The following is a 72,089-nucleotide window of genomic DNA, read 5'->3' on the forward strand; positions in this document are numbered from 1 at the left end:
AACAACCTATCGTTAGAGAGACAGAGCATGTGCTAAATGGACTAGAACCAAAAGGTACCAAGTCAGTGGTGACATTGGTTCAATATGGAAGGTATTTCTAGTTGTAATAAACTCTATGATTAGCGATAATTCATTGATGATGAAAAAAGCAGTTTTATAATAGTTTTCAGATAATTTTACAAATAATGGGTGATGAAATGGTTGCAATATTAAAACAAAGTGAAGTAATTCCATATTATTTTATTAATTTGTGCCGATACACAACTGTTATATAGTGTTATTAGCTGTAGAGTACATGGTATTTTTTGGTAAATTCTTTAAACATATTGGTCATTTCAGATAACAAATGTCAGACTGGCCTCGGCAATAGGATCGTCCAATGTTTAACACCACATATAGTCCTGACACCGCTTTACATGAATTCATTTGGTCTTTAATTATATTATATTATGTACTAATAAAGTATCTGTTCATATATATAATATACATAGTTAGTTCTCAAAGCTCTTTTGATATTCAAAACATACAATTTCAATGGGATTATGTCTTTCCATTAGTAACATTAAAGGCAATAAGGAATTGTACTGGGATTCATTTCGTAAACTCAGCATTGCTTTTATTTCTTGTGATTTATCAAAACCTACTTAAATTATGAAATTGTGACGACAAATAATATATTTATGCATGTATTGTAGATTGGATAAGCTTATCTGTGGAATTTCAATTAAGAATCATTCCTTAGCAATATTATTGGGATGCAAGTTCTAAACTCGATTTTAACTAAAATCCTTGTGATGACATCCTAAACATTTATCACAAGACAAACATCATAATATAATACTATGTTTTCATTATAAAAAAACAGAAAATATTTGTTTTGACAATATAAAACGTTTTATGATCAACAATAATTTTTGAGTAATAAATCTTATTTTGCATGTTTCGATTTCAAAACGACCCAATGCAAGACAACATTACAAAAAATACTTTACTTAATCATTTAACAGCAAACAAACAAAATATTAAAAAAATATAAAGTTCCTCCGTGGATCATTAAATTAAAAATATTTTCCAAATATCGGAGATATATAAAAAAAATCCACCAAAAATAAAATTTACATGATCTTGAAGGTAAAGACTAAACTAAAACATATTTATACACATTTGACATAATTTAACATCAGTGACAGTACAAATATTCTACTTGACACAATAAAACACAAGAACATTCTCTGTACAAACCTAAACATAAGAGTGAATTTGAAAATCGGGAACGTAATTCACTTGTGAACTTGCGTCTAAGATCTTTCATTACCATTATTTTGAAATTATTTCTCATTCTGTAGTACAAATAACGTGGAAGTCATCTTTCCTCTCAATGGTTGGAAATAATATCTATAATCCTTAACCTTATCTATACAGCTATCGCATGTATGTGATTCATCGTGGGCTATCCCCGTACGTAGTACGCAGATGTCTCATAGCGTGATCCATGAAGTTTCACTGAAACACATACAACATAAAACGTGCCGCATGGTGGGATAGATTGTATTGAAAAGGTTAAGTCACATTCAGGGCACAAAAGTCAATATTAAAATTTTACAGAATAAGAATTATGAATGCATAAAAAAAGCCATTTATAGATTACTTATGTTATTAGAAAAAGGTTACTTGCAAATTGTTAATATTTAAACCAGTAGATTTGTGTGTGTAATCTAGCTGAACACTCCTAAAATTAAATAAATTATAACATCGCCCCAAAAGCAAAAGGACACATGTGCAATTTCTGGAGTTATGAATGAATTTTTTAATTTTTTTTTAATTCTCCATGTACATTTGTGAACAGCAAAATAAGTCTTGCATTTTTGAAAACTACTTTATTTTTGTAACAAAAAGATAAAACGAACACAGTTTTGGCAGTCTATATCCGAGTTTTATAAAAATAAAACATTTCGGGAGAAAAATAAAATAACAATTTCTTTAAACAATTCTTTCCAAAATACCGAAATTCGAGTTTTCTAAACGTCTGGAACACTGGATTAGAAAATCCTCGGATTCCCTTGAAACTGGCCTAAATTACCTTGGATAAGTTTTGCCCAAATATCGGAATAAAACTATGATTTTATTTGTGTGATTGTTTTGTTTACCAGATAATGTATTTTATTGGTATACATTTCATGTTTATGTCGTAAGACGTTTTCTCAGAAAAGCTTACATTATCAAAAAAAAAAAAATTCCTGTTTAAAAATATATTTAAATGAACCTATACACTGGTTTTATTATTTCTATCTAAACCTTAATAAATTCCCGACATGAAAAACAATAATCAAAAGCTGTTTTCAAAGAAATAAAGGCTTTTGAAATCTTCTAATATTGCAAGCATCACTTAAAATTTAATTATGATAGTTCTATAGATATGTAATTTATTTCTTGAACTTCCCGAGAGGCTAGAAGAGAGTAATCAAAAATGAGCTCTAAAGTGTTTGAACGCAAACGATTCTGATATATTTTTTAATACATTTTCTCAAGGCATAGAGGTTTAAATTGAATACCAAAAAATTCCAACTAGGGCCAAATTACAATGTCACCAGTGCACAAACGGTTTGTTAGCGGGAAAACATTCTTATCACCGGTACACAAATGGTTTTTAGGAGGTTAAAACATAATTTATGCACAGTTGTTCTTTTGTTTTTCGGGCAATGATAACTAATAAAATTAATTTGTTGCAAGAGAACACTCACCATTTATAAATTATTTATGTTTCCTTAAAAATGTAGTTCCTAATATTATAATAATATGTTCCATAACATAGATCTTACAAAAAAATTATCATTATACGCTTCCTTTATAACGATGATCATTAAAATTATAATTATAGTTTTTTTCTAATTCGTACAATAACTATAAATGAATACATTTTCAATAATAATATGTTTCATCTCGATATCTAGCAGAAGTAGAGGGAAGACATCATTGTGTGTTTATTTAATAAGTAGTGGATTTTAGAGTACAAATATTTAAAGGTTATATTTTCGTGTTGAACTGCAGTAAAATAGGATGCAGATTTGTGACAAGAAAGATAGTAATATGTATTTGTATTCCACAGACTGAATTATTACTTCTGGATATATTTATGTTATGTGCAAAATCTACTTCGCTACGAGTTTTGTGGTTTTTATTGTCAATTTCTTGTATGTTTGTTTTATCAAATGACATCATACAAAGTTGGTAGTTTACTGAACCAAATTTTGGTAACAAACGTTTTTTACATTCACATGGTAATAATTAATAATGAATAATTATATACAACAGTACAAGTCATCTTTCGAATCGGTTACAAATAACTTAGATTTAAGCGCCAGCTTTTAAATAAACTATTGTTCTTTATTCTATGAACACAATAACTTGATAATGTATACAAAGAATTACATTAAACTGAAAAGAAACACATTTAGGTGTAGGAGGTACTAGTTTTGTTGATGAATGCCGAATATCAAAAATGATTATATTTTAATGAATGTATAAACTTCTATAGAACAATACAATATTTGTCTTCCATGAAATGGCCAACATTTTCCAATAACAATTATGTTACTACATAAGCTAGTACTACTTTATTGAACAAATTTTAATGAACACAATTTACTGAATGTCAGAGAATAAAATACACAATTTAAAAAATATATATATTAAAATTATTAAATAAATACAATTAAAGTTATAGAAACAATTAATCAGAAACAGTAAAGTATATAAAAGTTAATTTCTTAAACCCCTTTTTAGCTATTTGACCAATAATTATAATAATAAGTTCAATCAATCTAACTTTATTCCTGTTTATTTCGACTTCAGTATGATCTCACATTATAATTATTATATTTTTACACATTCATTTGGTAGACATTTATTTTTCATGAATATTTATAAACCATGTAGAAAAGTTACAGCACGGTTTCGTCACAAGTTTTTAACATGAATAATATCAATGATTTCTCATTGTAACACACACAGAGAAGGCCTCGGTTAGAATTTCCATAATAGTACCGAGGTATTGGAAATTACAATGTTTTTACATACAGTAGGTATAACTTTAGAACTTGGACAATGTCGTAAGCCTAAATAAACACAATTCAAGATGCACAGTTTAAAACCTCACTGTTGGAGTGTCCTTAGATAACAGTGTTCAGTGTCATTACTTTAGATTGCAGATTCAAAACACAGTTTAAAAGGCAGTGCCTTTGCCAGGCTACGGAATCCTCAGAATTTCAAGCACAGTATAGAAGCCATATCAGGAACCCTCATTAGTCCGGCTTGTAGAATTAGGCATGGTTTAGCGAGGATTTAGCGGCCTCATTGCACCAGTCGAGGGTTGGCGGAGTAGGAGCCGATGGGGTGGAGGTTATGGAGACCCAGCCCCAGGTTGGGGAACCCTCAGGAGCGGCTGTGGTCGCTGCGGGTGGAGTGGGGGGAGTCGGTGGAGCTGGACATCTCGTCAGTTTGCCGACAGGCAGCCCCCTCGCCGCCTAAGGCTTCCACCCTCATCGTCTGCACGGAAAAAACAAAGTAAAGAACACGGCCAATTGGTGAAAGCTGCGGTTACCATTCTGTAAGTTATTATGCCATGTTGAAATCTTATAGTTCAAATTGTATAGTTTACTAAGGTTTGAGTGTTTCACAGAAGTTCAAATGAAACGTTGTCATCAAATGGCCAATCAGGGTCGTATTGTTTTTTGACCTTTACGCCGATTTTAGATGCATTTCAGCTTTCTATCAAACAGGTGACAAGAGTAACAACATGACAGTTGTGCTTTTTTGTTAATCACAATTGGTTTAAAATCTGAAACCTAACTAGAATCAGCATTTAACGGGAGATTTCTAATGTAAAAAAAAGTGGTCATTTAATGATGTTACATTTGAACTTCTATGGAAACACCCCAACCTAAGTTTGAATGACTTCTTGTCCACGAGGATGTTGAAAACACACAAGATCCAATTGACCGTAGTAGGATGTTGCGGGAGGAAATGGGGGAGAAGGAGAAATTTGAATATCGAAAGAACTTACGGGTGTATCACGTCATTCTGAACATAAACTTGTCTTTAATGTTTGCTTCTCCATGAATATGTTAAAAGGTTATCAATTGAGCGTGGCAAAATCCTGTTTTGACTCGACCATTTTGCATTTCGTCTGTCTGTAAATATGTTTGTTTCTTGTCTAGTCAATCCTGCCAAGATGGTAGCCATGTTTCATAGTACCTTTTTATTCCGCCAGAGCGCATGAACACTGCGACGACACTTGTGAGCTGTCAAGTCGGAGTAATCAATATTACGTGAAGTCTGCTGTTCTGAACTACTAGCCTAAGCAATCTAAGCATATTGAAATATGTACAATGAAACCCACTAGTGAAGAACCCACATAAAAAGTTGTTTTTTCAGTCTCTTGACTGAAATTAAAAAAAAAATTCCCACATAACAAGTTATGATAGACTTGTCGAATTCCACTTCACGTTTAATATGCAAAAAATTTATAAACAGCACTTTGGTTTCAACTTAATTACTACAAGAAAATATGTTGGGGAGATAGAAAAACATGCATTAGGCAGGCGACACAGCTATACGCATCACGGCTTAGCCTATTTCAGCATATCGCTCGCCGTACACTACAAATGGAAAGGTATGGCAAGTGATATGCTGAAAAAGGCTAAACCACGAATATATAGCGTGGTCTGTCACAGGCTTTAAAGTTCCATTTATTCTGAAAATTAAGTTTGGAGGTTGGGAAATAGGCATAAATTATTAAAATAACTAACAACCTAAAAACCTATTTTGTGCATGTTTACTTAAACCCCCAACTTAAATATATCGTCGCATTAATTCGTAGAATGCGTAACCACCAAATGTAAAATTTTACAGGAGGCACAAAAAACCTCGTAGTGAAAAAAAATGAAAGACGGCTCATTCTTTTTATTTATGTTTCAAACATATAATATATTTGGAAATTTATTTTCAATCATTAAACTTTTGTAAGTTGAGGCTTTCTATTTCAAATCGGAGTTAAGAAGTTTACGTAAAAACCGAGAATGGAGATACATATTTTACAAAAGATACATACTTTTCTGCGAACAGTTTTATGAACAACCTAGCGGAAAATTTGGGAGATAGGAATTTTACATTCACAAAATAAAACACAACAATGTATGTATATGTCGAGGCAGTCTATTTAGATGCATTTTAATGATTTTAATGATGCGGAAGGTTATCGTAAAAGGAGTGGTAATCCTTTTCTAATATCTGTTTTAAGTCTTGTAGATGCTGGTACTTTTCCTTCCTTAAGGGCTTAAATCTGACTCTCAAGTGAAATCTTCAAACTCTGGAGATCATTACAGATTCGGCGACGGTTTTGTGCTGGGTGAGATCTACACTGACCGGGAGTAGTCGTGTCAGAGATGCTCGTTAAGTGACGCTTGGGGTTGATGAAGGAGATTGTAGAAGAATTTGATCTGACATTGTCGATCACCCTTGTTGTCCTGTAGAAATAAAACTGATGTACTCACTAGGGTTCGCAAGACCCGGGCAAAGAGTAGCCATGACAGGAAACGTTGTGAAAGAGACTCCTCAGAGTGTGAAGATAGGTGGGAGAGACTTGAAAGTGGAACTGGTGAGCAAACATGTGCGCGTAGAAACTCTTCATGCTCAGCATCACTTTGGAGAAAAGTGAACGCTTCATCTTGCCCGGCTGGTCGATCCCGAGGCGAGAAGAAAGGACGTCGATAGATGCGTGCGTTCCTGCGTACAATGCAGGACAATTGACCCTCCACCATCATCCCATGAAGCGGGTAATCTTAATGTTGTGACAACCTGGAGTCGCTTGGCAGTTGATGTTACTCATTTCGGTAGGAAATGTTTACTCACATTTATCGATTGCGGTCTAAGTAGATTTGCCGTGTGGCGGGAAATCGAGTCAGATAATGCAGCTTCGATTATCAGACATTTGGAAGAAGTGTTTCGAGAAAGAGGCTCGCCCAAAGTAGTTCTCATGGACAATGGTACTGCATTTTGTTCCTACTGTGTTACAGTTAAGTGTAAGAGATGGAATGTTCGTCAAAGATTTCGCGCGGCATACCAACCAGCTGGAAACGGTATAGTTGAACGACATCATCAAACAATAAAGAGAACTGCAGCCAGAAGTGGAAGCGATTCCCTGCAGGCAGTGTTTTGGTACAATCTTTGGCTGCAAAAAGTCAGGATGATCGAGGTATTGCGCTGTCTAGTATAGTTCACACTTACTCGTGGAGACACCCTTCTGCGCAAGTGAATATAGAAGAGGAAGTATTGACTGAGTTCTAAGTGGGCGATCTTCTTGCGGTTAAACCAGTAGATGGGAGATGCACATCGTGCATGGAAGGGTGACAGGACTTACTTCAGTCAACAACATCGAAGTAGATGGCATACCAAGACATGTGCTTGACCCGCGGAAGATGCCTGACAGAGAACGGACTGTGTCTGAGGAGAGATGAGATGGAATTGCTGCACGTTCCACCGTTAATATTTTGGGTTTGTTTGAAGAGGAGTTTCCTAATTTGTGTTTATCTAAAAGGTTAATTTTTTTTAAATTTTCGAGTTTTACTAGTCGATGCGGGTCTAATTTTAACACCAGATGGCATTAAAAACGTATTTTCGAAAAATTTGGAGTTACGCAGTCTACGAATTAATGCGACGATATGTATCCATTTGATATTTAAGTTGTAATCAATTGATGTTTTTTTAAAGAGCCTTTGCATGAAGCGGAGTTCGACAACTTAACCAAAGTTTTTTCCGGTCCCTTGGTAAATTTTGTAAGAGAGTTTCACTATATTTTTAATATGAATTTATCATTATTTTAAAAACTAGCAGGTGTCTTGTGTTACGTTTAACAGCTAAATAAATATTCGAGAGCTCCTCAGATGACGATGGAAATGACATTGCAAGCTGGAAACAGTTGTGTTAACCTTAAAATTTAATACAGAAACGTCTTTGGAAATTTCAGGACTAGCTCAAAGTTTTTCAGTTGTCATACACAAATTTTATAATTTATAGTTAAAAATTTCAACATGGCTCAGTAACCTACAAAATTGCAAAATCAAAATCTATTTAAAACATAACAGAAAAGAATAATTACAGTAGTATTATTATTGACAAAAATGAATCACGACAATGAAAGGCTATGTGTTAGATGAGAAGTGTGCATTGTGTTAATGTTGTTCAACCTCAACCCAAAAGCCTTATTGAATAATAAAACCATAACCACCACACTATTCAAGTATACTTGGATGGGTGATTTAACAATATAGTAGTTTTGATAACTGTTAGTCAAAACATGTTAGAGAAATATATGTTAATGATTTTCTTTAAATAAACACGAGGGGACTAACTATGCAGCACTTGTTTTAGGGCAATAATTAATATGTCATAAAGAGTTAAGATAACTTTTATTTTTTTATTTTGAGTTTATATAATTTTGACTTCCAACAATTTCCCAGGGAAACGTATGGTCGTTTAGGCACTGGCGTATTGTGCATTTTTCATTTTTGTGATTTTTTGAACAAAAAGCCATTAGTTGGCATTTTCAGTAAGTATCGAAAAAAAAAATTTTACTTCAAGTATTTACTTGATTTGGGAGTAATTCGGGTACTAACAATTTATTCTGCACAAAATATATACATTTTACTTAACTCTTTGCAACCATGTAACTATGTACTAACAATATTATGGGCAACAAAATACTTTTGTTCTGAAAAATTGTAAAAATCTAAAAAAAGTCTCATATTTTCGTGTTTTTGCAGTTCCAAAAGTCCCAATGACCTTTTAAATTTTACAATTTTATTTAACTTTTATGACGTCTGTAAGCTTGAAATTTATTTAATGGGTTTATAAAACACACTTTTGCAAAACAAAATCGAATATAAATTATATAAACACCTTCTTGCAGTGGCCTCACCACAGTTTGGAAGGCGAAACAGCTATTTCATCTAACAATAGAAAAAATACATAAATGTATTCAATTCACAACAAAATAATGTAATTTTTCATCACAAACTTTTGTTTATAAACAAAGACTATAGTTTGTTTTGAAAGAAATACAGAAACACATAAATTGTAAGTAATTGTTAGTTTTGTTAGAGACTTACATTTAATATTTCACCTGAAGATTGATCCACAATAGGACAGACTAGATCTGCATACTCCGTTTCCCCCTTGTTCTTTTTCCGTTTCAGTGTGAATTGGCCTTTCTTTACAATCTATAACACAGGAAGCATGATACACATTGCTGGAACATTACAGTGTTGACAAATAAATATGAAAAACATATAATAACTCAAGAAAACTCAAATGAGTTGCATATTTATTGTATACTGTGCTGAGGGCATAAAGATATAAACCTATGTATACTGATGTATGTTGCGGGCGTATCTGTGTGCCTGAGATAAGTCAGTATTTTTTGTATACTGAGCCGAGTATCAAATATTTTTTCCGTTATTTTGTTTGTACTTTATTTCATTTTCTAAAAAAGTAAAAAACTAGCAGTGGTGGTCTGTGACTTTTCAGTGAACTAGAGTGGTGAGGTTGAACAATATGACATTATTTATGTTGTTGTAACTGAAAATGCATTTTTTTTTTAAATGTCAGTTTTTTTCCTGAAGTATTTAAAAAAAATTATTTTGAAAAAAAAAATAATTTCAGCTACAAAATTTATAATGTTCTTACCACTCTAGCTCTCGAAAAATGTAAAACCGCCCCTGATAACTAGGGTATTATTAGTGAAAAGATCTTAAATTCCGTCAACCTTATCAACGTGGCTGTCACATTATGTGACCATGACCGTGTGATCCATGAAGTGTCACTAGAACATTTACACTGTGAGATATACTGGGTAAAAAAGGCCAGCACTGAAAAGGTTAAATTACTGAATGCTGAATCTATTTGGATCGTGGTACCTTAATTTTGGAAGTCAGCGTGAGAGGCTGATAACCCAGGGTCTGCTCCGCCTCCCTCTTCTCCTGGATGACCTCCTTGCCGATGAGCTGGTTGAAGCGGGTGTTCAGGTGTCTCCTCAGCAGGGTCTTGCTGGGGGGGATGTTCAGCAGGGTGGCTAGCAGTTCTCCCGTGAAGCGGACTTCGTAGTACATCAGGCCGCCGTGAACACCTGGAAATAGTTGTTGAATAGATGTTTTCATAGTGTACTTTTAATGGATTTTGTGATAAAATAGGAGACCGTAATAATTTCATAAAATAACTAGACAAAATTATATAAAATCTACCACAATTAGATAACAATTTAAATAGAAAATTATTATTACCCTTTCAGTTCTAAATTACGACTTTATAACCAATGGCCATTTTTACAAAGAAAGTGTTAATGTCAAAGAAAGTGTTAATGCCAAAGAAAGTGTTAATGTCAAAAAAGTGTTAATGTCAAAGAAAGAGTTAATGTCATAGAGAAATAAGTAGAATGTTCGTGACATGGTGGTTTAAAAATATACTAAATGAACAGTTGTCACAGAAACAAAATTACCTAGCAGAACTGCTAACTGGCATTTGATATGTTTTTAACCCTTGAGACGTTGTTGATTTGCACGGATCGAACCTTCTACAAGCTTCCATTTTTTCAAAGACAATAACAAGCACTATTTCGTTCTCTTTCTGACATAAAAGAAATAATTAATTTTTAGATGAGAGGAAGAGAGATATATGCATTTTAATAATGTGCGGTCGTTCTGGGACAAATATGGTCTTAGGAGAGTATAATGCGCGCACGCATTTGGGACTGTTTTTTTTTATTTTTTTTATATTTACTCCACACAGGAGGCCCTGAAGAAAATAATTTCCCTCAGGGCCTATGTCATCTTTGGGGATGCTGTGTGGAGGGTCTTTTTGTGGAGAGGAAGGAGTGAACATGGGTCTTGAAGAGTCCCATGTTGTAGGAGGGAGGAAACACAGAGGCCGGCAGTTCGTTCCACAGCCGAGCTGTTGAACTTAAGAACGAATCGTAGAAGCGACCCGTTCTCATGTGACAAGTGTCAACTGTGTACAAATGTTGGGCGCGCGTTTGGCGTGTATCCCGACTACGCACCGGTGCCGAAGGGATCAATGACGCTAGTTCTTCAGAGCATCTTCCATTGTAATACCGATAGAACAAGGACAGCATACCTACCTGACGCCTGTGCTCTAAAGATTGCAGTCCGTTTGTTAAGATTGGGGAATCTATCAAACGGACCGCCCGTTTCTGCACAGAGTCAAGGGTTTTTTTCAGGTATTTTGGGGCTCCAGACCAGAGATGGCTGCCAAATTCGACAGTAGGGCGCACTTGCGATTTGTACAGGGTGAGCAGTTGTGTACTATTAAAGTATCTGCGGGCCCTGTACAGTACGCCCAGCTTCTGAGAGGCCAACTTTACTCTAGCTTCGATGGAGCCCCCGTACCTGAGCTGGTCACTTATAGTTACACCAAGCATATCAATGGAAGGCCTGTTCGGAAGATTGCTTCCGTTGAAGGAGACTAGATTATCATTTGGATCCCTTTTAGACGTAATCAGACAGGATTGGGTCTTTGAAACATTAAATTCGACGAGATTATTTTTACCCCAGGAGGAAATACTCTCGAGATAACCGTCCATTCTCTGCTTCAAAGCCCTCCGAGCCGTTGGAGTTTGTGTGCCCTTTGGGGGCTTGTCAAACAAAAAGCTATCATGAACTGTACTGTCATCCGCGTAACAATGAATCGGTGCACATGTCAAAAGGTCATTGATGTGCAACAAAAACAAAGTTGGAGACAGAACCGATCCCTGTGGGACGCCAGCATTTATGGAGTGCGAGGAAGAGGTGAAACCGTCAGCAACCGCCTGAATCGACCTATCCCTTAAAAAGTCAGCAATCCACGTACACAGGGATGCGGGAAGTCCGTAAGAATGCAATTTGTTGACAAGTCCTCGGTGCCAGACCCGGTCAAAGGCCTTGGATATGTCTAGTGCGACCGTTTGGGTCTCACCGTGACGTTCCAGGCACCGCCCCCAAACATGCGTCACATACGCGAGAAGATCACCGCACGAGCGGTTCCGCCGGAATCCGTATTGACGGTCGTTGATAATTTTGTTCTTCTCGAGGTATGTGAGCAGTTTGTCGTTGATCACACGTTCCATCACTTTGGACAGAACTGATGTGATCGCTATGGGGCGGTAGTTGGCCGGGTTGGAGCGGTCACCTTTCTTGGGAATAGGGTGAATTACCGCTTTTTTCCAACCAGAGGGCACAGTGCCACACTTCAGGGACATTTTGAAGAGCTTTGTCAAAACTGGAACTATTTCCGCAGCACACCTCTGCAATACCAGGGCAGGTATTCCATCAGGTCCACTAGCTTTGTTAACATCGAGCCCCCGTATAACGTCGAGTACATCCCGATGCCGGATCCTCAGCTTTTTCATATAGAAGCCGCAGTGAGGAACCGACGGCGGAACAGCACCCCCGTCGTCGAGGGTCGAGTTTTCCGCAAACATTTTCCCTAAAAGGTATGCCTTTTCGGTGGCGGTGTTTGCTAGTGAGCCGTCAGGTCTGGTAAGAGGTGGCAAACTGGGTTTGCAAAAATTTCGACCTATTGAGCCCGCAAGCGACCAGAATGCTCTGCTGTCATGCGGGCAGGCAGCCAGCTTTTTGCTGATCTGCAGGTCGTGTTCGAATTTTGACCTATTGATGATTCTCTTGCATTCCTTTGCCGATTTGTTGTATGCTGATCTGCTCTCGGGCGTTCGAGATGTGTTGTAGGCTCGGTAAGCCGCGTTTTTTCGTTGAACTGCTTCGGAGCATTGTCGACTGAACCACGGCTTTGAGCCCACACCAGTTTCTTTAGTAGTCGATTGTATGAAGCCATCCATCGCCGAATTGATGACTTCACCAATCTCCTGGGCACATCTTGAAGGGTCCGAAGTCCGAAAACAAACAGCTGACCACGGAAAAGCATTGAAATGGGCCCGCATACCGAACCAATCTGCTGACCTATAGTGCCACACTTTTCTCCTCAGCCTCTCATTGGTTGGTCTGAGGCTAACGGGGATTGATGTCGTCACTAGGCAGTGGTCAGATGATCCCAGAGGCGCTGTGACGTCAATCTTATAACCGTGTGGCACAGTAGTTAAGAATAGGTCTAACAGATTGGAGCGGTGAGTCTGGACATCAGGAACCCTTGTAGGCTCCTGAACCAATTGCTCTAATCCGTAGCAAATGGCAAAGGATTCCGCCTGTCGGCCAGCCGAGTCCGTTGGGCCTGAGAACTTCAACCATGGTTCGTTATGAACGTTGAAGTCCCCCAGAACAACAAACTCGGCCGAAGGGTAGCGGGGCAAGAGATCATCAATAGTATCGCTCAAATGTTTGAAGAGCTCGGAAGTGTCTGATTCGCTATGGTTCGGTGAGCGGTATAGACATGCGTAGAATCTTGCCGTACTGGCAAGATTGACGCGCACCCACATTACGTCGAATCTGGAGTTTTCCAGACTCAATAGTCGCACACAGTTGACGTCAGCTCGACTATAGAGGCAGACTCCTCCTTTCAGTCGGAATTTGCTTGCGAGGGTAAAGCCCGGGCAGTCCAGATAAGAGGAGTCTGGCGGCTCGGCTATCTGAGTTTCGGATAGGAAAAGAAGGTTGGGACGTTGGGACAAAAGATGGTGATGGACGGAATTTAAATTTGTGTGCAGGCCGCGAATGTTGGCAAAATTTACCAACAGTTTTGGCCCGCACCGGGGACGCCTGCTACTCGCCGCTGTAAAGATGTTAAGTTTGTTTTTATGTATATTCATGATTTTAATTTTTTTTTTTTTTTTTTTTTTTTTAAGGGTATGAAGTGAAAGGAAGGTCTGGAATGGAAAGGTATGAGGGGTGGGTAGGAATATGGGGTTCAGGCTGTCCAGGAGTGATGAGCGTTTGGTTCCAGCCCACCCACTGCGGTGCTAGGCGATAGGCTGGGAGAGTCCGGCTGGAGAGGGCATCCAATGCGCCCCAAACGCTGCTGCTGGGTCCCCTCCGGTCACGAACCGGCACAACAGCAGTGGCGGGGTTTTTTCACTCGCTGATGGGGCAGCCCACCCTTAGTCGTGAGCCTGAGGGTCGGGACCCTGTACTATCGAGCGGCCCGGACAGCGGTAACCGGTTGTAAAGGGTCTCCCTCAACCAGCATCTCCCAACCGGCCCGCCACGCAGAAGGTGGGCCGACGCACCCGCCACCAAGACCTGGGCAAACCTTAACCCATGAACCCGGGCACCCCTGCTAAGTCACCAAACGTAGCGAACCACTTGGGGTGACCTGTGGCAGAGGTGTTGGTCATCCAATAAATGGTTCCCAGGGCGGCGGTACCCATTCCCGCCTACCAAATTGAAGAAGTTTGGGTCTTAGAAGGTGCCAAGGGTTAAAATGCTGACTGCAGTTTTTTATACTAATTTAAGATCTCCAGATCAGGGCCGGTCCTATGCAGGAGCAATTGGAACAGTCCGCTTCCGGCACTGACGAGCCAAGGAGTCAAGACGCTGATTTAACTACATAACTTAACATCTAACACAGCGCCCTTCAGGTTTTTACTAGCGCCAGGCGGCGTTTGGCTCCAAGCCGTCCCTGCTCCAGATCTAATTGATGTAATTTATATTATTATAAGGTTTTCCTACAACATAAGATTGTTTCCGACCCCTTGAAAACCTCATAAGAGTGTTTTACTGGCAAGTTGATCATCTACTTCTAAATCTAATAATCAATAGCTTCTCACCAGCTCCGCGCAGATTGGGGGCATACTCTGCCAGATCCACCGCCCTCAGCCACTCCATGACGCGGTGGCTGCTCCAGCGGGACACGTGGCCCCACTCCAGCTGGGTGCTGCCGCCGCTGCTATTGGCGCTGTCCTCGGTGGGGGGCACGCCCGGTGGAGGTTCCACCCCGCTGGCGTCAGGAACCCCGGCGCGCCGGATCATCGTGTCTGGGCTGAAGTTGGCCTCGCGGAGCACTTGGATACCTGGAAATGATGCAATTAGTAGTGATGGGCATAATGGAAACATACACATAACTTCTTCCATTGGTAGATAATATCATTATTAAACACCTACACATTTAACTAACATTAATAATTGTTTATTGTTTGGGTAAAATTTTAAATGTTTTTATTAGTAAATTAGCAAAAAATTATTTGCATAATCCCAAATTCATACGAAATAATATTCAGTAGATAGTAAGCAGTGGCAGTCCGTGACTTTTAAGTGAGCTAGAGTGGTAAGATTGAAAAATACGACAAAATGTACGTATGAAATATCTCCACTGTCAAGCTATCCGAGATATTTTTGACGTATCTCGAAATACAACCTCTCGAACTTGAGAAACGACTGTCTAAATTCCAGTTTCGAATGAATTCTAACGTTTCAAAATGTTGTCACGGGCTGTATTTTCGACATTTTGAAAACTGTATATTGTATATTGACATAGCGATATGAGAGAACCAATTATCTAACTGAGATAATCGAATTATCTTTGACAATGAATACAAATTATTTGGTCTTCAAAATGATCTAGCAAATGATCAATCATTGATCAAGTGTGCCAATCACTAAGCCCGAGTCACTTTAGTGTTATCACTAGAGAGAGTTTTTTTTTTTTTTTGTAAATACTGCACAAGAGTCCCAACTGCTCCCAACTGTCTGGACCCAGTGAGACGATGGCATTCCCAATTGGGTTATGATGTGAGGTTGAAGGTAGTGGGGAGGGGAAGAGGATGATGGGGAAGTATGTACCTGGCTATTCAGATCTGGTCACCAAACACGGCCAAAGCCATTTCAAGCAACCTTTCAATTCTGAATGGTGGTCTTACATCAGCATAATAATGAAAGTATCTTCTACCCTGGAACGTGCCGCAAATAAACCTTATATTATTTGAGGTTAAACGTGACGTTTGTTTTAATCTACGTGTTCATAGATGGTGTAAATTTAATAATTTAAATAAAATACACTTTTTGCAAGTTATGCTTTTCAATATTAATAAAAAAAAATTTTGCGCCCGTTCAAACGCAATATGAATTTGAATAAATAGTTTTGTCTGTATGAAAACTCAATTTCTTCAAAAAAGGCATACAAATACAATACAATATTGTATCGGTGATTCAATCCATAATTGTATTTAAATTAAAAAATTGTCTTAATATTGTAAAGCATAGCTTACAAAAAGTGTATTTTACCAAAATAATTAAATTAACACCATCTATGAACGTATAGATTATAACAAACATTCGCGTTTGACTTTAAATGATTAAATAGTGAAACAACACAACTTTTTTGTGGGTTTTGAACCTCCTACCTTAGCCTTGCTTGTCAAGAGACCTACCCCTCGACCAAGTGAGCCGTCAAAGTGTGGAAAGTCAGAAAAGGCAAGGGGCAAATACATCGGGCGCGAAACTTAAATAAAGGGCAAACGAACAAGCTCTCTCTCATAATGGATTCCAAGCATCGATGGAAACCAAACAGAAATTTTATTGGTAGGTAATTATTTTTGTATTTTATTTTTTATACCCGGCGGCAGGGGAATATGGTATGATTATTTCAAGGGTATATTGTGAGACTGAAACAAGGGTGGGAAGGAAATAAGAAGAAAAAGAGGAAAGGAACATCACTTGAAGAGAGGGTTTAACCCTTGGAAACTTGCTGATTTACTAGTAAAACAGAAACATCATGGATATGGCCTTCAGAATGAGTATAAAGTACCTCTCTTGATGCTCAGAGCGTGCAGTTGGCTAGTGAGCCTGAGCAGCTGCAGGTCGTCCTGGCAGAGCAGGTGCAGCACCCGGCCGTCAGCCCCCGCAGCAGCCCAGGCTTCGCGGTACTGCGGCAGACCCAGGTCCTCCAGCCAGCGCAGGGCCCACGCGCAGTCCAGTCGCCCCGCCGCCGCCAGCAGGGGGTCTACCGAGTTACCCTGGAATTAAAATGCGTACCAAGTAAGAAGAAGTATCAAAGGTTGAAGGTAATAGTTGTCACATGTTTCTCTCATCTGTCTTCATATCCAGCTCAGTGGATTCCCAATCGGGAGTCTGGTGTTCGGTTCCTCGTTATATTCCTTTCATTTTTACACAGTTTACCTAATTTTACACAGTTTATTTTATTTTGGATGACAAAAGATTAGTCTTGTGTGTTTCAGTGTTCCTTATGTCATTGATCGGCACTGTGAGGCTTTCAGAACAGATTATAGGTGGAAGAGAGATAGAAGAGAGATTGCTGAAATGAACAAAAAATCCAACTAACCTGTAAATCCAATAACGCTAAAACAATCTTCTTTTTATGCAGGTGGTTCTTGATGTTTAATTCCTTCTCTATCTGTTGAGGATTTGCAGTGGCGATGATGCCTTTATTGCCGGCAGTGTTAGTCAACCATTTTTTAGCGTCGGCATTATAGCAGTCCAGCCCCATTGACTCCAGCCATTCACACGTTATATCGGCGTCCCACTCTTTCACTGGGGTGGTGCTCCTGAAAACGAAGAACTTTTTATTAGCTAATGCGCAGAATCTGGTCACTCACAGATCTGTCCACCGAGAAAAGATCGGCTCACCGAGCATGACCTCATTTGCAGTTGGTTGTCCCGCAGAGTAAATGTGTTTAATTTATTTTTTTCCCTAGAATTCAGCTCAAAATTTCCCTAGATTACTGAATGAGTTTGTATGAGGTACTCTAGTACTAAATTCCCGCTGAATATTTATTTATATCTAGGGGAGATTAGTTTTAGTAGAGAATTTCAAAGTTTCCACAAATTTTCCCAGATGGTTTGATAATTTTGACCACAAAACTAAAACTTGAAATTCCCTAGATTATGTGCTTTTTACCTTTTTCCTAAAAAAAGGTTTTTCCTTTAATTTCCCTAGACATACCATCAGTGTACGAGATGCTCGCTGCTCGAATTGGCATTGTCGGATCGAATCGAGCTCCGAAATCCGTATGTGAATTTTGCGCTTTGTATTTTGATATGAAAAATATTTACTTGGACCAGTGCTTTTTTACAGTTAAATTTTTTTAAATTGTCATTAAAACTCAATACTATGTTTTGTTAATATTGCTCTGCGTGCGTGTGCGTGTACAGGTGGTATAAATGATTGGTGTTTTGTTCTGAATTTGCATAAAATATGCTATTATTTTAGAAAAAAATTCAAATTATATATTCGTTTTATTTTCTTACATTAACTCCACAGGAACTTACATTACATTAACTCACTTAGGAAAATAATCTCCCTCAGGGCATGTTATCTTTGGGGATGCTGTGTGGAAGGCATGCATTTGGCATGTTTCCCGAATATGTACCGGTGCCGTAGGAATCAATGACGCTAGTTCCTCGGAGCATCTTCCATTGAAATACCGGTAGAACAAGAACAAAATTTACACCTGTGCTCTAAAGATTGCAATCTGTCAAGATAGGGGAATCTATCAAACGGACCGGCCATTTCTGCACAGAATCAAAGGTATTTTTCGAGTATTTTGGGGCTCCAGCCAAATTAGAAAGAAATATTGCCGGCACATATATGTGTTTAGGCAATCAGATATTGGAATAATTTGACAAAGCAAACAGTTACTCACCATCTGTCAATATGTGTTGTAGTCTGCAATCTGGGAGCGGCAGTAGCCCTGACGCCCCCCCTTTGGAAGGATTCCCCTCGCCCCAACCCCCCGTCGACGTCCTCCAAGGTCCCGCCACTGCCCCCCCTCCATAGTCCTCCCCACCCCTTTCCAGCTGATCCTAGTTTACCCAGAATTGGACTTCCTGTACCAATAACGGTGTCCTTTTCGGCTGAAAGAAACAAATAACATTATTCATATTTAAATGCGGATGCAAGCATACCACAAGTGGCATGAATAATATTTAAATAAGAAGGAATATTTATAGATGTTTTTTCAAAAAGGAATATCTGAACATTAGTAAAATATTGCGGGTATTTTGAATAATTTTAATTAAGTACATGCAGATGCAGAATGCAGAGCAAACTATCTATAACATATTGTTTACATTATTCCTTGTGATAGCTGTCATCGAAAGATTTGATTAAAAAACTTAATATATTTTGTGCAAGGAATTATGTATGAATAAAATTATTAAATAGTTAGTTTGCCATTCAACCTATTGTCAAATCAAAATTACTTACTAAGAACAATGCTTCCTAGTTTTTTTACACAAATCAACGCCATTTTCGTGTTAAACACTTCATTGCAGTAAAAGAGAAAATTATCAACAAATTTGGATTCGATATTATTGAATCAATATCTTATCAGCAATTTCGATATCAGTATGATGATAATATTATGCGATATCAAAATTCTTGTAATGCAAAGTGGATAATAGCAGATAAAAGGGAGATATCACAAAGTTTCCGATAATTTGGAAATACATATTTATTCAGTTGGTTAAGTTCTTTTGTACGGCAAGGATGTGTCATTTCAAAGCTGATTTTATTGCTATGATTTTGTAACATTTTTAGAGGCAGAAATATTTTTGTTAAATTATGTGTTACTATGCAATGTAATTTTTATTTTATTAGATTGCTTGTGGCATGATATTTAAATTTTTTGAATGGATTATAAATAACCCAGTTAGAGGGTATTCCACCATCTCTGAGTAAATCGCTGGGCAACTACTCGAGTAACTACATCTACTAGATGGGTAGCGTTAATTAGCAGGTGAAGCAGATACTCAACAGATACAAGTATCGCTAATCAAGAGTTTACTCAGAAGAGGTGAAATACCGCCCTAGTAATGGAAAGGTAACTGGCCAAATATTATTTTTGGTACAATATATGTCCAGTTAATCGAAACACAATAATGGGTACTTTCATTTTTTTATTATAAAAAAATATATTTACAACAAATATCGAGGAGAAAAAGCATGCATTTTAAAGACAATACTAAAGGGAAATACTGTTATCAATATAAATAAAGTTTATTATGCAGGAGAAGAAAATGAGAATTTGCATATTAGTAGTTTGAATTAGTAACTTACAATCTAAGGTTATGTTTTAGTAAAGCATTAGTATTAATTATTGAATTAAGAAAGTGTGAATGAGTATTTGTTTGAGAAAGATCAGTCTTTATTATTTCTAAATATTTAAATAATGCCATTGAGATTCTATAAAAACAAATTGAAAATATACGATTATTGAAGACAATGTTAGCGAATCTTAAACGAAAATTTGAAACAGAAACATCAGAAAAAGATACGGTCGCATCTCGGCCTTGAAGCTAGGACCCTCGCTTCGCCGGGCACTGCTCTACCAACTGAGCTAATGGGATCCTATCTCCTTCGGTCATATTTAACTGTATCGTGTACTTCGAATAAGAACTACCAACATCATCTTCATTTTCTCACTACACATTTTTATTGGTTGTTATCTTATGTATGATCGCAAGATTCAACTCAAACTAAATGCAATCTACACCCACTGTCTTGGATAAATATATCCTATTTTCTAGAAAGGTGTAGGTTAAGAAACGCTGCACCATATTACAAAACATAGTTAAATAATATTTAATTCATTACCAATCAAATCCAATCAATATTACACTATAACTACATTACTATACATACCTAGCTAAATATACAGCCCTATGATTGCCCACTTTAGTTATTCCATAAAAATCCTTAATAAAACAGCCTGAATACGGTACATACTTATTTATTTGGATTTATTATCAATAACAATATAAAACACTAATATAATATAAGAAAATACCTGTAAAATTACAAAAACTTCAAAGCGCTTCACTAATCCTGATTTCACTGTTCAATAACGCGGCAGTATCTGTCCACATGGCAGTTTGTCGATTCTCATTGAACAGAACTTTGAATAGGCTCTGTAAAATATTTACATATGTTGATGAGAAGAGGACAATCAAAGTAAAAGTGGGCAATCACTGGCTGCGAGTAATCATACTATAGTTCACCCTTACTCTGTTATAAATAACATAACGAGTGCATTGAATTAGGAACATCACAAGTGTGAAGTAGTAACATTAGGAGCATGCATAAATACGAACATCACGTGATAACATGCTTTGGGAAACAGGGGCCAAACTACAGGGAAACATCACAGCAATACGCATCAAATGGCACAAAACCTAAGTTGGGCACAGAGTGGCCCCGGCCCCTGGCCACCACCATACAGTGCTGTTGGTTGGGTTTACCGAAGCGGACCACCACGGCGGTGTCGAGCTGCTGCTGGGGGTGCTGCGGGGTGCTGCAGCCGGTGGGCCGCCCCACGGGGGTGCTGGCCAGTGAGGCCCCCCGCGGGAGCGAGCTGTACGAGTGAGGCGACTGGTCGGGGTTCACGAGGCGACGGTACGTGGCAGGAGGTGTCTGGAAATTACAAAATTAGTCAATAAATATAAGGAGGTGTCCCCTGTGTGATGGAGGAGCACTATAAGTGATAAAGGCATACCGTCAATACATCAGCATACGTCTTACATGCGTTTTGTGTATCTCTCTCATAAACAATGCATGTAATCGAAAGAGAAGTTGCAATAGAGCTCTCAACGATACGACCGTAATAAATATATGTAAAAGGGATAAGTCAACCAGTGTGAGGCACAATTCGGGTTCGCTATTTATAGTCACGAGAATCAGGGTCCGGAAGAAGGTGGAATATTGTAAGGGTAATTATTATAAGAAAAAGATTGAGAAGCGAGATAGGACATAACATAAACTGTTGAATTCCAGAGTTGTTTTATTGGCTTCAGAGTAAACGTGCAATTCGCGCTGGTAAAGTTGACCGGGGTAGGTTGCCAGTTCCGGTTAGTTTACCTATACCTAGGCAGTGTTTTTATACAAAGTTTTTCCCACATTACGAGCAGAATAATAATATTTTCACTGCATTTTTATTTTTATTTATTTATTAATTTTATTTTAGTAATTTGTACATTTAAGTTTACAAATGACTAATTAATTTATTGCATATAAATATACTATGTTTTTTCTTGCTTGATGTGGCTCCTACACAACATCTTGAACTTTCCAATTGGGGCAGACTTTAGGTTTTCCGGTAGCGCGTTATAGTATTTCATCCCTTTATATAATATACTATTCTCTGTATTCGCCTTGTCCTTTTTTGGTAGCCTGATTTCATTGCACGTCCTAGTTTTATGTTTGTGTATGTCCTTGTTGTATACAATTTTATTTGAAAAATATTTTGGTAGCAGGTTGTTTACTATTTTGTGTAAAAATATCATCGTGTTCAAGGTCAACATCTGTTTCACCGTTAGCCAATTTAGTTCGTTTAACATTTTATTTATTTTTGAATATCTATTTCGTCTGAGTATTGTTCTCATTGCCCTATTTTGGAGAATCAGAAATTTATTTTGCTCTCGATCGTTACATAGGAAAAGGATAGTTGAGCAATAATTAAAATGTGGAGCAATAATGGAGTTATAAATGGTGATTGCAGTTTTTTCGGACAGTTTTTGGCAAATTCTTCCCGAAAAAGATATCTTTTTTCCAATTTTCTTTTGGGTATATTCAGCATGTTTGTTAAAGTTGAGTTTGGAATCTATTATAACTCCTAAGTATTTTATATCGGTAACATTTTCAATAATTTCACCATCAATTTTGATTTTGCTTTCACTGGATGTCTTCTTATAACCAATTACCATACATTTTGTTTTTTTTTTTTAAATTTAATTTAAGCTTATTTATTTTTAGCCATCTTGATACATTATCTAGTTCATTATTTAAAATATGTATTAGTTCTTCATAGTTTTCTCCAATTACATATATTAGTGTATCATCGGAAAATTGTCGTACTTTGCATTTTGAAAATATTTTAAATAGAGTATGAACAATAGAGGTTCAAGGTCTGATCCCTGTGGTAATCCTAATTTATTTTCCATTGGTTTTGAAAATTGTTTATTAATTTTCGTTACCTGTATTCGGTCTTTCAAATACTCTTTTATTAATTTAGTGGCTACAGTTGAGAAACCAATTTCTTTAAGCATATAAAAGTAGATGGGCTATCTTTATCATCCGATAACCACAGCAATAATTCCTCACCCTAGGAGTGGACCCCTCCCGGTGGTTAGTGGCCCCAGGCGACGGGCAGGGCGAGGGACTGGTCCGGCTGTTGATCATGCCCCGACTCCCGTTGCTCATGTTCATACTCCCCCGCAGCTCCAGGTTCTCTCTCTCCAGGGCGGCTTGGCGCAGCCGCGAGTCCGAGATGGTGGACATCAGCTCCAGCTTCTGCGTTTCCAGGGACGACCGGGTCAGCATTTCCTGGAAACAACCAACCAAACATGATGATGAAATATCACCACCGAAACGAAACAAATGTTATATTAAAGAAGTCCAATTGGCTGAAGAAAGCAACTCGAGAGGCTGGACCTGCAATGGACATAGGTTGCTGAAATAGCACCAGCCTGAGAGGTTTGAAGCTGCCGATGTTGAAGCGACAGATCCCTTACTCAAACAGGAGAAGGAAGGAACAAGATGATGATATATTGACAATATTGACAATACTGATATATTGACAATACTGATATATTGACAATACTGATATATCGACAATACTGATATATTGACAATACTGATATATTGACAATACTGATATATTGACAATACTGATATATTGACAATACTGATATATTGACAATACTGATATATTTTCAATTTGGGAGGCGGGTTTGGGTACCGCCACCCCGGGAACCATTTATTGGAAAACCAACACCTCTGCTGTAGGTCACCCCAAGTGATTCGCTACGTCATGATGTGCATGCCCACCAGCTGCGTGGCGTGCCAGATTGGGGAGACCCTTTGACCTGTCCGACTGGTCCCTCGACCCGTCGCCTTGCACCGCAATTGGATATATTCATAACCGTCACTCCTGGATACACTGATCCCTAGATTCCTACCCAACCCTCATACCTTTTTACGTTTACCCAGAACTTCCTCTCCTTCCTTTCCTTCAAAAAGACCCTCCCCACAGCATCCCCAAAGATGAACTAGGCTCTGAGGAAAATTATTTTCCTCAAGGCCCCTGAGTGGGGTTAATGTAAAAAAAAAATTGCGTCTTTGTGGCAGATAACTGTCACAATAGATCAGTGGTTAAAGCAGTAGCCTGGTGAGAAAAAGATCACATCAATCAAATCTTAGTCTGTGTTCTAGGTTGCATCTTTGTGGCAGATAACTGAAATGTACTGATCGAACTCAACTAGTGAATGCTAATATGTAACCGATAAAGACAATCAAGGTTAAAATTTATAATATTTCGAGGTCTTGTCATAAATTGAGGTCTATAAGTACAATGCTACTGACCCTTTGAACTTTACGACCAAATTCATTATTACAAAATTCTTATCACAGAACTAGTCATGGGAGATAGGACAGAAGTAATTAGACATATTAACTAATAACTCCAGTATTACATCAAAATACATAAACATGTTGATTAGATTTTTGTCAGTTGGGTAACTGAGTGGGTGTGTGCTTACATACAACACAAAGGGACGCAATCTCTGCAAACAGTTAGCAACACCTGTTCATGTTCATCCTATATCCGTAATTAAATTAAATGATGCTTGGCTCTACTAAATTTCTACTTACTCTTTGGAGCAGTTCTTCGGCATTGGTTAGGAGCGTTCTCTTCTCATTAAGTAACCTTTCCAGATCATTGATCTTCTCTGATTGGGCTGCAATCTGCTCCGACAGCACCGATACTTGAAGTTGGAGGGAGTCCTTGTCGCTTTCCAGTCTTCTGACTTTGTCATCTACAGCTTCCGAGTTCTGGAAAAAAAATAAACATTTAGAAAAGTCTTATAATTGATTACCTGAAATAATAGAATGGAATTTTTTATGTGTAAAAAATCAATTGAAATTGATTCAAAATAATAAAAAAAAAAATTAAAAATGTTGCAAACAAAATCTGTAGGGTATTTCTGGGCCATAATAGATTACGAAAATAATACAATACTAATAGTTGCGAAATAGGAAAAGAAGTGCTTCAGCCAAGTCAATGGAAGTCATGAATAACAGATTAACAGCTAAAATATCTTTTTATTATGATGTCCAGCAGTAGGAATATTAGGTAAAATCGAAGGCGCTTTTAACATCAAACAACACAGACATCCAAGTCAGGTTAATTCAATAATAACCTTTTAAAGACGTAGTTCAGATGGTTTGATTAGTTATTGACGTCATGCAATGCTGTTAGCGGGTAAAAGTTGTCCAGTCCTCCCAATACCTTGCAGCCGTATGGAGTCCGGTATCGGGCCTGGTCCGGACCCGGGCAGCCGCACCAGGGCGGCGCGGGGTGGTAGCAGCACGAGGGCGGCAGGTGCTCGGGTAGGCGGCTCGGGTAGGCGGGCCCGGGGAAGTAGGACAGCTCCCCGTGCGAGCCGTGCAGCTCCGGCCTGCTGCCGTACTGGTAGGGGACATTCCGCATGTCGTGGTGGTACCCGTGGTAATCCAAGTGCTGCTTGTACGGATCCTTGCTCTGGTGATCCATCAGCATGCTATTGCTGCCGTACCGCTGCGGATCGTTGTGCTCGTGGCGCCTGTTGAAGTGCTCGTACGACACGGCTTTCCTCGAGTAGTCGCCGAGCTGCCGCGGGGGCGTGAAGGAATGATACTGGTGCGGATAGTCTGGCTGGTGACTCTCGTGCAAATGGTTCCCGGCATAGTCCACGGGGTACGAGACGGGCGGACCCGGACTTTCGTTGTTATTCCGATATTTGCTCCCGTTGGAGTATTGTCTGCTGGGAGACTGCTGGTGTCCTTTCAGATTGTGAGTGGACTTGGACTTCTGATCCCTGTCGACCCTGTTGGTGTGGTGGTACCTCCTGCGGTCCAGACTGCCCGGCCCGCTTCTGTCATGGCTGTTGGGCACGGGTGGCTTTTCGCTGCAGAATTTGGTGGGAACATCCGTCCTCTTGGACTTGAGTATTTTGTTACATTCTTCTTCATCCGTGTCCGGCGCGGGAGAGACCGGCGCGTTCTTTCGATTCGCCTTTTCGTAGCTCGCGGTCGCGGCGGGCTCTGACTTGATCCATTGAAAGTCGTCGCAGCGGGTCGAGTCTGCGTAACACAGCGAATGTTGATAATCGAGAAAGGACAATGATCATAAAGGTATGTATAAAAACAATCACACAAACAGTATTTGGAAAAAGAAATATCGACCTTCCACAGTTACGCCTTTCTGTTTGTGAGACATGCCGGAGGACGAGGAAGAGTCTGAACTGGAAGAGTTGCGGCGGTCGGCGGAAAAATTACTGTCTGACCAAGTGCCGCACTTTATTGTAGAAGAATCGTCCGGACTGTCAGAATCGCTTCCTAGAGAACCCGAGAAAAACGGTCATTAAGGATAGAAACACAGACAGGGTAATGCCGGGCGGCAAGACTCTAACTAACTCCTAAATACTGACCCATGACCGAGTACATGTAGGAGCTGACGGCCGGGTGCAGCCCGCTCACTGCCACCACGCTCTGCCTGCCCTCCACCTCATCTTCTTCTTCCCCCTCCCACTCCTCCCTCTCTCCCTCTTCCTCTCCCTCTCCCTCCTCCTCCTCTTCACTATCACAACCGTCTGCAGCCTGCTGGTCACCACAAGTGACGGCCCACAAGTCAGACATCGGAAGGAGGGATGGGAGCTGGCCGAGAATACCGAGCCAAGGGTAGCGAGACAGCGAGAACAATTAACACAATGTCACGTACAGCGCAATACACACTAACTGTCACTAGACACTCCGGTACTCGGCTACTTATCAACTTTAACTAATATAAAGGGATGTCAAACAGTTGAGAATAGCCACTAATTCTATTTCAGTAGCTGACTTGCAGGACTTGGCGAGCTTCCAGCGAACTGATAAACACTCTGACAAAACATTAAATAGATGTCTCCGCAAACATCTACTGCTAATGTTTACTTACAGAATACATTCCTGGATGTATGTAAACGGATATTTTATATATCTTACACGATACGCATTACAGAAATGCAGGTAAATACTAATCCCCTTACTAATATAAACGTGCACTAATTATTACACAACTGGTAAACAACCATTTATCATACATTAATCAGTTGTGTAATATTTAAAAACACGTTTATTAGTAAGGCCCTAAGTAAATATAAAGCATACGGTTATTCCCCCAAATACCAACTTCGTTATGGGTTAAATCTTCAGTCAGAATTAAAATATTAGAGCAACTGAGATAATATCCAACAAGAGTCTAAGCAGAAAGTTAAAATAAATAGTAAAGAAATAAGAATACAATATTTAATTACACATATATTTCAACACAAGGTAGGTAGGTACTTATCCTTAAAATAACACATTTCTTATTACCTCCGGAATGGAATGGATTAAACAACAAAACAACACTCTTATGCATAAACAGACTGACTTAAACAAAGTAAAACGTAAAGAAGGCAACCGTAGCCAAAATGAGAATATGTTGAAGAAGAAGATGGTGGATGGTAGTTTTATCTGGACGAGAACCTTGGTGCTGGTGCTGGTGCTGGGTAGTCCCGCCAGAGGCTTCTTCCGTTATCCTGCTCAGCTGCCCGCTGTCCTGACCGGAGCTGGCGGAGGACGAACTATCCTCGGAGTCTTCCGAATCTCTCTCGCTGGACCTCACGGACTCGGAGGCCGTGGACTCCATCTTGTCGCTCTTCCTGTACTCCTCATTGTCTGAACTGGACGACTCCTTGGCGCAGTCCGCGCTGGAACTGGCCGCGGGCTTCTTGGTCTCGACCGGCATCTGCACGCGTCGCTCTAACTCAGCAACAGTGTTCAGGTTCAGGCTGGAAGACTTAGTACTCGCGGGACGATGGTTCGCCTTGTTCTCCAGATGCGCGACTGCGGCCGCCACGAGCGTCCCGCCCCGCCCTGGCTCGCGCATTCTCCGTCTCCACACAGCGCCCGGCGTGTTTACATCGGCGCGGCGTGCTACGGAGATAAGTCAAAACAGTCGGGCCATGCGCGTACCGACCAATTACCTACACAACACACCGGTAAACAACATATCTATAATCTATTTAACTGAGGAAACAAAACACTACACTTATCAACATATTCAGTAAGCCGAACGCGAGAGATACACCGCGCTTCTATACTATGCTGACAGACTAGTGCTTTATCCCGGCGCGCGAGGAACTGGGGAGATGGAAATAGCAATACGCGCTCCAGTGTTGACTATAGTCCGCGAACTGATTCGAGCCAGATGGTCGACCTTTATGGGAACTGGCAGGGATGTGCTATACCTACAAGCTACACCCCTCGGAAATGATTTTTTTCTCAATACTATGGGAAATGCAGTAAATGCACTAGGGGGAGGATATTCTAACAACTACAACAAATGCACAACGGTATGGGCAACAGCTGGGGGTGCGGATGCGGGAACAATCCCAATTCATCTTCTGCGTCACTGTTTACATTTGCGAGGGTCCATAGGGTGCGTGGTATTATATTACAGCGAGTCATCACAATCCGCAAAACCGACTAAAATCACAATAAACTTTGTTTGCTTACTTCAAATAATAACACCTTATCAGATAAATTTGTTCATCCTTATCCAAGAACATAACATAACGTTTATGATGCGAAATATTTCCATTGTATATTATATTGCTCGTCGCCTAGGCATTGATCTATGCGCTTTTTAATACATATAATAATGTTAAGAAAATATACATGAAACCAGAATGGGAATAAGATGTGTCTAAATACGACAGATCTCCATGTTCTCTGGAGCTACCCATCAGTTATACAACTTGAATAAAAACAACTTTTACGTTTACGAAAATCATTATCACACAATTTAGATAAATAAGACAGACTGTCAATAATATATAGTTTCGGTGAATCCGTTAACAAATGTTGATGAAGGACCAACTTGATCGATGTAATTTTACCAGCTATCCAAATGTATAAAGTTTCAGTGTTTCGATAATTAAAAAAATAACACAAAGCTTAGATTTGACTTACGCAATGGATATTTGGATGCATGATTGAATTCAGAGCATTATCCTTACACGAGGTTATAGGTACTTATAATTCTAATTATGCACTAAGGGTATACCGCCTCTCCCTCACTCTCATGAGAGAAGCATGTCACAGAAAAGATGTTCAAATGGAGCCCAATATGTATAAGTGAACAGAAGCCCATTATACGTGAATCATGACGGAGCCATTGTATAAAACCCCGCCCATAAATAGAAATGATGGGTTCACAGGTTAGTTCTCCATTAGTTCCGGACTCCGGTTAGTACGCAGGCCCCCTTGTAATCGCAGTGTAAATATTACGCGGCGCGTAAGGTCGTAATAGTGTAAAACTTGATTTATTATGTTAGTACCAATAAGTGTAGGTATGGTTAAAACGGCCTTAAACTGATATCGGGGCCGGCTTAACAATACCAACACTGAACCGGCGCGTAAGAATTTAATAACGGTAGGTAGGTACCCAGTAGTTCAGTAAGTTCATGGGCATTTCCGCCAAATTTTGACCATGTCCCACGATTTTGATTGGCTTTTCATAGTTACGTATCGTGGAATATTGGAAAATTATTTATTTTTAACATTCAAATTTATTAATTTACTTTATATAGACACTTAAATACCTACAACTGTTGAAGGTGGTGTGTTGAATGAAACAAAGTCTGATTTCGTAATTAATTTTAGTGTGTAAGATTAATTTGGTGGTTTCAATATGTTTTTAGAAACTATATCGTTTCTAAGTAAATTTCGCAAACATTGAAAAACATCATGTTTAACACTTCTGGTAGAATCAGTTAGTTCCCTTCCGTCACCAAAATTATTTATTTTTTAACTCCCTTTTCAGGGGCTTTTACATAAGAATACTTTATAAAATTGTAAACAATTATATTACAATTTTTTTTGGACATAACTAAACTGCCCCAGCAACAATCTTTTGTATTTATTAAGTGATAAATTGAAAATATTTACTGAAGAATTCACATTATAACCCTACATTAGTATTATGGGTAATGGGAAGTAGGTATTATGGTAGTTAGTCCCAGAATTTCTAAAATGAAAAAAAACGACTTGTAGTAATCTGGTGTTGGAGGAAAATTAAAAGTAAAACGTATAAAGTAACGAAATGGAAAGTAAAAAAATGATAAAAACATATAGAAAGTTAGGTGAAAAGACCCTCATACGAGTCAAGTACGAGTTCATTGCTTGGGCTAAATATAACGACTAGCTTATTATAGGCCCTTGGAGCATTAAATGTCGGTCATGTGGAGAGGTTTGCCACTGTTTGTATTTGTAGCAGGCACTAGATATTTGAATCAAGGAAGTTATAGTTTAGTGGTTTGTGCTCGTATGAATAGAACATTTGTTAAAATTAAGTCATAATAAATTATGATCTATTCAATATTCGATTCCGTAGTACACTGGGAAAAATAACTATTGTTAATTAATTAAGAATCTTTTCAAATTATTGGTAATTTCGGTTAAAACGGTATTGCAGGCCTTATTAAGGAATTATCAGTCTTTCTGGTAATCTTTTAGTAAATTACGGAACACGCGTTCTTGAAAAACCGAATATTTTTGCAGTACCTACAACGAAAATTCTTTGTATCGTCATGTTATATTATCAAGGCAAATCGATAAAACATTCTCAAATTGATATTGTATTAATAAGGACTGTTCATTTATCGTGAGAGCAACATATATTTTACATTTTCAACTGTACCTTGAAAACAAACAAATTCAAACTGACTGAATCTATCCAATGATCTGAAAATTATCCGAAATATTCCTGTAATATCCTATTGTTTATTTTGTTTTGTTTACATTATACTTCGTACATTTACTTATGTTCCCAGATAATTGGATTGTCATATTATGTTCAACTGTTTTGTTCGAAAATCTAATAAAATAATTTTAAAAAAGGATCTACATAATTTTATAATGTCAGTGGAAAGAGAGATGGTTTACAAAAGCACACAAAAACATAATAAAATTTAAAGGTGTTAATTAACATTCCTTATTATTCAAGTGAAAGAAACTCTTCGTATCGTGCAGTTCCATTCGGAACATTGCTTTAAATAGCTTTACATATACATATATTTAGTGACCACGTGTACCTGATACCCCTCTCTGACGTCACAACATACCCCCAAAGATGTCAAAGTTCCACTGGCTCCGGGCAGTTGTAATTCTGAAGCCATCAAATTACAAAAAATCGAGTGTCGAAATCTAGACAGTTAAATTAATGCAGATCTTACTCTTTAAGAATAAGGTGTTAGGAAAAGTGTGAAAAACTAAGCTATTGAGATTTAGCACTGCGAAAACAAAAATAGATTTATTTGACTTCCGCTAACAAAAAAATACGCGAGTAGATAGGTATCTAAATCTGACTTTGACAAATCAATATTATTGAAAATAAATGGAAAATATAATATCCATTTGATAACCAATTTATGTAATTATGTACCGTTCAAATTGTATCTTATGAATGTATAAATGTTGTCTCTATGTCCCTGCTGACAAACTACATAAGTAGTTTAGCGGGTTTAAATGTGAATAAATAAAAAAAAAAAAAAAAAAACGAGTGCCACACATAATTGGTTCAACCAAAAAGCTTGACGTGATGAAATTAAAGTCAATTGAATGAGCCATAAATGACCCTCGCTGGAAATACTCGTATCATGAAAGATGCGCTATTAATAGACAACCATAGAGAAATAAAACAAAAGATTGGATTATCGGCATAAAAATGACCTAAAATCGAATTATTAGGACTGCAAAAATCTTTCTTCTCTTTTTAACTTATCATTTCGTCACCTACACGTGATCTATTCACATTGAGAGTGATAAAACCTCCGGTGTAGTTTGCTGGTCAATGAGGAGAACATATGACGTAAAAGTGAAATGCAGAGGTCGGGGTCCCCCGAGGAAGACATGGCACGATCGAATGAATCAAATACTTCAGTCGGTCCAAGTCAAGAGTCGGAATAACAGAGAGTACATATGAGAGAAGATGAAGGAAAGTTAATGAAGCACAGAGAGTGTGCCAAGACCGAGATGTGTAGGGCGTCCATCCTCTCTGTCTACCCCTGCAGAGAAACACCGAGATGGTTAGGTAGTTATCGAAAAAAATATATAAACTAGAACAATACTACATGTAAGACAAATCACTAAATCTACATTACCAATGCTACTATAATTTGTCGGATTCAACAAAGTGCTGGAATAGATTAAGCTTAATTCTATAAATGGTGTCATTAAATATATCAATAGTACCCCCATACTTATTGCCTAGATTGTGCATATTCCTATTGGTTAGAGAGTGTGTCTGATAGTTTGGTTGTGTGTGTATTACAGGAGAATGTTACATTTTGTCTTGTGTTCCTAGCAAAATACATCGTTTTTATAACTCAAGATGAGAACAAGGCATCATATTTCATAGTACTAGCAAAAGAAAAGTGCCATACATTAATTAAACGAGGCATAGAAAAAAATATGCTATGAATCTCCTAGAAATACCAAGACAAAGATATCCGAAATTACTGTCACATTCTCCACACCACAGAGGACTCTTCTGGGCACGTAGTAGGACTAACAGATGACCGTTTGAATTCCAATATTATAGTGTGGCGATCTTGTTGCGGAAAAAATAAACAGAGATCGCCACAGATGAGATTTTACAGATACCTGACTACTTATTTTACTTCACCTAACTTAGAACTTCGATGGGTGAGAGCCGCCAAGAATCGGCAAAACTGGAGACCTTTAAAGGAGGTCGATGTTCAAAGCAGAACGCCAGAAAGCTTAACAATTCAAGAAAATAATAAGGTTGCACTAATAATTTATTTCGTACGTGTTTTTAAAACAGTGATTCTGATTTTATGCTTCTGTATTCTACTATATATGTAAATGCTAAAGCCACATATTGATTCGTTGTTGCCGCTCGGAAGCAGGATTATATTTTAAAGCGATGGAAAAATAAATCATTATTGATTCCCGTATTCAAGTGGCATTGATTGAAACGAATGAGGCTGAAAAATGTATTCAATAAGCAGAGATGTTCGCGAGTGGCGAGGAGATGGAATTTTTTTTTTTTTTTTTTTTACAGTATTACCGCACAAGAGTCCCAACTGCTCCCGTCTGGAGCCAGTGAGACTATGGCATCCCCAATTGGGGTATGTTGTGAGGCTGAGGGTATTGTGGAGGGGAGGGAGATGGGGAGGAGAAAGGTGGGGAAGTACCTGGCTATTCAGATCTGGTCACCAAACACGGCTAAAGCCATTTCAAGCAACGTTTCAATTCTGAATGGTGGTCTTACACCAGGGCGATACTGAGAGTATCTTCCACTCTGGAACGTGCCGCAAATATACTATATATTATTTTAAATTAATTAATTGTGAAATAACACAAATTAATCAAATAAAATTTATTTGCGCACGCCGGGTTCGAACCCGCGACCTTCGGATCTGTAGTCAAAAGCGTATACCACTAGACCACGCCGGCCGTCGAATGGTTAATTCGATCTATTTTCCATTCAACTGGCGGATATTACGATATCTTTCAAAGTTACTTTGTGATGAAAGTTGATTTTATACATTCCTGCAAAGTTTGAGCTTGTTTTTATGCTAAATATAGTACACTAAAATGTGTAGTTAATAACAAGATTTGAACTAGAATTGGGATATAGCTGGCCACCAAAGAGGCTTCTTTATAATATATCTGAAGACGAAAGAGTGTTGGCAGACCTTAACTTTAGTAGCTGGTCGGTGTGAAGGTATTGCATTATTGGATGAAACAGCATGAAGACAAGAGACCAGCAGGAGGATTGCAAACGTTTCCCAGAGCATCATTCAGAAAGGGGTTAAATTTTCGGCCCCGATACTTTTACAGCGTCGCATCGCGGAACGCTGGATTATTTACATCGAACGCTCGGCGCTCTATGCTAAAAGCGCGTTCTCAGATCGATGTTTACACTTTCGAATTTTCAAAAAGCTTGCGCGATTTCCTCTTGGATTTTCGAGCAGACAAAGAAGCGGTATGCAAATTTGATTATATTATTTTATATTTATTTCCTTCGCTCGTTCGTATTCTTCTCAAGCGCCTCAAGGCATCCATCTCGTTTCAAAGTTAAAATATCAATTGTCTATCAAAGATGGAAATTAATTAACGACAGTCGTTGTAGCAAAACATAACTAAATACTCTGTGTCTGACTAACTTTGGTCTGTAGAGTTTTTAGCAGTACGACTGTGAAATTCCATATATAAAATCAGAACTCTTAGAAAATTGCGTCGCGCAAAAATATGTTCATCTGAATAAGGATTGAGAAATAGGATCAGTGACAACGGGGAAACAAACTTACTTACAACATTTATTTATGTCTATTCTTGAATACACATTTTACAAATGATTACAGTGATTAATATTGTAGTACAGAGAAAAAAGTATAAAAAAAATGTATAAAAAATAAAGAACATAGGTTGATAGAGGTAAAACTGTGTGTGAGTATATTGTATGTTACGTGAACACCTCACATTGGGCCATACTTTTGTAGAAAGCCTTCATTATGAATACTAATACCGTACAGTTGTTTTATAACGAAACAACTGCGTGATAATATATTTATATCCACATGTGATAATTATATGCAATTCTTATGCAAAAATATTCTTGTCGGCTTACATGTGCTAGTTTCAAAATTCATTAGGTACGTTTCGCACAAAATTTAAATTTTCCACACGACTGTGACAGAATACGCGCTAATCTTATGACTGATTTGTAGATCTCAAGATACGAACAAATCAGTAGAAACACATAAACAAATAAAAATAAATTTCACAAATAAAAAAGTTACATATTTTTTTAAACAGAAGGGGACTTTTTGCCCATCGTGTACAATAAATACTATTATCAAACTAAAAAATTATTCTTAAACTGAAGTTACGTAACTTCTGGTTTAAACATAGGGCTTTGTTAAGATCCCATGGTCGAAGCAAAGTTCCCTCATATTGCAGAAAAAAAGAGACAAATGAGCACCAAGAAATAAGATCCTTGTCAAATATTCCGAAAAGGTAAGGAAAAAGTCTTATGAAGCTAATAATACGATACCAGACCTTAGGCAGATCGAGACAATGCTTCATGAACAACTAGAAAACCTGGAGAGGAGTGAAGAGATTGAGATGAAGACATCTCAACAATTAAAATGAAAAAATATAGTGAATTGACACTAATCTGATATTTTACATGAAAAATCAATTTTATATGTTCATATTCAAGTTTCTAAGAGTTTGTAAAAAACATAAAAAAAATATCCATCATTTTAGTATTTATTTAAAGAAGATACCTCAAACGATTAAGAGTGTGATGTTTCGTTTGGTTTTAAAACGATAATAGTTTTGCGGTCGGCCTGTTTATTTTTCCAACAACTGAACTGTATTTTCTATTCATGGATCGACCTAAAACACCACTCCTTCAAGGGCAAATTCCAGGAGGTATTAGTGCTTACCTTTTATACGCTACCAAATAGCCTGAATTTCATTTGAGAAAAACATTATTTTTTCGCTGTGATTTCAAGCGCATATTCAAACTAAGACAATAATAATTATATATTATAATTTAACCACGGAGAACATGTTTACATTGGTGTTTGGGATACTGTTGTGAGAAGTTAAACTATAGAGGCATATATATTTTTTTAATTTACCAAATTAAAAATTGAATATATTTTTTATTTTTATCCGAGACTATCTAGGTTACAAATAAATTACTCTAGAATTTTGTAAACATTCGAAAATATAGTAGCCAAAATATGAGAAAAATTAGTTAAGTGTTAATCTGAATTTGAAATCTAATATGGACAAAAAAAATTACGTACAATAATTAGGCAATCATGAAAACATTTTACAAAACAAAGTAAAATAAATGCGAACATTACAGTATGAATAACCAGTAGGTACAGCGCCCTTGAGGTGATTTATCACAAACACGGCGCTACTAAAATAATTCAAATACCATTGAATTATACAAATAGTGTCCACATTCCTTGTAATATCAGTGTAAAGATTGTTCCAGTGTGGCGGCTGTCAATGTCGCCCGAATTCTTCCAACCTCGAACAAATTGAACGAACGTAGTCGCCGCGGCGCGCCAGCTTCAAGTGCTCGTTGAGTTTTTTTTATAGTAAAAAAAGCCAATTTACACGACTACTGATCATGGTAAAACCCTATTTAACGATGAAAGGTTATACCATTGCTTTCCACTTTCCATATCTTTTCCAGTACGACTTGTACATTATGTGATATATTATTATATTATGATTATGATTCGGCAGCTTTTGGCGCTAAGAACATTTCCCAGGCTCCATCAGCAAAGAAATTTGATGTAAAAATAGAAATAAGAAACTAGTAGATTATAAATCAATGTTTACAGCGTGATCCAAGTTGAGTTTTTTTTCCATTAATCATTCACTAAACCTTGTACAGGTGTACCATGATCTACTATGATATAAAATAAAATAGGGAGGATGGAACGCCACAAAACTCAGTTTTGGCGAGGAATATGTGTTCCTTGATTCATTCTCATTTATACATCGTGTTGAGACTTGACTCAAGTATTTGATTACTTGATCATGCCATGAGTTCCGAACTACATTTTATTCACATCTGCGTTTCTTGCATGGTTCTAAGTACACACGCCTCAGGGATCTCATTTTTACAGCAATCAATATTATTTGTCCTCCCTTTGACACACATCGGGGTTGGTATAAGAACTACACTGTTAAAACCTTACACAGCTTCCGTCTAGTAAATATCAAATCAAGAGAAAAGCATTCCAAAAGAAAGTTTTTTTTACTAATTATGAGAAATCTGTCTGTCTGCGCTTTCTAAATTAGTCTTACCCGCTTTTAGAGATATTTTAAAGTTTTTTGAAGCACGTAATCCATAGGTGTTGTTATTATTATTGTATTATGTACCTACGCTTACTTCTCGTATAGGAATGGTCAAGAACCGGAACAGCTACTCGATCGGATCTACTTGAATTCTAACACTGACTTAATTACATTTATAAGTCGTAAATAATACATTGTTTGATAAACATTGTCACGGTTATTCAAAGTTACACAGTATGAATGTGAAAGAAGCAAATATGTTATGAAATTCTAAAGCAGTGGAATAATAGATGAAAAATTAGATTGAAATTTCTAGGTACATACCAACTTTTATTTACATTATTTTGTAGTAAATTCTTTAAAATAAATGTAGCTACGTAGTTAAAATTATTTATTTATATATGTATGCCCTTCTGGCTTTTACATAAAGCAAGTATAAATGAATTATATTACATATTGAATTCAAATAAACATGATAATAAAAAAAAATACTATTTTTTCCCAACTGCATGAATGGGATTTGCAATTCAATTTGTTCATATTGGCAGTACAGCAACAGAATATTCTTGAACCTTTGGTTGTCTCTTTGTTAACCTATCTGATCACTGTATCTTTATAAAATTTTGTTTCTTGTAATTTTATTTTATGTGTGTATGTATTTTTTGTTTATTATAATCTTACTTTTATTATTTCTTATATTTATTCTAAATTATGCATTGTATCAGAATTATACCACCTAACTAACTAACTAACCATCACGCAGTTTCCCCGCAGGGGTAGGCAGAGAGGACGGACCGCCAAACAACTCGGTCTTGGCACACACTTCTTGCCTCATTCACATTCATACATCGTCTCATACATACTCTTCTATTATTCTGACTCTTGACATGGCCCGACTCGAGTATCTGATTCACTTGATCGTGCCATGTCTTTGGGCGTCCCCGACTTCTGCTACCATTCGCATTTGCATCATATACAGGGTGTTCCAATAAGAGGTGTTATTTTGATATTCAATCGTAAAATATCAATGGTTTCGTTGCTTGTGTGGCACGTAGCGCAGTCTTGTAGAAAGTAAACGTTGTCCAGATCAATACCATCCAATTCTGGCCATAAAAAATCATTAATCATCTCTCGATAGCGCAATCCATTCACCGTAACTGTTGCTCCAGCCTCATTTTCGAAAAAGTAAGGTCCAATGACTCCGCCGGATCATAAACCGCAACAAACAGTCATACGTTGAGGATAGAGAGGCTTTTCAACAATAACTCTTGGGTTTTCCGAGCCCCAGATGCGACAATTTTGCTTGTTGACGAAGCCACCGAGGTGGAAATGAGCCTCATTACTCAAGATGATTTGCATTTGATTCACTCAAGTGAATTTTAATAATTTCAATGCGTTTTTGAAGCGTGTATCGGTCCATTTTTATTAATGGCGTAGTTTCTATTTGTAAAATGTCAAAAAATGACAGCTTTAAAAGTAACATCTACCGAAATAGCGGGCTATTCAAAATAACACCTCTTATTAGAAAATCCTGTATATACCACTTATATCTATGTAAAAGCCCTACCGGCGTAAAGTGAATAAATAAACTTTTAAAAATATGTTAATAAAAAAATTGCGAAGTTCTGCGAGTCACCAATCTCAGCTAAGATTAATAAATGTAACTCACGTCACATCACTAATATTGATTGATTGTTTGGTCTTCGGTTCAAACCGATGTCATATAATATGACTGGTTGTGTCGTTTTCACAGATATAATGCTTGAAGGTCTGACGCTAACGTTATTGAGACTGACGTTATGCATCGGTAGTTGTAGTTTGTCGATAACAATAGCAAGATGCAACAACTAGTGTACTTTGCAGTTCATTTATTTGCATTTTAAATTAGCGTTACGTACCGACAGTTTTTCCAACAGAAATACGAGTATGTTGTTTTTCAGTCAGTTAACAATCAATTCAACACGTATATTGCGTTGATGCCATATGTTTTTTATAGAGAGAAGATTAAAAATGTGAAACAGCTAGATTAATCGAATAGGGTGGATGATAGCGTCCCAACAGAACTCTTGAATAGCCACCTTTGTAATGTTAGTAATCAAATAAACGGAGGCAAATGGTTCTACCGTATTCCGATACATTAATTTTTCGGTTGAAAACAGTTTAAAATTGAAACATATGTTGCAAATGCTCACTTTCTGTACTCGACACATAAATTTATTTATGTTAGTCGCACACGAGCGCTGTAATACGCGCATAATATATGTGGGATTGGTCTGTTGCACAATATATCGCCATATATTGCGAATGGGAGTTTATGGCGAGCGATTTGGTCATATAAACAGGTATCAACCGGCCAAAGCCACACGGATAAAACTTACTGGTATATTATATTGCTAACTTGTAAAGAATATTTTATTAAAAGACGAATTTATTATCACGATGGGGTAACACATGCTCACAAAAATCATAATATTTTCGCATTTTGTTTTTACATATTATCGAGGCATGGTGTAGGTGCATGAACACATGTTCCGACACATTAGGAATATACTAAAATTTTATCAGGAAATGGCCTGCAATCCCGTTTTTAACCGGATTACGAATAATTTGAAGAGATTTTTAACAAATCAGCAATAGTCATTTTTCTCCGTGCACATATATTATGAGAGTGCTAATAGGGCTCTTGTGCGACTAGCATTAGCCAAAAAGTGATATAAAACTTTTTATAAAAATAACGGACAAATGTAAATAAAAAACGTTTAAAATAAAAAGACAGGTTTCCGAATGAGAAGAAAAGTAAAGGTGTTCGCTGTAAAGGGTGGGGGGAGGTCTTATTTTGCAATTTTAAAGGATAATCTTCTAATTGCAATTAATTTGTTATTAGAATTGTTATTGTATGCTCCATTAAATAATTCTCTCCCATAAAGATTATTATTAATTAAGGAATATTCATTACTTGAATCGGAAAAGTTAGAACCTACTCGGCACAATAACAAATACTTAAAAAAAATAAGATCCGTACTACAAACATTTTAACAAAACCATATATATGTTAGGATGTGAACTTAGCCTCTTGAAATCTACACAAGTTGTAACAGCTAGCAAAGTGTTAGTCATTAGCTTCATATAACTGACAAGATAACAAATCGTTTGTTTAACACATTTCAATTGTTCAATAAGAAGAAAAAATCAAGTTTTGAAATGTGTCGCTGTAAAAATTTTTCTGCATTTTTTGTTTAACTATATAATAGTTTTATTGCACGGAGCCTGTAAGATTGTAACAACCCCAAACCGACAAGATAAATACATTTCTCTTGTAAAAAGTTATCCTTGAATTTACCGAAGAGTTAAATTTCATCGAAGAACTACAGTTCTTAAACTAGCACGGGTTTAATTACCTTTTCAGTAAAAAGCTATTAAATTTACTTAAAAATGAAGTTAACATTTGTTTAGCATTATAGTCCACTAAAGTGGAAGCTAAAGATAGAGGCCGATTCTCTGAATTGTTCAGCGGAGAGAATCAAGATTGAAAGATGCGGTTGGACCATTGAACTCTGAGGTGAAATACTTAATGTTTTATTTGGTGATTCCACGCAAACGCGCACGTGTGCTGCTTGTGCTAATGGTACAGGAATAGTTGTGTTCCCATCTCTTTCAGGCTCACCACTCTACAGACTGAAGGAGTGGCCCTTTAAGAGGTTACCAACCTTTAAGAAAACAACAGAGATAAGGATTTTTAAATGTTCATCTTTCTCAGAAAAGACGCAAGAAGCAGAAATAAGGGTTACAATGGAGCTTTCAGAGGCAGAATCAAACAAGTACAGTGTAAAGATACAATATTTCTAATAAATAAATAATTCTAGTACCGTGAGCCTTGAGGGCTGTGGGCAAGGGCGTAGCTATAGCATCCACATGGCGGAGGGTTCGATTCTGGGGGGGGGTTCGATCCCAAGGGGTGGTTCGATTCTGGGGGGTCAAGGGGGAAGAGGGAGGGGAGGTTGAAAAAAGTTTTTTGGAACTTCTACTTACCACAACTTATTTTTACATCACATTGATAAAAGAGATGGTTCAAATATTATTTTTGTATTCTCCAGGAATGTAATCTATGAGTACTATTATTTTTTCCAACGCAATACTGATACCGATGGGAGGGGGGTTGAAGTTATAGTATACGCCCATGTCTGTGGGCCGTCGACTCAGGGGTTAGATAACATCACTCGGAATTGCTATAGTGGTGCCGTGACCAGGAGCTAGATGTTATCTAGCCTCTGAGTCGATGAACCCAAAGCCTTTAAGGCCCATTGAACTAAAATTAAAAAGTGAACTAAGGAGTTGTAAACCTTCGAATGTATCCGATTAAAAAGTATAGGTGGACATGGTAAACACAATATCCAGATTACAACAATAATAATATTGTGTAAAAACTATGTACGGTAGAAGTACATCAATATATGCGATAGAATTCGGGCTGCATAATTTATTTACGCAGGATTAAAACAACAAAAAACAAACCAAACTAAACTACTGGGTAAAAGACTGAACTACACGGTCCATTGGTGATTAGTTTCAGTGCGAGAAAAAATAAATAAGCCAGTGTAAAGTTTATTTTGTGCTCTAAATAGTGAAACCACTTAGCAGTGAAATGTAGTTAACTTGAAAACGAGAAAATACACTTAAATTAACAGCAGTTTACGAGTATTTTAGTATTATTTTTTTAGTTGAAAGCATCAATTGTCTGTGTCGTATTGAGTCACGTGTCGAAATAGACGACTTAAAATAAATGAACGCATCCGCGAGTAGGTATCAACTGTTAGCCAATAGTCAATAGACACGAAATAAGCTGCATTCAGAGAAGAGTAAAAAGACTCCAGACCGCTTTTTACCTCCAACTAAATGCAACTTTAAATGTTAGATGTTTTTCTTTTCGCCAGTAAATGGCACCACAAGAAGAGTAAAAAATATACAAAACTACGAACGAGTTAATAAATTATCACCTAAGAACAGGTGTTCCCAAACCGTGGTGCGGTGGCATTTCAAAGGATACAATGAGGAAGCCTGAGGTATGAATCACACGCTTAACCAAATTACTCTTAATCCTCCACACTGCACCCCCAATGATGAAATAGACTCTGAAGGAAATAATTTCCATTTCCTCTTTTGATTAACAATTAGTAAAAAGAGGTAGACCCTGACATGCTGATGTAGTGACGCAGCGCTATCTTGCAAGAATGATCTCTCGAGAGGGTTACTCCAGAGCTCAGTTTCTCAGGACTGAGCAGCGTCATATGAAACCTAGTATTTTAAAGGAATCCTGGGTGACAAAAATGGCATTAATAAAGTATGTGGGATAACAGATTAGTGAAGTTGATTTATTTCAACCTACTTTTTTATAAAAAAAAATACTTCAATGTCATATTAACCCTTTCCTTACCAGAGTTCTTCTGGAGGAACACGAAGGAAAAAAAATTATTTCTCTTGATTTTATGAACCAAATAGCCCCGTATTTTGCATATCGCTTAAGGAAGATATTGCTTATAAGGAATAGAACAAATGTCGTACTGGAAACACATAATATTACTGTTATTTTGAATTAAAAACGAGTGTTTTGCAGCTTTTAACGGTTTGACATTTCTCGGATTTCAACATTATTTTAAAGGTAAGATATCGCATATTTCTGTTGAAAATAATTATTATATTGTATATACATGTCTAATCTGATATGTAAATATGATTTCCATTCAAAAACATTGGTTTTTCATTTGGTTTTCGGTAATAACATTCATGTTCCTGAGCTGGCACTTTGGTCGTTCGTGGATGTTTTTCATAGAAATCTTTCTTTGGCCTTTAATATTGTTTTACTTGATTTTATTTGATTCTTTCAAGATATATTAATTTATTTTATTATTTTCCGGTAGACTTTAACTTATTTTATTCATTTTTATAGATGGAGCATCGTGGTTTGATACATGAGGAGATCACCGTGATGCTGGAAGGAGATATTTCCGACGTGGAGTTGGAGTTGGAAGATGAAGATGAAGAGGGCTGGTCAGTTGAATATTTCCAGGATGCTGCAGAGGAAACCAATGTGGAGGTATTGAGCCAAGCTCTTAGAATAGATGTGGAAGTCCAGGTAAGTACTTTTGTCATTATTTCTTATTGTTATATTACAGCGATTATTGCGTTTGAAGTAGAATTAAGTATGAACAAATTTGGGTTTTAAATGAAACCATAAAGTATATATTTTTAATTATAGACTTTGGAAGAGATGCAGCAGCCAGTGGAAGACGAGCCAGAGTTCTGCACCGTGCCGCAAGTACAGCCCAGTGAAGCCTCAGCTTCCCATGGACGGAGAACCGATCTAAGGTGGATCAAGAAAGATGTCGATCATGTGGACTCCTACTGTGATGCTACTTTATTAAAACCACTGGATATGTCTGCTCTAAAATATTTTTTATGTTTCATAGATGAAAATATTATAAAAAATATTGTTGAGCAGACAAATTTGTATTCAGTTCAAGAAAATAGCACCAGCGTCAACACCACATCATGATGGGTATCCTTAAGTATCCGGCATTCCACCTTTACTGGGCCAATGATACGAAGCTCTCTCTCATCGTTGATGTCATGCCTAGAAATCGTTTCACTAAGTTACGCTGGTGTCTTCATTTAAATGACAATAGCTCGTTGATTCCAAGAGGACCAGAGGGTTACGACAAATTATTTAAAATAAGGCCGATGGTAAATGCCCTCCTTGAAAATATGGCCAAGATCGAACCTGAGGAATTCAATTCTGTAGACGAGCTCATGATACCGTTCAAAGGGAGAAGTAATTTGAAACAATATATTAAAAACAAAACACATAAGTGGGGCATCAAAGTCTTCTCCCGAGCGGGAGCCAGTGGGCTCGTCTATGATTTTGAAATTTACACGGGCAAAAGCACGAATGTCGGTGTGTGTCTCCAAAGAGAAAAAAATTGTTTTGTTTTATTTCACCACTAATATTTTTGTTCTATTTGTTTTTCTTACGTTAATTTAGGGTAATGGTCCGTTTTTTAAAAAAAATATATTTTTTGATTTTTTCTTTTTTACTAAAATTATTTTAGCATAATATTAAATTGCAATATAATATGCTTGCCTTTACAGATTAATAGAATTGATTTTTGTGTATTTATTTTCTATTTAAACAATTAAAAACACTTAAAAATTATGTATGCTCCTTGTACTGCCCGTTTTTAGACTAACACCCCCTAAGCCCCAATGTTCTTCCTCAGGAACATGAAATATTTCGAAAACCGTATGGAAAAAAAAAATTTTTTTTTTTGTAAAAATATTGAAAAAAATCACAGAACTCAATAATGTAGACAAACATTTTTTTCGTTGGCTGGAAAAAGTCTGGTATTGAAAGGGTTAAATGACACAATGTACACCATCACCCACGCTCATAGTAAGGCATGAATGGCAGGAAAACTACAGCGAACTAAGTACAATTATTATAGTTGGCGAAATCAGAGTTTCCAAACTTATTTGAATCACCCTTAAATACTGTGGTTTTCTTCTTCTTTCTCTCCAGGAAAAACATTTTTTAATAAATTAAGTTAGTTACATATTGCACGTCTACTGCTCGTTTTTTTATGTGGTTACCGCACAAGAGTCCCAACTGCTAGGAGTCAGTAGGACTATGGAATCTCTGTGAGTATGTTGTGAGGTTAAATTAAGTGGGGAGGAGAAAGAGATGAGCAAGGGTAAGGACGGGAAATACGCGGCACTCAGATCTAGACACTAAACGCGGTTAGTGCTATTAAAAGGAATTAAAAAAAACTGAATGGTGGTGATACTGTATACTGAGAGTATTTACCACTCTGCAACGTAGTGCATAATACATCCATTCAAATGAAAGTATCTATATTAGGGTGTCCCAAAAAAATCTAAGTTGTTATTTTTGAACCCATACCCTTTAATTTTGTTTTAATAATAACAAAACTATTATAAAAAAAATTCGTTTACTTTGGACAACTGCAACCCGTACCGACTTGCATCGAAAGATGTCAGTACTTGTACATTAAGACGCCAGCGAGCAAACGTGTTGATGAGCTTGTAGTAACTTGCTATTTTGTTAGTAAACGAAAATCACTCGTTTAGGCAAGATGTTGTTAGATTTACGCACTTCCAAAAAGGTATATTTTTAATAGGAGTCGTAAAACACCAAATATCGGGTTCTAAACTGCCATCTAATGGACAAGTTCTTGAAATTTTGTTCTACAATATCCGGAAAGTGAATTTAACTGTCAATATATACCAAATATAGCCATAGTTGGTTTTTTAAAGCTGTGTTTGAAGTAAAAATCAGTCAAGTGACTACAAGCCCTGACATACCACTCTTCAAAAAGTTTCGAGATAACTGTAAAAATGTTGATCCCGATAAAATTCAGTGCTACAGAGAAAATCTCACATTGCACCTAACCGCTTCCGAAATCAATGATTTGCTTGACTTTTACCGTACTGCACTGACAACAAAAATACTTTTAGATGACTATTGAGAGTTTTTAGAGCTCTGTGTGATAGTTTTAGGAGGAGATACAGCGAGAAAATTTAAGATTCGGCCTCCAGGTGCTCGATGGATGGCAAAGGCGTTTTATTCCTTGAAAATATCATTAATTTGTTTGCAATTTAAAATTACCGGTAAGGATAAGGCGGCACTTTTAGACGTTTGCCTGTTCATAGTAACATCCTATGTCAAGCCATGGTTACAATGTATTAAAGCAGTTAAAGCACCTTACCAGGACTTGTGCTTTTTGAAATCGATGAAGGCTTAAGAAAAAATTTATGAAAACATCTCAATGGCAGCTTTATTTCTGTTCAGTAAGCAGTTATGGTATTTGACCGATGAAGGATCTATTTTATCGCTGTTTGACGACGCTGTGGATCAAACAACTAAAATAAAAATGCTAGAAATATAAAAAAAAAATTATTTATCAACCCATGACAAATGTTACATCCCATCGAAGGAAGATCTTGATGGTAAATTGTATGGTAAGTTTATTAAGTAGTTTAAATTATGTTTTGTATTGAGGTTTTTGTTCATATCATAATTTAGTGACTTTTGTTTCGGAGAAAAATATTTACGACTTCATTTATGTTTTTTGCATTATTATTATTATTTTATTGTCTTTTGTTTTCGTTTATTTTGTATGTATTATCTTAATCTTAATATTTTTTATATTTACTTTATATATATTATATGTATAATATGGAGCTCGTGGGATTGCACCACCCTCCCCGAGATCTGGAATAAAAATAAAAAAAAATAAAAAAAATAAAAAAAATTCAGTTAAGAGCAAGTATTTGTTTGATCGTCTGAACACAGATGCCAGTTTTCTTAACGAATTCCCTACGATGTGGTCAAATAATGCTTCGTATCAAGAAGTCAGAAAGAAGGTGTCGCCGCTGAGGGTAGTGAATGATACAGCTGAAAGAACTGTTAAGTTAATGCAAGATTTTCATGGCTTAATCTCACGGTCAAAGAGGAACAAAAATAATTTTTATTACGATGCGTTCAGGAACACCGGAAGATTTATCCTGACTGTAAAAAACAAACTATGAAGAAAAAATTTAATCAATAAACCATTTTTAAATATAAAATACTACATAATTGAACATTTGTGCATTTTTAAATTTTATTTATCCGACAAAAATGAAAGTTGAAAATCCTTCCATATTAACTCTGTACCATATGTTTGGCATCAAGTCGGCACGGGTTGCCGGTGTTTAATCAAATTAATATTTATTATATGAGTTATTGGGATCAAATGGAATAAAATAAGAGGGTATGCATATTTAAATTCATGAAAAAAAAATCTTCCTTATGTCCTGGGACACCCTAATCTATATTTAAACCAGTAACACGAAGTCTACTGTGAACGGTACACTTCGTGTCCAAACAGGGTGTATCCTCTGTGATCACGCGGTTTGTAAGTATTTATATGTACATTCTAACGCAGCATTAAGTTCATTGGTCAAATGCGTTGTACACATAGATTTGTATTATTGCTCGACGAACCGGTGGACGTAATCTGTTAGCCATAAGTTGATAATAGTTTGTCTAGTCTATAGTTAGTAATAATATAGAACATTGTAGAAATATATATTTCTACAGCATTTGAGGTGATTTTTTCTCAAAAACGGCGCTATATAAATCATCAAAAAAATAATAATATTATTAGGTACTTAAATACCTACTACTTAATTAAAACTAATAAGCAATAATTATTAGCCTGAAACACTCATCCACATTGAAAAATCTCCTGATAAAAGATACATGACGCCAACGGGACTGGTCCCGTTGTTTGTTACAATTTGTTACAATTGTTACAATTTGTTACAATTGTTACAATTTGTTACAATTGTTACAATTTGTTACAATTGTTACAATTTGTTACAATTGTTACAATTCTTTTTGCTAACTTTCTTCGTGCAAGTAGGTGCCGTAATATTCAAATTAGGAAGTCCGAATTAACACCACGATTTCATATTCGAAAGAAGAGGCTTTACTGATCCTTGAAAATGGCCATCATCCTATGCACATTTCCTTGAGAAAAATGAGGCATGTTGGATTGACAAATCGAGTATCTGTATACTAGTTAAAAAGTGGAAAATTATTTATGAAGACCAAATCATTTTCAGAACCATCTTATTTCCGCACATATTAGAGCCCTTCAGGTGATTTTTCAAAAAAAACGGCGCAATATAAATAATCAAGTAATTATTATTACTTCCCTTCAATGTCCACTGGATTTGACCAGGACCCCACGAGGGAGATATCCCGCACTTTGAGAACCATTAATATAGAATAGTTCTCGATTACGGTGTGTGTCTGTGTACGGAACTGTAGAATGGTGAACTAGAACAAAATGAATTAGGCGAGGAATCCTACGCCTTTACGCCTAGACTAGTCGCCATAAATTACACAGAGGCGTAACAACAGCTGTTGTAATGCAGTTGGTTTTTATTAACCATGATTTATTTGGTAGCCATTTGAACTACGGAACCAATTGAAACATTGAAATGTAATTAAAGATGTTTTTAAACGCCCAATAAAATATAGAAGAGCGCAAACTATTTCTAATTCAATTGATTCTCGTAACTCGTAATTATTACAGTATTTAAAACCGCTTCAAAACGCGGGGAATGAAACACGCAAGGCAACATGTAACGCAACGTGAATTGTTTGGACGGTACGATGCATTGAATGTTCGTTTTGTCTTTCAAACGACGAATTCGCATGATTCATTGCATGTTGCATTGCAAACATTACAAATTATTTGCTGTTATGACGCATCCAGACATGCAATGCAATGCGATTTCGACATTTGGACGGTAAAACACTTTTTCGAAATCTTTTTTATTTATTTATTTTTAGGTTTGATAATGCCTTCAGAGGGCGTAATAATAATTACACAGCAGAACTTGTTTAAAAATAAACTGTTTTTATAAACCCAATAACAATATTATTGAATATATAAAAAATAAAAAAATTAAAATGGAGTTCTACAAATTAAACTTAATAACAATAAATCTTTTTTCTTATTGTTGAAAAATATTGAATAGCAATATGGCAGCCATTCTTTTTTGTTTTAAATGAGACAATATTTCAAAGGTACTTATTGGTACTTGGATGCAATAGCGAGCTGAAAATTAATACGTTGCTCTAGAAATTTCAGATTTAAAAAATCTGTCCAAATTTCATAACGGTACAGCTCACCGTTCAAGAGTTTTTTTTTCAGTACCTACATAGGTACAATTTAGGCGTTACACAATTATACAATAAGGATATGTTTTTCTGAAGGTATGTTATATTGATAGGTACTAAGAATAGATAAGTATTCATATAATACAAAATAATTCGATAAATTGGAAAATACACATTTATACGGGTAAGGTTTCGAGAGTCTTTACACAAAGCGTGAATAATCATATCAATAGAATATAGAATTGTTCTCCAGGGCTCTCAATTAGAAAATCCCCGCTTCAAATCCCTAATCAAAAGGAGCATCCACTCGGCACCGGCCGTGGCCACAAGTGACTAAAAGCTCTTACAAGGAAAAAACAGAATTGAGAGTCTGACAGCTGTCAAATAATATCCGAACTTTATTTCGTCAAGGAAGAATTTCCGATTAAATTAGAGTTTACATTTTTAAACGGAAATACGTACGTAATATGGGGTGACTTTCGAATCCAAGGGCTACTTTGATCATTGCGGATGTTTGCATAATTCTCGCTACCTCTTATGTCAAAGAAGATGGTTTCTAGTTCTAATAAAACATATTTTATGGTTTGTTTAATTGTGAAGTTTTTTTGATATTTTCGGACAAATAAAAATATAAATACATTTTTAAAACGATTAATTTAGTTTCGTGTCATTTCTGTTAAAATATATAGCGATGTCTTTTATAATATACATCTACTTAAATATTCGAACCCGCGTTTTTATCTTTATTGTTGTTTTATGCTTATAAAAAATGGTGTACAAAGTCGCCCCACTTCGAAGTGACTTTGATCAAAATTTTGTTTGACTCCCCAAACGGAAATACAATTTATCTTTTTACATATATTTCGATACTTTAAACATGTACAATAAGTATAACAAAAAATTTACATGTTTATAGTTGCAAATTTATTAAATAAAGATATTATTATTATTAATAGTTTCAAATAAAATATATTACCAATTTTGAATACAGAAAAGCAAAATACCATTAAAGGTAGAAATAATTCAAGAATACACTAAAGTAGATATAATATTTCAGAAGACAGCGAGTTCTCATTGTTAATATTGATCCATATCTCAAATGGAACCTTCATACCCAAATAATTGCAAACAAAATTAGAAAAACCATGCACTTTTTTAGAATCATACGAAACTTTCTCGGCTTTCAAGACCTGAAAATGATTTATTTTGCAGTCTGCCAATCTATTATTGAGTATGGTATCATAGCATGGGGAGGCGGCACTTCATCTGCACTAGACCCAATCATAAAGGCTCAGAAAACAATTTTAAAAATAATTCTAAGGCTACCTATTATTACAGACTCGAATCTAATTTTTAATATTATGAATGTATTCGATGTTCGGCAGCTATATGCAAAAACCATTCTTTCTCATCTATACTCAAATATAAATAATTACTACATAAAAAGTTCAAATACACGATGTACTCGAAGCAATAACAAAATCTTATTACAAATTCCGAAAACACATACTACGTTTGGTCAACGAAATTTTAAATACTTTGCGACAAGACTCTACAACATTCTTCCAGACAGCATAAAACAATGTGATTCACAAAAAAATTTCAAAGATAATGTAAAAATTTGGATTAAAAATAAGAATAGGGCCTTTACCGGTGCATTCACCCAAATTTGCAGTTATTGAAGTCACCACATTACCACCACATTATTGAGCGAATACTTCTTAATACAAGTATAGGTATGTTCAATGGTATTAGGAACTAACACAAATAATTCTGCCTCAACACAGGCTAGCCTAGTGAGGCGGTATTTGGGAAACCACAACTGTGCTTTTATTTTCTATTTACCTTCAAAATATTATGTTTGTATTAATAGTTCTTCATTTTGTTTAAATTTATAACCTTAAATATAAAAGTTACAAATTAATGTACACCATAATATGTATTTATAGTTGTAATGTGTAAACTTTCTTAAATAAAGATATTATTATTATTATTATTATTATATATTTAGAAAAGCAACGCTCAGCAAGGATTTTAAATAAATTGTGCTGTCCAATACATTTCCCTCATTTTTTCTGATTTAGCAATGTAAACGTTAGTAGCTTATTCCAAGTACTCAGATAGAGGTGTATATATTGTTTATATGCGTGAGGATGCGTCATATGGGTGTATGTATACATGTGCTGTTATATGTATATAGGTATGTCTGCTGCTATATACACATATGTGCTTGCATGCACACATATTAAAAATTATATATATAATTATGTACATTTTTACAATCTAATGCTAATTTACTTCTTTCTCCTTTCTAATTTCTATCTTCTACTTTTTATTACAATTTTTCCAAAATTTTAGCTTCATCTATAGTTACTAATTTCATATGTTTACACTAGATTTCATATTTCATACAAATTAATTACACTCAATTGGTCACCATGAAACAGGCAGCCGCCTAGTATGGTGATTCATTATATCTACTTTATGTAAATTTCATAATAATGTAACATGTATTAAATAAATAAATAAATAAAAACTGACGAGTGTGGTGTATCTGCACAGTGAATTGAATTGTTAGAGATATCCCAATCTCTGAATAAACACAAAATGTCGGGCGTATTCACGCGCATGAGGATAAAAATGATTATTGAGCATTTATCTCTTTGTAAAACGGGTACGACGGCCTTATTTATGGGGATTCTTTGTATGGGGAAACCACGAAAACCATTTCCATTCCACGAGGATACCGACCCTAATCCTCCCACCCGAAATAAAGTCATGCTCGCGTACTAGTATTAGTACTAGTCATTTACTTAATCCGGGATGGTTTATTTAGAACAATCGGTTTAATCCGACAATTTATTTTCAAATAAATTTTATTAAGTCTTGTACGGAGAAATATCAGGTTTATCGGGAATGATTTAGTAGTTATTTATCGAACTGGGCGCCACGGCGGGAAAATGCAGACTTCGGAAAAAGCTTCTGAATGTACACGGTGTCCGGAAACTAGTACTACAAACTTTTTCGATCTTAGCTATTCGATTTTTTTCCGGTACAAAAAAACTTTTTGAGACGGGTTTACGCTTCGAAGCATTTTAAAAGACATCAAACAGTCGATAGTAACTCCAAAGCAATCGTTTTTTTTTTATAATTTGACTGAAAAAAATAAAATATCAGACTCAATTTACTCGAAAATGACAGCTCAAATAAAAAAATTATATCACACATCGACTCCAAATGTGTTGTAGTTTCATCAGTATGCCGCTTGTTCTTCAATGCTATAAATCTCACGGTGTGAAATAGTCACAGTGTTGCAACGCATGAAGAAATAAGAGGAATTCATTATAGTCGAGGAATGTGAACCAATTTCTAAAAGTGTGTACAGAATATCTAACAAACAAAGGATAACAAACGAATATCTTTTGTGTGTCAGATCACCAACTGTCCGGAGCCAGTCGGACTACGACATCCCCATATCAATCAAAAAAGAGACAAATAATTTACTGTACGCGGTAGCAGACGACTAAAGTTTCGATCTTCATTTATAGAAAACTCTAACTTTGCACGCGTACTATTGGCCATAAAGCTCAGGAGACAATGATAACAATGCTATAAGTAGATAATATGTCCCGGTATATCAGTTGATTTTAAGCTCGGCTTGGTTGGAATGTCAAGCTTAGCACGGTCTGGAAAAAGATCCGTATATAGGTCGTAAGTCTAGATATCAGCAATACTACACGTATTGTCTATGATTTTAATAGAGGAACGTGTTTCTTTTTATTTGTAAAATCATACTACTGTCTACATGAGTGGTATATCTATGCTCTCTAATGTAATCGCAAGATCGCGAACTTTCAAAATGCCGACGACAGCTTTTTTTTTGACGGATTCAAATTACGATGATTTTTGAGAAAGTTCGCCACTTCAATCAGCGTGGTGTTACATCCAAAACTCCTGTATCTGTCTCGGAGGTACCGGCTATTATTTTTATGTCACTCTTGATTAAATCATGACGAACTAACCGCTGAAAATAAAATATCCTGACGTTGATATTTTTTTAATCATTCTTATAATAAATACCTTACCAGACTATTTTAGAATGATTATTAATTAATAACATCAATATTCCTCATTGCCCGATGAACAGAATAGAACATATTGATAAAATTAGGCAATTTACTAAGTGTCGGTGAAACGCAAATGTCAGATTTGACATGTTTGTGTTACTACTAGCACGTCGGCGTCTAAGAAAGGAACTATTCTACTGCTTATTAAAGCTTGAGCGGCAGATTTAGCCCGCTTAAATTTGAGCGAGGAATGTCGTACATATCGAGGTTACGGACTGACTGATAAACCGTGCCTATCACTGCTACTACACTCTATACCTATGTCTTTAGTAGATTTGTCAATGTTCGAACATTCTTATTTATTATCTGCATAAACTAATATCATACTGGTGGTTAAGTGAACGGTAGTCCTTACGTTCCTTTTGTGTGAGATTTTCACAGTCAAAAGTATCATCGAGATTTATTTTTGGGGCACTATACCGTGTTGCGCTTTCTCTTACTATAGCCTACGTTTGACATTATCTGCCCTGATGATGGACACTGTAATGCTGTCCGAAATATTGGCCAAAGAAGGAAGTAGCGCAACACGGTATAATACCCCAAGAATAAATCACGATAGTAGTCCTTATGTTCAAAAAAATATTTGTCTAATTTAAACGACCGGTCAGTGGTTGAGTGGGCATAGCGCTTTGGTCTCACCTGAGCGTCGCGTGTTCGATTCCTCGGCTGGCTAAGTCCTCCATCACAACACAAGCAACATTTTCGGCTTTCTGTGGTGGTAGTAGGAGATTTTCAAACATTGTTGGGTTATTCGTAACCTGGGAATGTTTGTCTTTCTTTTAAAAAAAAAAAAAAAAAAAATCAAAACTCAAATACCAACCAACCTACTTAATAAACAAACACGACGACTTCACATTAAAAAAATAATATTTACTGAACACAAACAAATCTACAGACAGACGAAATGCTAAATGGTCGTGTAAGAGCTAAGACGGGGCTTTTTTAAGTTCCTAAGTCAATTAAAAAGTTACTCTAATAATTATTCTACTTACGGTAGATACCGAACGACAAAAAACTTTTGTAATAGTGTCACTTGACATATTAATTGGTAGAACCAGAATTCTAATGATTCTTAAAACCAGTTGGAAAATTGTTCAGTGTCTTTGTGGTTTATATTCATTTTCTCCAAAAGAGATGCATATTATATTACTATTTCGAACGTATTCAAGTTTCCATCCTATCGAGAAACAGCGTTTCCTACTTGGACTAAAAAATCCTGAAAAAGATTTCAGCGATAAAGCTTCGCCTGAAAATGTACAGATGTCGCCCTGCTCTAATATTCCGTGAAATATGATTTGCGTCTCGGATAATTAACTCCAAATCCTAAAAGTTGTTGAGCCAAAAGTGAATTTGAATTTTTTTGTAGTAAAAATGTAAATCTCACAAAATTCTAGCAATAAAGTAGAAAGTTTTCATGACGTGAAGCAATTTATTTATCAATAGCTATATTTGGTAGCGAACCAACTGATTTACGTAAAAGGATATAATTTATATTGATTATTATTATTAATCTACGAAACTATCGCATTTTTAATCATTACTACGACCCAGAAAATATTTTAGACGGGTGGTCGACGAGACGAATAATATATCTCAATATTATTGTGACTATTGTCAGTTATTGGAAGGAGTATGAGCTCAATTCCGAATGTCAAAGGAATTTGGGAATAATACACGGTGTCCGGAAACTCGTAGTACAAGCGGGAAACTGGAGAATCTACACCACATGGGGAACCCAAAAAAACATAAAGTTTTTTGATTTGAGCATTTTCAAAAAAAAAAATATTTTTCGGCTATTTTAGGGTTAAAATTTTTTCTGGTGTTTAGGGTTGAATAACAGATGTTTTAACCCTGCAGAGCAGAAATATTTTATGATTACACCGGGTTAAATGAAGGGTGTTTTCAAAATAATGCTTCAAATCCGAGTTTCTTCATTTGTTTTACTTTCAAATAGTTTTAATTAGTTGGGTACTTTGATCTTCAGTAATAATTTATAAGAATTTGATTAAAAAAAAAAAAAAAAAAAAAAAAAAAAAAAATGAACTTCAAACTCGATTTACTCGATAACGAAAGCTCAAATAAAAAAAAATATACTACAAAATCGACTCCAAATGTGATGTAGATTCACCAGTTTCCCGCTTGTACTACGAGTTTCCGGACACCCTGTATAATAAATATTAATTTGTTATTTTTACAGTTACCGAGAACCGTGACACCGTGCCTTGTGCTTGGAATTAATCATACGGAAAATAAAATTAAAAAGTAGCATTCCAATACTTCATTCAGGAAATCAAATTCTCTTTGTCTTTCACCAGGGCGATACTGAGAGTATGTTCCAAAATTATAAAACGTTGTTTGAAATGGCTTTAGTTATGTTTTGTGTTCCCTACCCTCCTTTCTACATTAACTTTCGACTCGCAAAATCCTTAATTTTTTTGGGAATGTGATACCTGCACAAGAGTCTCAACTGCTCCTAACCGCCAGGAACCAGTGAGAATATGGCATCCCCAATTGGGGCATGTTCTGAGGCTGAAGGTAGTGGTAGCTTTGGTCACTGATCACGGCCTATTTCAAGAAAAGTTTCAATTGTGGTGGTCTCACACCAGGGCTATACTGAGAGTATCGACCACTGGAATGTGTCGCAAATATACTATTTATTATTTTAAATGAGTAAATCAAGAAATAACACAAATTAATCAAATAAAATATACATGCTTTATTTGAACCTGCGACCTCCAGCTTGCTAGTCGAGTGCCTTACCCCTTTAGGCGTTCTAGATTCACTAGTTCCGGGCAATGAAATCCTTTCATGATTATTACATTGAAAAGCGTTATTACATAATGTAGGATTCTTGGATTTTTTAAAATCTTTTCACCTCATTCCAAAATCTGTGCATAAATAATAAAAAATGCGGTGACAAATCGTACTTAATATAACTTGATATTTTTAATCTGGACCAAAAAACGCCCCGAATACCACCGACCTCACAGAATCTCAAGATAGGTACGCACCGAGGAATCTGTATGGGAGACATCAAAGGGCCGGTAACCCTTAATCCCCCCAGATCCGGAAATCCTCCGAGGGGAGAGTTGAACCTTTACAAGATACAAGATGAAAGGAGGAAATAGGGTGGACACGAGGAAATAGCATTAACACCACGTCTTTTCGCGTTTAGATAAACCCTTTCAAAACAACTGGACTTCTTGAGGGACCATACAAAAAAATATATTAAAAATTATTAACTTATTAGAAGCTTAGGTAACTACAACTCTTTACGTATCATCATCGTTACACAACACAGGTCGAAAATACTCAATGACAACACGTCGTTACACAATAGAGAGTGCAAACTACTCGCTGATAACACATCGTTACACAATACAGGGAGGAAAATACTCAATAACAACACGTCGTTACACAATAGAGAGTGGAAACTACTCGCTGATAACGATTCGTTACACAATACAGGGAGGAAAATACTCAATAACAACACGTCGTCACACGATAGAGAGTGGAAACTACTCGCTGATAACACATCGTTACACAATACAGGGAGGAAAATACTCAATGACAACACGTCGTTACACAATAGAGAGTGGAAACTACTCGCTGATAACATATCTTTACACAATACAGGGAGGAAAATACTCAATAACAACACGTCGTTACACAATAGAGAGTGGAAACTACTCGCTGATAACACATCGTTAAACAATACAGGGAGGAAAATACTCAATGACAACACTTCATTACACAATAGAGAGTGGAAACTACTCGCTGATAACACATCGTTACGCAATACAGGGAGGAAAATACTCAATAACAACACGTCGTTACACAATAGAGAGTGGAAACTACTCGCTGATAACACATCGTTGCACAATACAGGGAGGAAAATACTCAATAACAACACGTCGTCACACGATAGAGAGTGGAAACTACTCGTTGATAACACATCGTTACACAATACAGGGAGGAAAATACTCAATAACAACACGTAGTTACACAATAGAGAGTGGAAACTACTCGCTGATAACACATCGTTACACAATACAGGGAGGAAAATACTCAATAACAACCAGTCGTTACACAATAGAGAGTGGAAACAACTCGTTGATAACACATCGTTACACAATACAGGGAGGAAAATACTCAATAACAACACGTCGTTACACAATAGAGAGTGGAAACTACTCGCTGATAACACATCGTTAAACAATACAGCGCGTAAAATACTCAATGATATCAAATAGTTACACAATAGAGAGTGTAAAATACTCAATGAGAACACATGGTTACCCAATAGAGAGTGGAAATATCTCAATACTGAAAGATGGTTCGCCCCGGTGATAGGCAACCATTCAGAATCTTAACTCTGCTTGCAATGCTTTTAGCTACTTTTAGAGATCAGATCTAATAATCCGGTACTTCCCAGCTTTCTCCTTACCCATTTCCTTCCTCTCTCCTCTACCGTAGTCCCACTGACTCCGAGCAGTTGGGACTTCTATTCATATTTTTTATAAAACACTATGAGCACTTAACTGTGCCTTATCGGGGCAGATGTTAACTATAATATTATAATACACCCACCTATTATAAAACAAAGATACAAACATAATAAAGTGGTGACCAGAGCAATAGGTAAGGGTAAATACATGGATGGATTCACAGAGTTCTACTAAACAAGTTGGCATATTCGCGTAAATAAGTGTCAGTGTTTCAATTTAAAATAACTGTCTTCATGTTAGGTTCTCCAAAATTGGGAGTTTCATACCTCCGTATTGTGGTAATAAATATAGGCCAAGGTAAATGTCAATTAAATAACAGGGGTTGTTGCGAGCACTCAGAATTGTAATAGTATTATTCCTTCTCCAGCGACCATCTACATAATATATTTAACAAATGGAGAATTGGCGACCCTGTTAAGGTGAGATGGTGACATCGCAGTGGAATAATTAAATAAGGGATGGGCTACAAGGATGGAACCACATTACGTAATTTAGTAAAAAATGTTTTGTGTTAAGTCGGTGCGTTTTTTGTTTACTTTGTTATGCTTTTGTCCTTTCGAAGGTGCTCTTAGTTATTTAGCTATAGATTCTTAGTGAAAACGAAGTCAAGAAAAATTTAAAATTTAAGCACTTTAAGTGAATTATTAAAATGAGGAGAGATGATGAAAGTAATTTTTGATAGCCGTTGATAAATTGGGATATATGAGAATATATTTTCTTCGTTGTAGCCCATCTGTGGGCGACCAAATGAATAATGTTAATTTAATGAAATTACTTGATTTAACCGACTTACAGAAGAACCATGAGCGATTTGGTACTTTTATTCAAATTAGTTGATAGCTTAATGGATGCACCCGACTTTTGACAGTTTTAAAATGTCTTCGAAAGCAGAAACAGCTGTAACAATAATAAAAACCAAAATACTTGCAGAACTTAATAATAATATTATTGATATTTATATTGTTATTTCGGCTACTGGCATAATACCTAGCTCTCTCATTCAAAATTTAGGCGTATTAGATCTGTCAAAGAATTGATACATAAAAATGCAAAAATCAGTAATTTTAAATACATGTATGATTACGAAAGATTTTTTAAATATTTATATTGAGGGATAAGTAGGATTTATAGGTCCAGTTAGGAGTTCTACCGAGCCGAACCCTCTGATATGAAAATATCTGGAGTCGTTGAATTATTTTCCCATTTGATCTCTGGTGAGTTGACGCGCTGTTCTTGTATTTTTTTGTATTTATTAAGCTTATATAATGCTCTTGCATAATGTGGATTGACTACACGATCATTTGAGGAAAAGTGTGTGGAAGGGTTTAGTTTTTCCTGTGGAGAAGATTTAACCCGGACATAGAATCGGAAAAAAAAGATTTATATTAAAAATATAACACAAATGAAAAAATATCTTTGTTTTAAACCACTTTAAAATAATTTATTTATAAAAAATTTATTTATATAAAGTGGTTTAAAACAAAGATATTTTTTCATTTGTGTAATAATGTCAAGCCACCAGAGATGTGCAAAATGGGTACCCAAAACCATTTGAAATGCAAAATGGAAATGGGTCAAAACTTTTCCATTTGAAAATGCAAAATACCTTTTTTCAAAATTCATTGAAAATGCAAAATGGTTTCTCAGGTGAAACAATTAAAATAATTATAGAATTTTTAAACAATTTTGTCATTTAATAATGGACATCAATGTAGAACAACCATATTATATGATGGTAAATCCAAAAACACCACGACTACAGATTATGAAACCACAAAAAATTTGCGCGGGACTAATGTTGCCAACGTAAAAACATAGAAACTGCTATCTAACATTTAATATTACAGCGTCATGGCCATGTTCAGTATTTGAATCAGTATTTTTTGTAATGGTATCACTCAATTGCCAGGGCTCCTACCAGGGAGCAACTTGACAAATGTAAATTATCTCTCATAGCGAGGTTGAGGACCGACTGATATTTGGGGCTTATGAAAAAAAGATGAGTGGAGAAAGTAGGAAGAATGTTGCAAAAAAGCATTTAAAATGGAAAATGCATTGAGAAAAGCATTTAAAATGCAAAATGCAAAATGGTTTTTAGAAAAGCATTTAAAATGCAAAATGGAAAATACCCATTTTGCATTTTGCATTTCCATTTGAAATAAAGCACATCTCTGCAAGCCACAAAGTGTTTGCTTCCTTCGATAATTTAAAAATATAAATGTAGTTCAACGAATTCAATACAAAAATAATTAATTAATTCGTAAAAACATAAAATCGTAAAACGAAACTTCCCGAGTTGTTCTTTGTTCATTCATCTAAAACCAACTATTTTATTAATTCCCCGGTCCAAATAATACATAGGTTTGGAAATACATTCAGTTCCATTGATATTTTAATTTATTCCATCCTAAAATTATAGTCAAAAATTTATAATATTTTGTTTCGCTAACATTATTATATTATATAATCTGTAACTTAATTTTTTTTATGTAAATTCAAGCTTATAATTTACTATTTATTTTATGTTTATATTTGTTATTTACTCCGGAAAGGTATTAATACATTTTCTCTCTTTTTTGTAGTTTTTCTATTGATGTATATTAAATTATTTCATTTTGTTCCTATCTTATTTTTTATATTCTTTTGTTGCTATACATAAATCCCATTCATGTAGCTGGGAATAAAAATATTATTATGTCTTCTTTAAATGAAAATTTGTGTTTTATTATTGTAATTATTATTTTAATTTAAATGCACTGTGTAAAGTAATTAATTTTTACTTGTTTCATGTAAAAGTCTGATGAGCATAAATGAATAAATAAATTGTCTACGACTTTAGGCAGAGCCAGGAAGTTAGTATGACAACATCAAGTATCGATGTTTACATAAAATTGATTTGATAAAATACTTAAGTTGTGGGAAATGAAAGATAAATAAATAAATAAGAAGTTCAAAATGTTCAGAAGCTATTACCATTACCGGCTTGATATAAGTTCCGGCAAACCGTATTTACCTGCGAATAAATTTGGAAACTTTAGAACTTTCGTGGAGAATTTTGGGTAACTTAACAGAACTTCCACTTGGATTAAAGAGGCTCTCCAAAAGGCTACATTAAAGAATTGTAAAAATGCAAAAAGGATGAATTAAAATGGTTGTCCTTCATTTTATAGGTGCTATCAAAGTAGTCCTCAGAAAAAGAAAACAAATTTTCAGCATTTTACTGAAAACATCCCAATTCGCAAACACCCCGCAGAGGGAGGTAGAAAGGTTGTAAAAAAGTCAAACTTTGTCTTGTACACACTCCTTCGCTCATTTACATTCATACATCGTCTCGCTATTATACTCTTCTACTATTCCGAATCATGACTTGAACCGACTTTTGATTTTTTTATTGTAAAAAGGCTGTGAATCTTAATAATCCAGAAGTATTCAAAATAGACATAAAAAACACAAATTTTTTTCAAAAGCAATCGTGGTGGGATTGTTTTAACATTGAATTTTAAGGTTTCTTTTCAAATTTTTGACAGCCTCCGTTGGTCGAGGGGTACGGGGTACGGGGCTCTCGAATAGCAATCGGAAGGTCGCGGGTTCAAATTCCGGCGTGCGCAAGTAAATCGATTTGATAAATGTGCGTAATTTCACAAATTTATTAATTTAAAATAATGTATAGTATACTTTAATTGATACATTGCTTGGAATGGCTTCAGCCGTGTTTGGTAACCGGATCAGAATAGTCCTCCCCCCCCACTGCCTTCAGCATCACAACATGCTCCGATTGGAGATGCCACAGTCTCATTTGCTCCAGACGCAGACGGTTGGAAGCAGTTGCGACTCTTGTGCGGTATCCGCGCTAAAAAAATTCTTTTATAACATTTTTAAGGCAACAAACGGAAAAGGGGTGCAATTTAGCTCAAATATAATATATTACAGTTATAAAAAAAACCTCTTCATTTTATAAAGACCTCCACTGATCGTGTGGCATCCATGTCCAATGTATGCCATATAAAGATATCCACTGATCTGGTGGCATCCATGTAAAACGTACGTTATAGGGGCTGCATAGAATCATTAAAATACGACGCTCGAATTCTTTAGTCGCTGAGAAAATCCGATATTTCAAGGAGCAAGGATAAGAAAATTAAATTTCCCGGTAGGGTGAATTTTTCCATTCATTTATGAAGTACATAGTTTCTTTGTTGAGGAGAAATGCATAGGTTTTCAGCCATTGACATTTAACATATCCAGCTTTTATGTTTATGTTGCTGCTCCAAAAACAATTTTAATAAGACTGAGGCCAAAAAACTTATGGAAAAAAATAACAACTCATACCACGAAATTTTTGAAACGACATTCAAAATTACATTCATCGGACTATGAAGGCCGACTAGAGTACAGGTCTGTTTTCACTGTTTAAATAGTCTCATAACTCTGTTTATTTAATGTGCTTGCGGTAAACCAATACATAAGTCAGCGGTGACAAGAGTATCAAGAACAATCGCCTCCATTTGCAAACTGTAGTTTTTCGATGGCACTGACTTGAACACGTGGCACGCCTGTACTGTCGGCCTTGTCGGACTATTAATCTATTCAGTAGTCTCAGAAGATTGTGGAAGAAAGAAAAATTGTAGGAATATGACAAATTAATGTTTTAAAATAAAATCTCGCTTTTAAGACTTTGCAAATCTACCCATGCGATGTATTAACAATAATCATGAAATACTCGAAGGCGAGAGGAGCGTTCAAAAGCGTGCTTTCACGTCAACAGATAGTGTGAGAGTGACATAGTATTATAACTTCTCATCTCTTCTCTATTATATAAAATAAAGTCACTATCCGCGTCTGTTTGTTCGAGTGCTTAGTTCTACTAAACTACGCAACGTATTTTGATAGGGTTTTCACTATCATTTAGAGAATTTCTTCCGGAAGGTTTATATGCATGGTGACCGGATAACTCATCAAAATGATAATTCATCACATCTTTAAAAAGTTATATAAAGTCATGGAAAGTGATGAAACAAAAACATTATTAACTGGGTTAAGTAGGTTAGGTTAGGCTAGGTTAGGTTAGGTTTAATTTTTTTTTTGTTCATCGTTTCTAATGATTTTATATCACTTTTTAAAAATGTGTTGAATTGTCATTGTGTTTATTTATCATGGAACCATATACAGGGTGTATCGGCACGTACCCGACAAACTTTAACCGGCTATTCCTTAGCAGATTTGGAGTAAAAAATCTTATGTGCACTTTGCTGTCCGGTAACGTTTTTTTTTAATAAAAAATTTATTATTCATATTTTCACCACATGTCTCCACTGTTTTATCTTTTGTCAAAGTTTGAAAACCCATCTGGCAAATATTTTATTCGAATTCCGTTGAATAATGCACGTGTGTACCTATATTGGCGCACGTTTACAATCACAACGAAATGGCACGGTACCATTCGTCTCATTTTTAACTATTATTATTTAGTGTGTGCGAAAGAGCGAAGACGCTTTTTGACATGCTTGCTTATAACAGCTGTTGAACACGAAACGCAATGCCAATGACAGTGATGTAGTGTGGAAATTTTATTTTTTTTTGTTTTTAATTGAAAAAAAAATGCTACCGGACAGCAAAGTGCCCATAACATTTTTTACTCCAAATGTGCTAAGGAATAGCTGGTTAAAGTTTGTCAGGTTAGTGCCGATACACCCTGTATAATGGCATATTATATTTGGAGAAAGTAGAAAAAATTCAGCTAGTTATAGTGTATTTCAAAACAGATGTGAAACAGAATAAAGATATCTCCACTTGCTTGACGGACCAAAGCTTTCCACGTCTGTCAATTACATCATATAACTTTGTTAGTTCCGAGTAATATCGTATTTACGAAATCGCTTCACTATATTCTATCATAAATATGTAATATACTGACAGGATGATGGTATTATTGTATATATAACGTAACAAGCATTGGCAACAAATATCCAGGATTGGTGTTTTCGATAAAAAATGTATAAAAACCAGACTAGCGGGGTAAGATAAGATTTTAAATATTATTAAAAAAAAAACTAATACCTACCATAAGTACGTGTAAGTATTATTATAGAAAGTGCTCTAAAGGTAAGCCAACATTGGAAGCCCTGCGAACAATAGAGAACCACAAGAGCTGAAAAGTGGGTTCAACACAGACAAATAACAAATTCTTCATCCCATCCCATCCCATCAATTAACATACTTTCAAGTAGTTTCCTACAAGTGTTAAAACAATAATGGTCTCCATTCGTGATGTGAACGCATTAGAACACGTTCATTTGAATAAAAACAAAAATCGCATTCCAAATCACAACTTTTGTAGTTGCTCCAAGTTGCTCCAAGTGCTCCCTCCATCCGTGAGACGACGAATAATTCACAGCTTTGAGTGAAGTCTTGATTACCTGGGGAATTCAATATTTTTGTATTTTTGCTAAATTGGGTGGTAGACACAAACCAAAAAGTGTGGTCTTATTTCACTCAAGTACCTTTATTCAATCTAAATTATCTTAAAAGTTTTAGGGCTGCCTTAAATGCCCAATTGATTATTTTTTTGTACAGATAATCTAGTGAATTTTATACCATCGATGACAAGCTAGGAAGGGACGAATACAAGAAAAGATAATGGACCAATTTTCCGGATGTTTTGAGTGACGTTCCAGATGCTGAGAGCCGATTATATTTTAAAGAGGACATGTTTTCAGGCACATTTTATTATAATGTTTTCAATGACTGAAAAGCCCACATTTTAGCAACAAGAACTTTTAGTTTTATCGAAATTCTATTCGTTACATTTTTTCTGTATTTTGCTTCTGCATTTGAGCATTTTCGCCAAAGTTTGTACATTGCGTTTTTGTCATGTCACACGAATATGATTGATTTTTCATAGCTTTTTTCTTGTATTATAGAATATTGCAAATTTATGTATTTTTAAAATGTAAATTAATTAATTTATTTTCTTTAATCAGTTAAATAAAACTGTCGAACATGTTTATATGTTTAATTAATTATTAATTTAATTGCTTTTGTCAGTTAAATACAACTGTCGAACATGCATATATTTTTAATTAACTTTCTTTAGTCAGTTAAATACAACTGTCGAACATATATATATATATATATATATTTAATGAATTATTAACTAACTTTCTTTAGTCAGTTAAATACAACTGACGAATATGTATATATTTTTAATTAACTTTCTTTAGTCAGTTAAATACAACTGTCGAACATATATATTTTTTCAAAATTAATTATTAACTAACTTTCTTTAGTCAGTTAAATACAACTGACGAACATGTATATATTTTTAATTAACTTTCTTTAGTCAGTTAAATACAACTGTCAAACACATATATTTATCTAATTAATTATTAACTAACTTTCTTTAGTCAGTTAAATACAACTGACGAACATGTATATATTTTTAATTAACTTTCTTTAGTCAGTTAAATACAACTGTCGAACATATATAATTTTTCAAAATTAATTATTAACTAACTTTCTTTAGTCAGTTAAATACAACTGACAAACATGTATATATTTTTAATTAACTTTCTTTAGTCAGTTAAATACAACTGTCAAACACATATATATATCTAATTAATTATTAACTAACTTTCTTTAGTCAGTTAAATACAACTGACGAACATGTATATATTTTTAATTAACTTTCTTTAGTCAGTTAAATACAACTGTCGAACATATATAATTTTTCAAAATTAATTATTAACTAACTTTCTTTAGTCAGTTAAATACAACTGACGAACATGTATATATTTTTAATTCACTTTGTTTAGTCAGTTAAATACAACTGTCGAACATGTATATATTTTTAATTTACTTTGTTTAGTCAGTTAAATACAACTGTCGAACATGCATGTATATTTTTAATTAATTATTTAGTTCAAAGCGAAGTGTGCTGTTACCACATCCCTTTTCTACATTCATTTTAACAAATTCTGATTTCGTATTTAATTTTATGTGTGTAAGATTAATTTTGTGGTGCCTTAAATACCTTAGATAATGTATTTTTGGTAAATGTACAGATTTGACGTAAATATGGACTGACCTTGAAAAACATTTACATTTCTGGTACAGAATCCGTTAGTTCCATTCCGTGACCAAATTTATTTACTTTTTAACGCCCTTTTTAGGGGCTTTTATATACGAATAGTTCATAAAATTATATATAATTATATAACTATTGCACAGATGTAAGTAAATAATTATGAGTGCCCCAGCAACAATCTTTTGTATTTATTAAGAGTCAAATTGAAGATGTCCACTGAAGAATCTACATTATTACCCTCCATTAAAATTATGGGCAATGAGAAGTACATATTATGGTATTTAGTCCCAGATTTTCTGCGCCGAAAAAAAACCAATTTCTAATAATCTGGTGTTGGTGGAAACTTATCAATAAAATGGAATGGAAACCACAAAAATGGTAAAAAATTAATTTTTTTTTTCGAAAACGCCCGTTTCTTTGTTTCAGTCAATTTAGGAAAGTACAGCAAACACTTATCGACCGTATTCTACCAACAGTATGGTAATATGTGCAGCATTTTACAACATTAAAACTACTTACAAATAAATAGGTACGCATTAGCAAAGTGTAAGCCAGTGTGAGGGCTATTAATAAAGGGTATTAATCCCTTTAATAAGTAGGCTGAGGCAATAGGCACCAGTGGTGTGCAGTTCAAAGAGATAGTATAACTTTTTGCCTCAAAAAAGGTTAAAAAAATCGTAAAATTAGAAAAAGGAATTAACTAATACATTATAACTATTAACTATTTCATAATTTTTTTTGGCGTTATGAGACATACATGTTATGCTTTTGATTATTTTCAGAGCAATCATTTTTTTGTAGTCATTTTTACAATGAATCTTTTTTACGGAAAAGAACATTTGGAGATGTTTCAGGAAGGAGATAATTTTTTTTATTCAAAGATGAATTTTTGTTGTTGTAGTAAACATACCGAGGAAAGTTTTCCTCGGAAGGAATCAGACACAAACGTCATGGTACGCCCATGCTTTGCTTTAGGTGCCACATATTGAAAGTCCTGGCGTGCTAGAAGAATGCATCATGCCTTCGCTCGTAAACAAATAACGACCGACTAAACTAAACGCTACCAGAAAGCGATTTGGTTCCGAAACAACCTATTAAATATACGGGATAAAGATAAAGATTTAAAATTCACATAGAGCAGCTTTTACTTTAAATACTCCAGTAGTTGTGAGTTAAAAGTTCTGTCCGTATTGCCCTTTGTCGACAAATACTAGAGTTGCTATAGGTAGGTATATTATAATGTCCAGACTTGAAATAATCGTATCCTTTCTATCCACATAAATCAACAATATTGAGTGATGTTAAAAAGTAAATATTTCGGATAATAAATATGGTTTCTATCTATCAAAACACCCAGAGTCACAGTCACAGTCACAGTCACAGTCACAGTCACAGTCACAGTCACAGTCACAGTCACAGTCACAGTCACAGTCACATTCACATTCCCAGTCACAGTCACAGTAACAGTCGCAGTCACAGTCACATAACGAGGGGTATCTACTTTACTCAAAAGGAATTAGAAATAAGATTTTAAAGCATTGCAATATCAAAGAAATATCTCGTCGGTAAAGTAAATGTATGTGTGAATTGATAAAAAACAAAACCGTAGTAAAAGTTCGTACGAAGATCTGAAAGCTCGCAGGCTCCCTCCCGCCCACCTTTCTTCTTGGATGAAGATATTCAAAGCATACTCTAACTTTCAAAAACACGATTTCAAAACATCCCTTTAAACTTTAAACAGAAACTTTATATATTTGAGAGACGCTAGTCAAAACTGCAAGATACCGTACCTTTCTCGATCTTCCGAAACGTGACTTTTTTTCTAAGATGAAATATTACGTTTCTTAAAGAAGCTTTTCATTTTCATTTCTCTCGAGAGAATCCTAGTTCGTGGAAACCGCCATTCAAATAACGAAAAATTACAAATTCAAATTCAGGTTTTCCCAGGATTCGATATTTTGAATTTGCGTAAGTCAAATCAAGGGATTTATGACATTAAGAGCAGGAGCCCCAAAAATATTGTTTTAATTCACTCATTTAATGTCATTTTTGTAAGGATGTTGATTGTAATTCGCAGTGGGAATCGATCCACTCCCTTTTAGGTAATAATTAGTGAAAAGGTTCTGAAGGTACTACACCCTTCTAGAAATGTTAGGGTTTATAACTTCTTTATGCCGCAGATAATTTAATAAAGCAAAAAATTACTTTCCTAAAAAGGGGAGGCTTATTTCGCTTTGTCTTTTAAAATGCGACGTAGAAACGAAAGTGTTAATTAAAATTGTGGAAATATTTGAAAATGGCAATTTCTTTCGAAGATAACGAGAAAAGAAAAGAACTATCTACGAACCAATCTTCGCTCGAACCGCGTTTGCTCGGGTGTAAAAGTACATTTTAAAGCCATTGTTATTTACAGCTTGCTTATCTCTAGTCTACGTAGGAACACAGTCAACATAGGTATGCAGGAACCAGAAAGAACTAATAACATAAGGTGTAAGGCAGGAACCTAGCATAGAAGGGGGAACGAAGAACCAAAACAACAAGAGGTATTTCTGTCAAGGCTTAGAAAAATAAATATACTTGGATATGTACTGGGGAAAATCTTGCGAGCTTTACAGACAGAACGAAATGGTGAAAGTTAAGCTTTTTATCGATTTACAACGTTGCTTGTTTTAATCTCGAACACCACCTCTGTTAAAAGGAAGTGTTCCGGTGAATATTTAAGGGTTTCAGTTTGAATACATGAAACTTCTTTCCAAGTAGGAACAGCTTCGGAAAAGTATTAAATGTTTAGAAATATCGAGAAAACCACAACATAAGTTACTTTTCAAACCGCCTTGATACATTGATCCATCTGAATGATATGACTGTACGTCAATCTCACGTCGTCGAAATCGTTAAAAACTAAAATAGTTTTTACATATAATTATTAAATTCTAAAGAATGTGACAATATTTCATGTAATATTTATATTATTATTCAAAGTTTTTGTATACAACACTTTTGCAGGGGGTATCTGTGAGGGTATCCGAGCTACAGTGAAATGAAAAGAACGTTTAATTTTGTATGGAAGTGCATTCTTCATAGGAGCGCCGAACGTCCAACTCGAATATTATGAAACTCTAATCCTTCAAAATGGTTGAAATATTAAAGTCTCACTGGTTTTTTATTGTTCATAAAACATTAATATTGAATGGTTTACTATTTCGTGGTAATAATTATTTATTTACGCTTTAAGAGACGAATCAATTGTAAAGCTACTTGAAACGAATTTAACAAGACGAGAATATTTCATAATTAGAAAATAAAAGATACTTATTTATTGTTTTTGTGTTTAATTCGTAGAACTCCATTAAATTTTTTTTTAAATTAAAATCAAATTTAATAATATAATTATGAAGTTCTGCCAGTATTTTTGTTATTGTTACAGCTGTTTCGGCTTTCAAGGCCATTTTCAAACTGTGGTTAAGCCACGTTTTGACGACTTATTAATATGATTCTATTTTACCCCCTCCCAAGTTAAAATGATTTATTACCGGTTAAACCAATTTACTGATAAAAATAATTGTGACAATAGATTTCATATTCTGTGGGGGTATTTTGAAGTCTGTTTTCCCCACATTAATATTTTCATAATTGTTTAATAATGATGTAGCAGTTATTCATTTATTTAAATGTGTTATATTGTTTAGGTTTTGTGAACATACTTAGAAGCGGGGAATAAATAATTTTCCTTACTTTATTAATTAATTTTATATTAGGGTCATTGGTTCTTTTATTGATTTCTAATTGTTCAAGTAAATTTAATCTAAGGCCGTTTCTTTCTATGTGCAAGGGTTTAAATTCATTGTTGTCAAGCGGGACGTGATTATTTACTAAGAGATATTCTGCGAATTTTGAAAATGTGCTCTTATTATTATAACATTAAATAAAATACTTGCAGAACTTAATAATTATATTATTAAATTTGATTTTAATTAAAAAAATAAAAGATACTTATTATTATTGCTATTCCAAATTCCTGTAATATTCAAAAATCTGTTAATGAAAAAATAAGAAAATACACAGATTTAGGAAATGAAATAAAAAAAATTTGGCGTTCTCAGACTATAAAAATATTACCATTCGTTATTTCGGCTACTGGCATTATACGTAGCTCTCTCATAAAAAATTTAGGCGTATTAGATCTATCAAAAAATTTATATATAAAGATGCAAAAGTCGGTCATTTTGAATACATGTAGGATAACGAAAGATTTTTTAAATATTTATGTTGAGGGATCAGTAGGATGTATAGGCCCCGTTAGAAGATCTACCGAGCCGAACCCTCTGATAAGAAAATATCTGGAGTCGGTGAATTATTTTCCCATTTGATCTCTGGTGAGTTGACGTGTTGTTCTTGTATTGTTTTGTATTTATTTTGCTTATATAATGCACTTGCATAATGTTGATTGACTAGATGATCATTTGTGGAAAAGTGTGTGGAAGGGTTTAGTTTTTCCTATGGGGAAGATTTAACCCGGACAATAAAATCGGAAGTACATTTGGACAATTTGTATAGCCCCGGTTTTGTGCAAAATCACCCCAAGGGCAGTGTACAAATATACATAATACATTTCTACAATGATCTATGTTATTACTAACTATATATGGAGATAATATACAGTACAATACTTACCTGGTAGGTCACTTGAGATTAACACTTAATTAACATTAACTAATTGTTTATTAGCGGAATTTACATACAGGATTTATGACATAATTAGAAAATTAGATATAATTGTTCTCTCAGGAATAGTATATTTAATATAAGAGTATGACAGTTTAAAAACGTAACATTTTATTATTTTCTTAATGATAAACTAATGTTTATAAGACAAAGTTTTATGCATAGCATAAAGTATAACAAAGATTATAAGCAATAATTAGTCTATTGTCAATAATTAGTTTGTATTGATATTTCAGGCGACTAATTATTGCTTATTTGGTAAGTTTTTAGTTTAGACCTTGAATTCTGTTGGACGTGTTATGAATCTTAGTTCCGGAGGAAGTTTATTCCAAGCCTTCGGCCCAGATACTCCGAAAGCGCGATCGCCAAACTTAGTATTTGTCTTGCGCATAGGTTCTATCAGTCTGCCTACAGCTGATGATGTTTCTGATCTAAGAGTTGACTGCCTCAGACTAGTGTTTTCCGGGACGCATAGTTCAGAGATGTAGGGTGGGGCCATTTCATTGATGGGTTTAAACACCATCCAGCACAATTTGTACTGGATTGGATTTGTCCTTAGTGAAAAATTAGCACAATTATTACAGTTGGTAGAAAAGTTGGGGTTACTCTAGTCGAGTCGGGTTGGTCCTATAAAATATAACAGCAAATCAATCGTTTTTGGAGATTCATGGGTATGAAATATGTAATGTGTCAACGCGTCGTAAGTATATTTCTATGTCAAAACTGAAATTTGGGTAATTGCTTTTTCATAATAAAATGGATAAAACATTCCACAAAATTTGAAGGAGACAAGCTTCTACGCTGCCAGGGGCACTTTTAAATACTAAAATGACATTAATCCTTGCAAAATCGAATGCTTTCAAAAATGTGGCACATTTATGCCATAAATTTTTTTTTTTCAGAACGCACGAAACACAAAAGTATTCAAATTTAAAATAGTAGGTAACCGTGTAATTTGTCACCGTGAAATTTGGTTCAACGAACTCAAATTGGCTTTGGAATGGAAAATATGGAATGTATTGCATTGCGCTATCCCTGCATACATTCTGGAATAAATTTGTACTATTATTATTATTTAAGTATAATTTTTAAAAGTGGATCTGATTGGTCTGATCTGTGTGGAGGATTCAGACACGCGATAAAGTAGGTACCTACGCATAATATATTATTTTAACTGAAAATTATCTTAATTGCTGTTTCTTTTTTTTTTTTAAATTGGAATTATAATATCCAATAATTTTCACGGGTCTGTGCTATCATTTCAATAATTAACTTTGCCATATTTTTTGTGGTATTTTTCTAAGGTTTACTGAGCTTTTCCGCAGAACTACAATTTTTCACCCCATTTGGACAATTTATTCCGGTTCTCCGACCCCTGATCCGTGTGTTCCCGTGAAGCCACATGAATGTATGTCTGGTTTGATACAGAGTACGAGTGTATAAGACCCGTCCCCCAGACATTCCCGCAGATTGTGATATACGAAGAATGCCGCGAAAGATCGCGTGAAAAACGTGAAGGATCTCACGAGGGTTCGTCAACAAAAGCCCTTAGAGTATTTACTTCCTTCATGGCTGAAGCATTACATTCGAGCATCGAACAAAAGAACAATAGAACAATGAACAAATTCCAAAATCGGTAATATATTCGGCGATCTATGGTAATATACTACGTAAGGAGCCCCTTTCTTTCTTCCTTAAGCAACTCTTTTCCGATTTTGTTCCCGAGGACCGCTACTCTCCCCGTAACTCTTGACGCTTTGTAGCGGAGGATATAAAGCCTCTTCCGCCCAAAGAGTGGCGGGTAGCTAGTAGGTAGTAGCTATAGCGGGGGATGGAAGAAAAACTAAAGGCGGAACAATGGTCGCGCGGTTAGCAATATAGTACGAAATTTATTGCATAAAAGTCTAGCCTAGGAGGCGATTCTTGTCCATGTCCAAGAATCTTGCTCTTAGTGTCTGCAATATTGAGGAATATGTTCCTGCCACACTAGTATATAGTAGTTCCGTGAACAG

At 35.7% G+C, this 72,089-nt stretch overlaps 1 protein-coding gene across 1 annotated transcript; it reads right to left on the reverse strand.

Annotated features, from left to right (window-relative positions):
• Positions 1 to 224: 224 nt before the first annotated feature.
• On the reverse strand, positions 225 to 28,185 carry Liprin-beta (liprin-beta 1). Its single transcript, XM_089631945.1, has 14 exons — positions 27,422 to 28,185; positions 26,433 to 26,658; positions 26,188 to 26,340; positions 25,253 to 26,085; positions 24,616 to 24,795; positions 23,068 to 23,289; positions 21,144 to 21,381; positions 18,614 to 18,824; positions 17,293 to 17,515; positions 16,759 to 16,966; positions 14,783 to 15,025; positions 9,972 to 10,180; positions 9,165 to 9,275; positions 225 to 4,545 (listed from the first exon to the last, which is right to left on the reverse strand). Exons 1-14 carry the CDS (start codon positions 27,911 to 27,913, stop codon positions 4,432 to 4,434), a joined length of 3,663 nt encoding a protein of 1,220 aa, XP_089488071.1. The 5' UTR covers positions 27,914 to 28,185; the 3' UTR covers positions 225 to 4,431.
• Positions 28,186 to 72,089: the final 43,904 nt, after the last annotated feature.

Source organism: Hesperophylax consimilis, chromosome 5 (assembly GCF_061612785.1).
Source record: "Hesperophylax consimilis isolate HC1 chromosome 5, BYU_Hcon_1.0, whole genome shotgun sequence".
In the NCBI taxonomy this organism is placed as follows: Eukaryota; Metazoa; Arthropoda; class Insecta; order Trichoptera; family Limnephilidae; genus Hesperophylax; species Hesperophylax consimilis.

Excerpts from the sequence above, each read along its gene's own strand:
- Liprin-beta (XM_089631945.1), bottom strand. The coding sequence starts at position 27,913 with ATGCGCGAGCCAGGGCGGGGCGGGACGCTCGTGGCGGCCGCAGTCGCG. Across the intron at positions 26,086-26,187 it reads GAAAGGCGTAACTGTGGAAG|ACTCGACCCGCTGCGACGAC; the intron begins GTCGATATTTCT and ends TGTGTTACGCAG. Across the intron at positions 9,276-9,971 it reads CGCTGACTTCCAAAATTAAG|ATTGTAAAGAAAGGCCAATT; the intron begins GTACCACGATCC and ends CCTGTGTTATAG.